Here is a 72,089-nt window from a genome sequence, read left to right as displayed (position 1 = left end):
GCTTATTCTAGTGAATTTTCTTGGATTAAATAGTGAAAGGTGAAAACATTTGTCTTAAAGGGCGCTCTGTTTCTCATTTTCTCTTTGTTTTTCCCCTTTAGTAGATGTTATCTGTTTCCCTTCACGTTTCATGCAAAGTTTATCCTAACGCTACTATCCACTCTGAGTGATCTGAATACTCCAGCTGTGCCTCGGATGACTCTCCTGACTTGGAGCGCTGCCTCGGGTAAATGTATTCCTTCGAGGGCAAAATATGTATTCTTTATCCAAGGCCTGATTCCTTCATTTTCTTTTTGTCCCGAGTGTAATAAATCATTATTTAAAAAAGTGTCATCCTGGAAACTGGTGATGCCAGAGAGATAGGAGAGAGAGAGAGGGAGAGGGAGAGAGAGAGAGAGAGAGAGAGAGAGAGAGAGAGAGAGAGAGAGAGAGAGAGAGAGTGTTGAGTGAGTGGGTGTTAGAGTGTTTACAGGCTCTCGATTTTTTAATGTATGGGAATGTAATTGTGTGTGTGTGTGTACGTGCGTGCGTGCGTGCGTGCGTGCGTGCGTGCGTGCGTGCGTGCGTGCGTGCGTGCGTGCGTGTGTGTGTGTGTGTGTGTGTGTGTGTGTGAAGCCCCTGACTTGTATGTCTTCAGAGGCAGCCCTGCCAGCACTCAGAGGGTTGCTGGCCCAATTCCCAGAGACCCTGAGGGAAAGGCACCTATTGATGGATTAAGAACTCCCACAGTGCTTTGCTTCCTGTGTTCACAGAGCCCACTGAGTCTGAAACCTCTCTGAGCCCACACGCTGGTGTGGAAGCAGTGTTGTCTCTCTTTGCTTTGTACACCTCCCATGACTTTATCTGTCGTGTAGTTTTAAATAGAGTTTCTCACCACAAGAAATACCTACAGTTTTCTTCTTCTCCTGTTTTCTGCTGGTGTTGTTCTGCAGGATTTGGCGCTCTCGCTGCAGCTATCTGACTTCAGCGATAACAAATGGTTAGTTATTAAAGGTCCTGTATTTTCAATCTTTGATAGCCTCAAGAAATACATACATACTGCTATTCAGTAAATACTGAATACAATTACACAACATAGCAGCATGGTCAATTTCAAATTCTACCAAGATGTGCAAAGAGGTCATTTTAAAATGCCTGATAAGAAACAACCTGATGAATCTTTGAGATCGCTAACAGAGCCTTTAATTGGTGAATATACAGGAACATTGTAAAGCCCAGCTATCTGCTCCACACAGTTATAAAAGAAAGTTTATGGGTGTAGACAGAAAGCAATAATAGACTCCAATGTTAACAGCAACCATGAAATGAAAACCCTGAATTGCAAGGAGATGAGTTGAGTTACGTTTAAGACGAGGTGAATGCACGGTAACCTGGGTGATTGGTTGAGTGATCATAAAAACTGATGTGCTTTGAAAATGAATGCAAGGTTAGGCAAATGTCACTGCTTGTTAAATTTGTGTTGAATTATGTGAATGCTACAGTTTGACTTCCTGAAGGGACTTAATGTTACCTGACATCATTTATGTAGTCACACAAGCAGCACAGGCAGCACTTCTGAACTGAACATTGAACATTTCTGAATTTCATGGATGGCTGCTAATTTCCTTCAACTGAATGACAATAAAACAGAAGTGATTGTATTAGGACCACCTCATCTGATCAGTGGTATATCTCCTCATCTTGACTCACTGGCCCCCTCCATAAATCCTCATGCAAAAAACCTATGTTATATTCAATTCAGGATTAAAATTTGACAAACAAATAAATCAGGTAGTATCAATCAATCAATCAATCAATCAATCAATCAATCAATCAATCAATCAATCAATCAATCAATCAATCAATCAATCTTTATTTGTTTAGCGCCAAATCACAACAAACATTATCTCATGACACTTTTACAAACAGAGCAGGTCTAGATCACTCTATGTCAAATTATGAACAGAGACCGAACACCAAACAGGTTAAGACTCAGTCTTACCCCACCTTAATCCACCATGAGCATTGCACCTCACAGCATTTAGCAAGTTACAGTGGCAAGGACAAACTTCCTTTAACAGGCAGAAACCTCCAGCAGGACCAGACTCATGTTAGACAGACATCTGTCTCAACCAAGTTGGGTCTGGAAAGAGGGATAGTATGAATAGGTTTCATGCAGCTCTGCACCATCTCCAATCTCCAATCAATTTTAAGCACTTCAGACCTGGAAAAAGTCATCCACACATTCATATCATTACGCATTGATTACTGCAACTCCTTGTACTTTGGTATCACCCAGCCTTCATTATCTTGTCCAAAATGCAGCAGCTAGAATTCTGTGAGGGTCAAAAATTCTTGCCTCCCTACATTGGCTTCCTGTCAGCTACAGACAAGAATTTTAAAATCCACCATTTTAAATTCCTTGTGTTCGTTTATAAGGCACTTGGTTTGGCCTCCTCTTTAACAGGCAGAAACCTGGAGCAGAACTAGACTCATGTTAGACACATATCTGCTGATCACGCACAATCAATCAATCCACAGAAAGGAGCTCAAGCATATTTCACAGCAGCCTGTTGACACTGTGGCAAATTGCTAGTGTCTGTTAGCATGGTGAGTTAGGCACAGATGTGAGAGCAGCCTGAGGAGCTACTGTATCTAAACCAGAGAAAAGTGGAGCAACATCCTGTTCTGTAATCCAGACACACAGCAGCAGAGCTGGTGAGAGCATCTCCAAGCTGCTGATCTCTACAAAGTCACTGAAACCAGAAGAGGTTGTGATAACAGCAACTATGTTCAAAATTGTAAGATTTGCCTCATTTATGTTTAAAGGTGTGTCAACGTCAAAGCTCTGAGAAGAAGGAGAGCTGAATGAGGAAAGAGATGTCAACAGGAATATTCCTGAAGAAGTCCTGCTTACCTCGTCCAACGTTACCTACAATTGAAATGTTCTCTTTAAATTGAATTTGTTACCGTGGAAGCAGATACCACAATACTGGAGGGACTATTTTTAGAGCTGTATTACTTTCAAATCGATAAAAATAAATATTTAAATTCAATATTTTGTGTCAACTTGTTTTGTGTGTCATTGGTAGCTGAATAATAAACAGGATTATGTATGATTAACTGGTGGTTATGCAAATTAGAATCCTGACATTATCCATTACATCAACAATGAAAAACAGAGGAAACTTCAAGATCAAACAACACTTCTCAAGGTTATTCTTTAACATTTACCTGTAGGGATTACAAAAAAAGAGGGCTTTGAAATAACTGCATCAAAGACAAACAAATCTGAATAATTTTCTGATAGTTTAAGGAGTAGAGCAGCACTCCAGAGCAACAGTCAAAATAAAACAACACTCAATTAGACAGATCCACAGGCTTACAGGCTGCCAAGGCGGACCAACAGAACTCTATAGATGTATAACTGGAGCGTACAGATGTTGAAGTATGCCGTGTTATTTAAATATTTATAAAGGGAAAGCAGAGAGAGTAAAACGGGTGTCGAGGCCATGTTGAATAAAAGAATATTTGATTGCAGATCGATAGAGTAAGTGGACAGTAAGAGGATAGAATCACAGACTCATGAAAAGATTGAGTGGGAGTGTGGAGGAGAAAATAGCTATGCAGGGCGAGGAATGTATTAATACATGTTGAGGTACCTGGGGAGACATTTTTAGAGGTTGCTTTCTTGAGATGCTGTGAGATGGAAGGAAGCTGATTGCACATTTAACTGTGAGTGAATTCAAGATATGTGTAGGTCAAACTCTCTAACCTGAAACTAAAAATGTTTTCTTGCATATTGGAGAACATGTTACAAAGGTTTCAAGGGAAAACAGCTTCAACGTATGAATTCTACAAGAGTCAAATAGTTGTCCTTGCCGTCAATGGAGACATCAGTTGTTGTTTAGTCCTTTGTTTTGATATGATTATTTCTCAGTACAGCATAAAAATGAATTCCTCTCCTGTGAGGGACATTCAGTTTGTGTTGATTTTGACGCCCCCTGTGGACCAATAAGTAACTTTCGTCTCTTTGCTGATTTAACTCAGTCAAAGTGACTTTCAACAAAGTTCCCATCCTGCTTTCTTGAACAGTCAAATGTTCGACTCATCCAAATCTTTGCTGCTTTGGCAGCATACAGTTAATGACTGTCTCTGGCATCAGTTGTAGAAATTAAAGTTAACTTATTATTATTATTTATTTTTTAAAGAGACAGTGCATATAAATGAACATTTCAGCGTAGTATCCATGTAAATATGTCAAAGTTAGCCATAAGACTAATTTTCACCCTTAGTCCCCGGCAGGTCAAAACAGAGTTATAACAAACAATAAAGATAAATAACAGATATAAACAGTACATCATGATAGCATGACAATGAAAACAATAATATATCACATAAGCATATATAAGTTATACAAAAGGTGCAAGTAAGCGCATTAAAGTGCCGTTCAGCATAATAGAGATATGTCTGGAGTTGGGCAAACAATCTTCATGCTGATCTTCTTGTTTGCTGTTGTAGGTTATAAAAGGACATCAGTTAGCATTCAGTTCACGCAGTGTGTTTCACAAGCAGATAGAAACTCCTCACAGGAGCTTTCAGTAAGAGAACATCATCCCCCTTAAGAAACTACCACAGTGAAAATGAAAATCGACTTAAAAAAAAAAGAGTATTTCAAGAATTGAAAAAGGCTTGTTAACAGTTAATTACAAATTTCAGTTACATTCATAACAATAATCCTTGGTATGAGTAGGCCAGTGGAAAAAAAATGACTTTAATAAATCAATCAAACTAACTACCTATCATTCAATCAATCTTTATTTATATAGCGCTAACTAACAACAAATTTACAAAAAGAGCAGGTCTGGTCTGTACTCTGTTTCTATTATTAATGACTTGTTACAACTCAATATACTTATTACTTCAAGATTTAATCTTATCCTATATCATTCGACCATGAGCAGAGCACTTCACTAAAGTAAACCTGAAACAAGAGCAACATGGAGCTCCCGTCTCAAGACTCGTTGTTGAGATCCGTCTGTTAATGCTGAACAGATCCCAGTACAACTCTCTTTGGATCCAAGGTCAAATCAAGTAAAATCTGACAGTTTTTTTCCTTCTTTATACTTAGATTATTATTTTTTCTTAAGTTAGATTTTTCATTTTTTAGTCAATGTTTTAATATTACATACATACAAGTCCATGCAGTTGTCTGTCTTTGATTGTCACAGTTCAGATAAGACCCACGTGCAGAAAAAAATGACCTAAGCAGAATTAAGGCAAACAGTAATTCAATCAATCAGCAGGCAGAGAAGTGTATAGTGCGTTCCAAAGTTCAAACCCAAGTCCAACCAGATAGAGGTACAGAGTCAGCAGGCAACAAATTCAAAACGGGGGAACTGGCAGAGGTCAAAATCCAAGGAAGCAAAAACATAGAGCCAGGATATGAAGCAGGCAGGAGCACAAGGGACAATCCTATGCAAACTACATTTGAATTGACTGGCTTAAATACTCAGGGGTGATTAACAAGAGGTTGCAGGTGTGTGTGAGCAGGAGAGCACAGAGTGGGTGGGGCTGAGAGGAGCAGGCTGATCCAGCAGTGTCCATGACAGTTTGAAAATGATTTGGAGAAACTTGCTGGATTAAAAACAAACCTTTCTCTTCATATATTTTTTCTGGTTATGGTCTCGTGTTTATAAGGACATCTTCTAACCATGTATTGGAAAGAGTTTATCATCACTGCATTGCAAAATTAAATCAGTACTGTTCATACATCTCCTCTAAATAAAGCATATATTCTTTATTTGAAAGTACTCTCCTTTAGATTAAAGAAAAAGCTTCATTTACATTTTGTGAGGGAAAAGAAACTCTTCATGAAACTTCAGACATTGTGAACTTTCAATTGATCTTCAGCTGAGGCCCATTTTCAAAGGTTTTGTCTTCACATCGTTCCGTTTTCTTGTGAAGTTGAGCCTAGAACAACTGAAATATCTATCACAAGCTGCAAACGCAGGTAGAGCAGTGTTTGTCTGTTTGGAGAGTTTTTGATCTCAGGGAAGGTGTGCAGCGAGTCCATGTTCTCTGAGGAGCCAGATTGCCTTCTAGTTTTTCTCTGTTTTTCGGCTTCATGGTCAAAAATAAGTTGTGTGTATCCCAGGTTACTTCACCTTAAACTACCTCAGTGTTGATGTAAGCCAGTTTTATAAAACATCTCATACATATTTACTTTTAAAATTTGATCATTTGATTTATTTTTTCATGTTTTTTCATAATAAATAATAAAGTCCATTACTCCCAGAGGAAAGAGAGATGGCAGTGACTGAAACATAGGAGGAGGGCAGTGCTAGCCTCTAGAGATATGAAAAAAAAAGGGTTCTCCACGGCCATCACACATTTTCAAACAGCTTATATTTGCTTAATCTGATTCCCTGAGGAAAACTAGCCAGTCGTTATGTTGCTTTTTGGGGGGTTTTAAAACTTTGAAAGCAGCAAACATGTCTACAGGAAAGAGCTCCAGGCTTTTCTTTATTTTCTGTATACCTCATGGTGGGAGGCAAACTTTGACTGATGTGTCCATCTTCGCCAACTTAACTCGGAGAACATGGACTGTGAAGTGAACCCATGCCAGAGTTGGTCTCTGCCTGGAGAACGTTCAGAGCTGCTGCCATGAGCCTCATCTCTGCAATGTTCTGCTCAAGAAATGACAGGTCTGCAGCCCTGGCAGCAAAATGTTAAAAATAAGAAGAAAGGGTTGAAAAAGTAAGAAGTTAAGAGAAATATTTTTGTACGTGTTCTTTTAGGCAAGAATCTAGTATTTGTACTGTGAAGTTAGAGAGGTCATTTTGGGGTTAACTCTGGGGTTTCTACACAGGTGGTTCACTTCTCACTGGGATAGATCCCCATGATTGCTTATGCCGGTCACTAAGGATGACAATATTATCTTTAGTGACATCTAGAATCAGAATCAGAATCAGAATCAGCTTTATTCGCCAAGTATGCTTGAACACACAAGGAATTTGACTTTAGTAAACTGTGCTCTCTTTGTACAAGGCATAAGAATAAGAATAAGAACAATAAAAAATAAAATTAAAATATAATAACAATAACATTAGCTATAAATACAAAGAAGCAACAAATAGGCTTGACTAATATGTACATCTATGTTATAAAGCGCCTTTAGTGCATGACAGGGGATGGGAATTCACTCAATCATTCAATCAGTCTTTATTTGTATAGCACCAAATCACAATAAATGTTATCCCAAGACACTTTTACAAACAGAGCCGGTTTAGACCCTACTCTATGTTCTATTATGAACAAAGACCCAACATCAAGACAGGGTAAGATCAAATCCCATATTACAGACAGGACTCAGTCTGATTTCATCTTAATTCACCTTGAGCAGAGCACTTTTTTTTAGCAAGCAAGTTACAGCGGCAAGGACAAACTTCCTTTAACAGGTAGAACCCCTTGAGCAGAACCAGACTCATGTTAGACAGACACCTGCTGAGACCGATTGATTCTGCTTATTGATCCGGTTTTCTAATGATTCCCATCCCTGTGGATCTTCCGTGTGAAAAATGTAAGCCTGTGCAGAAGAGGTGGGGGATATGACCTAAAATATTATCTTTGTGTTTTGTGGTGACAGTATTTTATCAGGCTGTTACTTAATGAAAAGCGACCCTCAAACAAGTTTGCTCCTTAGACTAGAGAACGTTGCTCACATAAGTCACTATGTTTACTTCTCAGTTTGTTTTATTTCTGAACTGAATCTGTGTGATCTAAATTTTAGTTTCTTACCTGCTTCACTGTTTGTATTTTACGACATCTACCAAGTTTAACTGTTTGGTTTCTACAGCTGAAAACATTTCCTGGCATAGTTGGTTTAGAATTAAGGTGTATATTTTAATCAAGTGTATCTTAACCCAGCTTTAGCAGCGCTATCGTCAGGAGTTTCAGTGGCTACTCTGACTACGAGTGACAGCCACAGTCTGCTTCTTTAAATCATCTTGGACTTCAAACAACCAAGTCATCAGTTGAGACCAAGCGGCAACAATATGAAGCCCATGCAGAAGTGTTATAAACTGCAGTTCATTGAGCATCCGCTTGAGGCTGGCTGCAGAAACACCAGAATCCACATACAGACCAATTCAAAAAAGACGATCTTTACAACAGAAATAAACATGTTTGCAGCCTGGTTCAAAAAAATGGCTTCGGTCTGAAGAGCTAATTTATCTATCAGCACACACTGTACAGGGGGGTGATTTTTTTCTAATGTGACAGTTCAGAAGATATTAAGATTACGAGTTTTGCCCAAATAAGGACATGATTAGATTGACAGGCGGGAACACATAGCTTTTGGTAGGAGGCTCAGAGCCCGCCTCTTTACCTCACAGTAGCTCGACAGCAGTTAGGTTGAGTTCAGCATTATCAATATGGCTCCCGCGACAATTGGCTTCAAAACAACGCTTCAGAAACAGATGGATGACATCACAGATATTATGTCTATTATTTATACAGTCTATGATTGAGACAGACCTTCAGACAGGTAGAGCTGTTGTAACAGAGATGCAAATCCTGGAATCGCTGTTTCTCTCCGGCATCAAATTTGGCAAGGAAAGAGCACAAGCTTAGCTGAATGCTGTGCCACAATTCAGACCAATTCACACCGGTCACAGATCAGTCCATCACACCTTTTTTTTCTTCCTTTTTTTATTAGGGGAAGTAAATCTCCATTGAGTGTGCTTTCAAGTCAAGGCACACAGATCTAAGTGGACTAAGGCATTGATGAGGGAATTGTTAAGCATAAAGGAAAATGATGTTGATTGGTCAAACTACTTAGAACTGGTTCTAAATCCCCACCTCTACTGTTCCCTTAACCTGCTTAAGAGAAGGTTATGTTCATGACAAGAGATCATATTGTACTGACCAATCACACTCTGGATCAGAGAGCTTTTTGATCTGAGAGGACAGGAAGTGACTGACAAACACTTTTTCATATTTCAATAAAATACTTTCATTATTATTTTGTAGTTCCGTCCTATGACACTGATAAAAAGCAGTACTTGTATTTTGCGTTCTACCACCAACCTTTTACTTAGTATTTTCCCCACAAGTCAAAGGGGAAAAATCAGTCAGAGAAAAAGAAGTTGCTGGAAACATCCTTCTAAAGGCGTGTTTGCACGCTACATTAAGCAAATGTCCCTAGAAAGACAGGAAATCAAATTCAAAAACAAGTCTTGACGTTTCTAAGATTGGCTTAAGGGATTAAAAAACTTTCAGTTTTTCAAGAGACATGTGAGTTCCTGAGTGTGAAGCTGTGTGTGTGCATGTTATTACAGCAGACATGGACAGTCTACCATTCAGCGGCTGTTATGTACCTCTTTCAACTCGTTTGTCATTGTCTGTTTCCTTCCTTTTTGATGGTCTTTACTTTGACTCTTTTTTCATTTTCAATCCTAAAAACTGTCAGATATTGATATTTGATCTGGCTAGATTACAGATTGAGAGGTTAAAAACCTTTAATCTCACTTCTGTCTACTGTCTGTGTAAAAGATCAGGACTGAGCTAGGTATAAGGGTGTTTAAATTTGCTGCTGAAGCTAAATGAGCTGGTGTCACTGGGTGGTTTTAAAGTGATGCTGAAAAATGTGGAGACAGACACATCAGGCTGTCGGTGTTCTGTTGATTTTGGTTAATTTGGAAAAACATTTCCCATTTTATTCTCTTATCTTAAAAAAATAAGAACTATTGTCCCAGTGACTGTATACTGATGCAGTCTAACCCTACCTTTTTACTCCATATCCTCAAATGAAGGGAACAAAACACATTATGGGTGACGTGTTCACCATGAAGCTCCTGGATGCCTTGCCATTCTGGAAAGTGCCAGAGTCACAGGGGGCAGAGGATTGCTTGGGAACACCTCTACAGAAGGTGGTCTGGGTGAAGCAGTGTTAACAGCAGCTGGTAATGAGCCCAGCATTGTTGTAACTCAGCTGGAGGTGAGTGGAGTTCCCTGCAGTGGAAAACTCTAAGAGCTTCTTTGACGCCAGTGCTAATGCTGCTAACGCTGTGAGTCAGACCCAAAGCAGAAACCTCTTTTTTTAAAAATGGAGTTCACCAGGAGTCCAATTGAAGCAGGCCTGACTGAAGCCCATATTAAGATGTCAGTTTTTACAGCAGAATTAAAGATGTCCTCAGCCTAGTACAAACTTTAGTGTTGCTCTTTAGTCCGTAGCTCTTTTCGTAACAACTGTATGCATTTTTAAACCCATCTGCTTTGATTATTTTAAGGCCAATGATTCATAATAAGTAGTTAGCTAGAGTCAGCATTTCTAAAATGACAATGGCCGTGGGCTTCATAAGACCTCTTCAGAAACCATTGGGAGATGTCACATCCGCTACATCTATATTATATGATATGTATACAGCCCTTCGTCAAACCTTTGCAAACTAAAGAATGCAACTGGTCCCCTCCTTTAAGCTCTTTGCTCATCTTTCACATATTTTAGATAAGTCCACAGCACACCATATTCAAAAACCCAAAGAATAAAAGGCAGGATATTCAAAAGCCTCTTTGCACACTCTGTCAGACGAACAGATATTTCAGTAATATTGAAAGCTAACAAATTCCTAGATTTGGCAGCACCAAACCTGATCACAAGGCCTCTAGTCATCTTGTTCTTGTTGTTCTAGTAAATGTCAGGATGCGAGCACAGGAATCTGATCTAATTTTCTAAAAGCGATTTAAGATCAATTACTTGAAAAGTATAAATGTTGTCATGTTGAGTCCACAAGAGATGAAATGACCCTCTGTTTTAAAGTATACAAGTGGTATTTACTTGATTCAAATTGAAGTGTTATCTGTTTATCACTATGGTACAGGTCTGAAGTATTTACATTGATACGTTTTACAATACAAATAGTTCCAAGGGCAGCTAAGAGTGCAAATGGTAGTAAGCATGTCCTTTAGTGATGGGAAGTTCGGCTCTTTTCAAAGAGCCGGCTCTCTTAACTCGGCTCCCAAAGAAGAGCCGGCTCTTTTAACTCCTGAACGGCTCTTAATTTAGGATCTTTTGTAGCCTTATATTTGACCTTAACTTTGCAAAAAATAATGGTTTGTCTTGAAAAACCCTTTTATGTACAGTGTTTTTATGAGAAGACTTAAAATTGCCCGATTTTGTGCATTTATTCTGTTACAAAATCATTCTCACCCTGACCCTAGGGTTAGGATTAGGGTTAGGGTTGTGATTAGGGTTAGGGTTAGGATAATGGTTAGGATTATGGTTAGGGTTGTGATCATGGTTAGGGTTAGGATTACGGTTAGGGTTGGGATTAGGGTTATGATTAGGATTAGGGCTAGGGTTAGGGTTATGATTAGGGTTAGGGTTGTGGTTAGGATTAGGATTAGGGTTAGGGTTAGGGTTGTGATTAGGGTTAGGGTTATGATTAGGGTTAGGGTCAGGATTAGGGTTAGGATTAGGGTTAGGGTTGTGATTAGGGTTAGGATTAGGGTTAGGGTTGTGATTAGGGTTAGGGTTAGGATTAGGGTTAGGGTTAGGTTGTGATTAGGGTTAGGGTTGTGATTAGGGTTAGGGTTAGGATTAGGGTTAGGGTTAGGTTGTGATTATGGTTAGGGTTGTGATCATGGTTAGGGTTAGGATTAGGATTAGGGTTAGGATAAGGGTTAGGGTTAGGATTAGGGTTAGGGTTAGGGTTAGGGTTAGGGTTAGGGTTAGGATTAGGGTTAGGGTTAGGGTTGTGATCATGGTTAGGGTTAGGATTACGGTCAGGGTTAGGGTTGGGATTAGGGTTGTGATTAGGGCTAGGGTTAGAACCAGAACTAAATTTAAACAAACAGAACAAGAACCAAACTCATGCAGACTGAACCAGAACCAAACCCAAGCAAACCCAACCAGACCCGAACCAGAACCAAACCAGAAACATACCAGAACTGAACCCGAACCGAATCAGAACCAGAACCTTCCAGAACCGAACAAGAACCGGACCAGAACCGTACCAGAACAGAACTGAACCAGAACCGGACCAGAACCGTACCAGAACCGAACCGAACCAGAACCGATCTCAAGCAAAAAGAACCAGACCCAGAACCAAACTCAAGCAAACGGAACCAGAACCAAACTCAAGCAAACAGAACCAGAACCAAACTCATGCAAACAGAACCAGAACCAAACCCAAACAAACCGAACCAGAACCGAACCAGAACCGAACCAGAACCGAACCAGAACCGAACCAGAACCAAACTGAATCAGAACCGAACAAGAACCGTGACAGACCGGAACCAGGACCGTACCAGAACCTTACCAGAACTGTACCATAACCGAATCGAACCAGAAATAAACTCAAGCAAACAGAACCGGAACATAACTCAGGCAAAAAGAACCAGAACCAACTCAAGTAAACTGAAACAGAACCAACTCAACCAAACAGAACCAGAACCAACTCAAGTAAACAGAAACAGTAGCAACTCAAGCAAACAGAACCAGAACCAAACTCATGCAAACATAACCAGAACCAAACCCAACCAGAACCGAACCAGAACCGTACCAGAACTGTACCCGTACCGAATCAGAACCATACCAGAACCGTACCAGAACCTAACTAGAACCGTACCAGAACCGAACCAGAACCGTACCAGAACCTTACCAATACTGTACCAGAAACAAACCGAACCAGAACCGAACCAGAACCGAACCAGAACCGAACCACAACTGAACCGAAGCAGAACCGGTCTCAAGCAAACAGAACCAGAACCAGAACCAGAACCAAACTCAAGCAAACAGAACCAGAACCAAACTCAAGTAAACAGAACCAGAACCAAACTCAAGCAAACAGAACCAGAACCAACTCAAGTAAACAGAAACAGCAAACTCAAGCAAACAGAACCAGAACCAAACTCATGCAAACAGAACCAGAACCAAACCCAAACAAACCCAACCAGAACCGAACCAGAACCAAACCAAAAAATGAATCAGAACCATACCAGACCCGTACCAGAACTGAACCAGAACCGTACCAGTACCGAACAAGAACCGTGACAGACCGGAACCAGAACTGTACCATAACCTAACCAGAACCGAAACAGAACCGAACCGAAACAGAACCGAACTCAAGCAAACAGAACCAGAACATAACTCAAGCAAACAGAACTGGAATCAAACTCAAGTAAACAGAAACAGAACCAACTCAAGCAAACAGAACCAGAACCAAACTCGAGCAAACAGAACCAGGACCAGAACCAAACTCAAGCAAACAGAACCAGAACCAAACTGGAGCAAACATTATTAATGTCCTCAGGTTGGCATTGAGAAAAATCCAATGCCTCAGCTTGAATGGGCCCATCTGATTTCTCCTCTCAGTGAGTATTTGCCCGGTCTTCAAGAAGACACTCTCTGAAGGAACAGATGAAGCCAGGATACACAGCCTCCCCTCCATCACCTGTATCCTCTACAGCGGCTGTGAATCAAAGGAAACCCGGAAGTAAAACCCCGTTTTTTAAACTCTAATAACTAACGAAAAAGAAACTTTTCAGGAGAAAGAGGCCTTGGACACAAAACAGTCAAATAATAACTACATATAACCACAACATACGGATGTGAGAAACATTCGTATGATGTGTATTTATTTTTTAAAGTTTGACTGCTCCCCCATTCAAATGAATGGGGGAGACGGATTTTTTGACCTATACTGCAGCCAGCCACCAGGGGGCAGTCACACTGCTGAAAGCCTCACCACCAGCCACCGGTACCTCTCCCTTGGTACAGACAGGAAGAAGCTTTGAAAGGGTTAAAGATACCTCAGATCCATAGTGTGCCTTACCTGCGAAATTGACTGGGAGTCCCATCACAGAAGTGAAAGAGTGACTTATTGTGTGTTAATCTTCTTTAATCACTGCTGTCCTTCAACATGTAAAAATATGATGCTTCTTAAAGGGAGGAAAGCACTTTTTAGAAGTGTAAATGGTTCCTCTATGCTGCCTGTGAAGCAGTTAGCGTGACCATGTGGATCTGAGTTAAGTGGGGTCAGGATTCTTCCTGCCACTCTGAAAAACTTTCGGGTGGAAACTGAACAGACAAGCTTTCAATCTTGAACTGAATGAAAAAAAAAAAACACAACATCTGGGGAATGTGTCAAGTGTCAGTGGGAGAGTTTTTATGGTGAGCAGATAGCTTTTCTGAAAGGATTAAGATTCCCTGGATTGCAGGTTTGCTTTGGTCCCACCTGGACACCTAATATCCATATCTTTGTGTGCTTCAAAGTAATCTTGGAAAGCAGATTCAGCAGCGACAGTACGCCTTATTTGCCATAGCATACATTTCCCTGAACCACCACATTACCTCTGGCTTCTTACAAACTCAGGTTGGCAATTGTACAGTAGAAATATGTGCTTCAAAAGAGCACTTTCCCAAAGTGAGGTCCAAGGAAGGCAGCAGGGGTTATTTTGCAGATTATGTATCACACAGAGACTGTTAAATACCACAAAAGATGCACCGCTCTACCAAATAAAAAAGCAACACCAATTTCTGCTTTGGAGGCAGAAAAGAAATGTGCTGCAGCTCTGTGCTGGGAGCAGTCATTGTGAGGAGGATTATATCTGCCATGTGCTTTCTTATGTTTAGGAGGTGTCGGTCTGTCAAGCTGAGAAAGCTACATTGAGTGTTTTGTTCTGCAGATATAACTGAGAACGATGCACCGAGCATCTGGATGTTGGTTTTGAAGCTGAAAGGATGCAGATGGAATGCCAGTTTGCTTCCTCTTAAATCTCAAACATGAGCACAAAGAGTCGTCTTAGTGTGGTGAAGGACTAGTGGATACTCTTCAAAGTAAACAGTTACTTGTGCACCTGTTGTTATTATAGTTTATCACCCGGCTCTCTTACTGAATTGATCTTCTGGCTATGTAAGAGGCTTGGTTCTGATTGGTCAAACCCCCTTGACAATGGTTATTAACTATCACTAATATGAGCAACACCAGAGGTAAACTGATCACACGTCATGTCAAAAGGACAAGGAAAAGGAGTTCCGGCACATTTTGCTTCTGCTTGTTGAAGCCGCTTCACGTCAGGGTATTATCTCACCCTGTCAGGATTCTATTTCCCATATCTGCTAACCATACATGATCCCTTACTCAACCTGTTTTATAAAAATAAACACTAGCATTTCAAAGCATAATCAAATGAATAAGAGATAATGCAGCTATCAATCATTCGGAAACATAAATACATACATCAAAATAAATTCTGGAAGACATCTCGCAACCCCCCATTGGTGGCTTGCAACCCCCACTTTGGGAACCCCTACTGTAGGTGAGGCAGAGAGAGAGCAGTGAGCCTTGTGTTTTCCTTTTGTTAAGTTAGCAGGTCTGTTTCCCTCGGGAGGGTGGAGAGAGAAAGAGACTGAGCCTTCAAAGTTCCAGAAACCCACATTGTGCATTATTTGGTCCCTTATTTGGTGAAGATCTTCTTACAAGCTGCTGGTGATTGTCCAAATGACAACTGCTTGACTCTGCGACACAAGCTTCTGCTTCAAACTTTCTCCCCATGCCGCTGGGTAGCTCCCTAAGTAACCTCTGCCTTGATTACCTTGGCTGCAGGTGAGTCCAGCGCCATGTGCCAAGTGGTGGCACACTCGCTCTATCACCTCCCACAGCCTGAGTTTGTGGGACTGCTCTCTGTGCTGGATTGGAGGGGCAGTTTCCCCTGGTTTGCCACACAGCCCAGACAATCAAAGTCTTTTTCTTTTGGACTTTTAACACAAAAACAGGATCCACACTGAATCCTTCATTATATGCATGAAAAATACTACAATTATTTAATATGATTATATGCTTACTGCATTCTTAAGCAAATCAGTCCAAATGAATGAGTCATGACAGCATTACGACACACCTTACACTTGGTAAGGTACAGCATGTCATTTACAAGATTGGCAAAATGGCCTGTGCAAAAATCATGTATCACAAACCTTACAGTTCAGTCTGTGGACATGAGTTATGAGAGCAGGACAACATCAGTAAAACCATGACACCATTACAGCTGTGTCATCACCATTGAACACCACACCTCAGACAATCATGGACACAGTTACAGCGAACGTTATTCTACTCTCACACGTCCATTACTAGACACTGACCCACTTTCATTTTCTAACACCAAATACTTTAACCATCTATGGGCTAGAAGCCTTTTTATGGAAATATTCAGAAAAAAAAAACTAATTTGACCAGTTTTTAGCAGTAAAATTTGCTTCTATAACATTTCACAAAACACAACATCATGTTGCCTATCCTCCACACCACAGGGCTGCTTCAATGAGCTCTCTTCTGGAAGTCTTTTTATTCTAACTTTTAGATATTATACTCCAAAAGCAAAGTTGTGAGGAATGTTTCACTTGAAATTAGGTCTTTTTTTTTTTTTTAGGTCTTTTCATTCCACCATTTGGACATTGCACTGTGCTTCAAAAGCACAGTTCTTATTACAATGTGAGGAAAGTGTTTTAATTCCATCTCCCACAGTGAGTCCATGTCAGGGTTTTGAAGCCAGGATCCTTGCATGGAAAGGCAGCAGTTATATCCACATCACCACAGAGCTGCCTGTGAGTGATTGCTTTTTCCGGTCTTTTTATTCCAACACTTTGTTGTAGTCGTTTAAAAGCACAGCTCAACCACATTGTGAGGAAAGTGTTTAATTGAAATCTCACATTAGAAGCCCTTAGTGGTATTTTAACCCAGAACCATCAGATTGAAATGAAGCAGGCCTTTCCTCAACTTCACTGGGCTGCTTCAATGAGCTCTCTTTTGTAGGTCTTACCACCTTATAACATATATTTAGGTCTTTTCATTCCACCGTTTGGACATTGTACTGCACTTCAAAGGAACATTTCTTATTACAGTGTGAGGAAAGTGTTTTAATTCCATCTCCCATGTACAGTCCATGTCAGGGATTTGATCCCACGATCCTTGCGTGGAAAGACAGCGGTCAAGTCATTGGAAGTGATTGCTTTTTTTGGTCTTTTCACTCCACCACTTTGTTGTAGTTGTTTAAAAGCACAGCTCAACCACAATGTGAGGTAACTGTTTCAATTCAACCTCACATTGGAAGCCCTTAGTGGGATGTGAACCCAGAATCATCCGATTGCAAGGTAGCAGACCTATCCTCAACACCACAGAGCTGCTTAGATGAGTTTAAATTTGTACTTAGTCAAGTATGTTTATTTAATTAATCTATTGCACATATAGAACAAAGAACAAAACAAACATTGCAAGTTCAATAACATGAGCCAAGATATAACAGATAAAATTCAATAATGAACTATTAACATATTATGTGTTATTATAAGTATGTACTGAAAAGTAAAAATTTTGCTTCCGAAGTGAAAAAGACCTGATTCTTTTTCATCTGAGGTCTGACACCTGACTCCGAGACATGAGGAAGTCCTAATATGTAGGCTACACCATAGGAGTATTAGGCAACATTACATGTGTATCCTTTCTTGAAATATTCCTTTATCATTTCCATCTCCTCTTCCATTCCTTCCAACTCAGTTTAAAATATGTGAAGGGACTCAGCTGATTAGTAGTTATAGAAACAGGAGATGATGATGAGCTGTCGGGTTCTGTCCAATCAGAAACAAGATGTGTTGTCCCTCCCCTTTCCGTTTTGTGAAATGTTATGTTTTCTGTAAAGTCGTTGTGTTTTCTGAAATGTTGTGTCTTGCCCTTCAGGGCCATCATACTTATACATGCAAATCTACAACAGTGCTAGAACCCAGTTCCACCATCACAACACCTTTGTACCTGAACTTTGCAGCTTGTATGACGCAATATTGATATTCCAGTGAGTGATTTCACATTGCATTACAGTGTTATGGAAGTGCGAGAGGCACAGCTTGTAAACACACAGCGGAGGCACCACATAAACACACAGACACGCACATATAATCACTGCTGTTCTGCCATTCAGCCTCTGTTAGTACCTCGGAGTGAGGATCAAAGGTAGACTAACTTGGTCCTGTCGTTACACCTCTGTGCATTACACACTGCAGACAAGAAGAAGCTGAAACATGGATATACACATAGTAGAGCTGAGTGTGGAATCAACTTTGCACAGTCAGTCATGAAGTTGTCACTTATCTATGAAAGTTAGGGCAAATTTGCAGAAATAGAATCAATATTTATAAAAGTTGATGCAAACGTTTGGCAAAGACAGGTTGTCAAAGACAGGTGGGTTTTTAAGATAAAAACAACTACAGAGCCCGGGGCAACAGCACACCAGATTAACTCCCAGTCACAGGGGTGATAATGAGGGATGTTACTTGTGTCAGGTTTGGTTGGGGGTTGTATAAACATGGAGAAAATCAATGAGAGTTTAAGCATTAAGCATACATCTCTAAAGTTTGACATGTAAGAGGACAAAGTTGATTGTATAAAACATGACATCACTTAATCTGCTATCAAGCTTCATTATTAGGATGCTCTTTGAGGAGTCCTGGAAAAAGAGCAATGCCTGTCTATCATCAGTGAGCATTTTATATTGAATCAAAGATAAAAATAAGTCAACAGCTGGTATTTCCTGACAGCCGAGCATCCAGGCAGGGAGTTTGAAGTTTCTTTGGGGATGGTGTTTGTTGTAGGCACAGAATGTCAAAGGGAATCATCTGCCTTTAAGGGAAAATGCCGTGTCGGGACAGTCATTTATCTGGAATTTAGGGTGCTGCTGACACAGTGGTTCCCTTTAACTCGTATGCTGAGGTAAACACATTTCTCAAATCAGGCTTAACTGCAGACATGATGATGAAAAAAAAACATGTGCTCTTGATCTCTGCAAGTCCTAATCGCACTTTCACCCTCTGTGCAGAATCTTTGGCAGCAGCTGGCCGTCTTTCCAGTAAATTCTCATTTTTTTGTGTTGGTCTTAAATGTTCAGCTCTCACACAGTGTTGACACGGTCTACCCAGTGAACTGTGTGGGTGGTTCTCTGAACTGTTTCCTGGGTAATTTGTGTTGATGAGGTTTCTATAAACAAGAACTCTGTCTGTCTTGAACGTTTTATTAAATCAGTATTCATTAAACCAGAGACTCACCGTTGACAGCTGTTTGTTTGTGTAACATTGTTTGTTTTATTCAGATGTAATGTCTTTCAGAGCCTCTGAATGAGGGAAAACTTCATTGTGAATACTTAGATTTTTTTGGAGACAAAATATTACAACAAAAAGAGTTTCATAAACACAGAAAGAAACTGCCATGTTCTTTTTTTGTACCACAATGACCAGTAATTCCACAGCCACAGGTCAACTACACAGGAGTGTTTGCTGCTTACCAGTGAACTGTTCACCTTAAGCACAGCTGTTGCTGTGGAGAGTGCTTGAAAAGTACAGCAGTTATCTGAAAGTGTCCTCCTTCTGCCACTTCAAAATCTTGTAGGCTGAGCACACAAACCACTTAAGAAATAAAGAGTTGGTGTAAACATTGTTTAATGCAGGAGTGTATAGATCAAAAAAGCTTTTCAGGAATTAACACTGCAAGAAGGTTACAAGTCAGAGGAGCAACTTAGCGAAGCATTTCCCTGAGCTGTTCACTGGAAGGGAGAGACTACAGATACTTCACAGGCTCTCTGCCTGGTCAAAATATTTACTTTAAGAATGATCATTATGTGCATGAACACAGAAAATGTATAACTCATTATTGGGCCGCTGTTGGCCTGGTGGTTTAAACGCAACCCACATACAGAGGGAATAGTCCTTCTTGCAGGGGTCGCAAATTAAACTCCCAGCTTTAACAATCTGCTGCATGTCTTCCCCCATCTCTCTGCTCCCCACATTCCCTGTCCCTCACAGTTATCCTGTCCAATAAAGGCAAAAATTCCCCAAAATATTATTTAAAAAAATGGTAAGTGAAAGAAACAAAAATGAGAGTGTTGTGAGTTCCTCTCTTCCCTGTTTCATTCGATAAGGGCTCAAAGAGGGACCCCCACAAACCCTTTGTGCCCTAATCAAAGCGTTTTTTGCAAATGCTAATACTACACGACTTGGCCCCACAATGGGGTTGTCAAGTGGGCAACTCCCCTTGCCAAATGTTTCAATGTAATGTCAAGTTGAGCACATAAAACCTTTGGGAGGCTCAACAGTTAATCACACTAACTATCCAACCATCCATTCTAGCACTCACTAACTGCCCTCCTTTTTCATGAGGGAGGAGAGGAGAGAAGAGTCTGAGAAGAGAGAGATCAGTCTGTGAAGAGATGGTAAATGGTAAATGGACTTGTACTTGTATAGCTCTTTTCTAGTCTTTCTGACCACTCAACGCGCTTTTACACTGCTCATCACATTCACTCATTCACACCACATTCACTCACTGATGGTAGAGGCTGCTATAGTAAGGGACCATCAGTATTAGCTAAGCTCAGTCATACACATTCACACACTGCTGGACATCAGCGGGAGCAACTTGGGGTTAAGTGTCTTGCCCAAGGACACTTCGGACTGAATGCCGGAGCTGGCCAACCTTCTTATTGATAGATGACCGACTCTACCCACTGAGCCACAGCTCTCCCATTTCTCAGCCTATATTATTTAAAAATAGTTTTCCCACCAAGGGCAGCTGGGCTCAGCCTTAGAGATACGGTCAGGAGCTGTGACATCTAGCTTGGAGTAGAGCTGCTGCTTCTTCATATCGAAAGGAGTCAGCTGAGGTGCATTCGATAAGGACGCCTCCCTTTGGAAATGTTCCATGTGCTCCCACCTGGGAGGAGGCCTCGGGGTAGACCCAGAGCACCCTGGTGGGATTCTATATCCCATCTGGAAACACCTCAGGATCCCCCAGGAAGAGCTAGAAAACATTGCTGGGGAGAGGGATGTGTGGGTTGACATGCTCCCATGACCTGATCTTGGATAAACTTATGAATATGTATGTGTGGTATAGATGGATGGATGGATGGATGTCCCTCTAGCTAAGCTTCCTCTTTGCTACATTTTCCAGTTCATCCACTTCTCCCTCTCAGCCTGAGCTTCAGCAGTTCAGAATCATTCATGTCTCACACTCACCCGGTATGGCCTTGTGGCATGTCACCGGCAAACTCTTTACGTAAGAGCTGACGTCTGTCCTTCCTTTGCTGCTTCTCTTGGGTTCCATTTCCTTCCTCTAGTTGGATTAGGGAGCACTTTACTAACATGTTGTTGCTCCCTGATGGAAACAACTCTGGCTTTTGCACATTTAAAATCTCTGTTAGAATGGTTATTGGTAGCTGGAGCGGGCTGTTCCCTAACAAATATTGTGTTCGACACTCAAGAGAAAATGTATACTATTCCTGAAACTTTAATCACTTCTAGTGAGTTATCTCAGTGTCATGGTACCAAAATTACAGTCAGGAGATTTTAGCTGAAGTACATTACAGTACTGACCAGAGTATAAAACATATTTATTGTTATTATTAGTATTTATTTTTATTCTAAATACATCTGAAAGAGGGATTGTCATATACTCAGGGTAAAGTATATGCATATTAATACAAATAAATAAAAATGACACCTTCTCTGTAAAGTGAGTGTACCTGTCATGTCTGTCACTCTTCAAGGGGAGGACCCAAACTTTCTTTTTTTTTTCATGCATTATTTTGCTCCTAATGTATCCTTTTCCATTTTCTATTTTCTCTGATGTGATGTCTTCTTATTCTTACATTTTTTTTAATGTCCTTTAAAGCTTTTATTTACTTACTTTTTAATTTTGAAAGACCTCTTCAACAATGATTTATTGGTCTACTGTCTCAACACTTTATTCTGTTTAATTTATGTTTATTCTTCTTAATCTTGTTTGTTGTATTTTGTCTTTGCATTGTTAGAATTCCTACACTCCTCTTAATCTGTTAAAGGATTATTTTGCCTTTCGAATCCTGCCATGCTTTGCTTGTTGAAGCACTTTGTAAACATTGTTTTAAAGGTGCTATATAATTAAAGTTATCATTATTATGAAGTGCAGACTAAAATTAAAGGTTTCATTACAGTATTTATCAAATGCTAAAACACTGAACCCTATTGTCTGAACCAAATTCCTTAGTGTCTGAACACATGCATTGAATCAGTCACTCTTTTGGCAGTACTTTTCACCTGCTAGACACAACTTCAAACATTCTCACTCACTAAAACACATGTTGCACTGTCATGCTCTTGTGTTGCATAACGGTAAGCACAGGTGTCAAAAGTTGAACACATTTAAAGCACAGGTGTCCCAGCTTAAACACAGCCACTCAAAACTGATCATACTTGTGGCTAATGATGTGAGGAAACCAATATAAGCCAGTTCAGAGAGCACTGGTTGTTGAAGGTTGAACAATGGACAGAAATAATCTGAGAGGCAGAGGAAGAGCGTGTAAGAGGTGGTCGAGGAGGGAGAGGAGGGGAGCAAAATCGAGAAAGACAAAGAACAGTAACTTCTGATGAAATCTGAGCTACTGTGATAGAGCACGTTCTTCTCATTTATATTTGTTTTGACTTTATTGTTACTGGATACAGGAGCTACATTCAAAGAGGATTTTACATTTTTTGCAAAATTAATTTAGCCTACTGTGAACAATAAACATTATTTCTACGGCTTTATGTCCTGAGCGTTGTGTTTTCAGTGTTTTGATGTATGTAATGACTGCTCAGTATTGTTTTTCATTTTGATTGACTTGGGGTTTGATCTGACAACATTGTTTGGTTTTGCAGGAAGAGTCAGAGGTTTGGTGAATGTAGTCTGAAAATTGGGGTTTGTGCTTATAGCGTTGAGAAAAGCATGGTGGATGTCAAGAAATGGGTCTTAGCAATTGAGAAATACTGTAACAAAAAGCAACAGGAGGAAAGAAAAACCTACGATCAACAAACCCAAAGAAAAACAAGAGCATTAGGAACACAGGAGCATGCAGTAACACTCATGGAAGAAGTTACAATGAACTGACACAGAAGTGGCGGAACACACTAACAGGGGTAACCAGACACAGGTGAGACAACGAGACACAGGTGGAACTAATGAGGGTGCAATCAAACTGGAGGAAGTAAAACTAAACCAGATACACAGGGGGCAAGAATTACAAAATAAAACAAGAAACATTACAGACTATAGGAATACACAGACATGAGGGGATACAAAAAGGAAAGGAGGACATAAAAAACACTCTCAGGAAATAACTGAAATATAACACCAAGAAAACTAACAGCAAGGCAGGAAACAAAAGGAACTACAAACTAAATAAACCTGAACTGAAGAAACTTAAAGAAAACTTAAAACAGACCAAAACATGACAGTACCTCTCATGACTGAGGCCAGCCGTGACTCCCTGCAGAGGGATGGAAGGTGAGAGACACTTAGTTTTTTGTGAACTTGTCCTACTCCTGTGCAACTTTTTTCAGAGTCAGAGTTATTATTATTTTTATTTCATAGAGGTGATGCAATTTACTACAGTCCAAGCACGGAGCATAAAACTGATGTGTTCACAGAGAGTTTACAGCTTAATGCTAAATTTAAACTCTGTCCCCGACTGGGCCTTTACAATCAGCACACTGCAGTTACATTAATCCTCAGATATTATGCAATGATAAAATGTGTAATACCATAATATAGCAGTATAAACATTTTGAACGCCAATATAAGGTGTTCATTTTAAATACAGGAACCTAAAAGTGAGTATAACCCTGTATGCTTCAGGCCAGCACTTAACCTTTATTATAATTATGAAGAAGAGGACTTACTTTATCAATCCCTAAAGAGGGATACAAGATGTTTTCACTGGGATGTGCCTCAGAGTAATCAGTCCTTTATTGAGAAAGCTGATCGCCTACATTACATTTGGATTTCACCGTGCTGATAGTTACTGATATATTGTCCGGTCCTGCTCATTTAACTCTCAGCAGATGGTAAAGATTCCACTCTTACAGCACGGGGCTGTTAGCACCAGTGTTTGTGAAGTAGTTCTTATTTGCAGTGCGGCTCTTTGCATTCTCCAGAGAGAGAGAGAGAGCAAATCCACAAACAGACACGGCCATACCAGTGGGTCAAGAGAGAGTAAGAACTGCTGCAGCTGTAGTGAGTGAACAAAGATATGCTTCTGTTATTTTGTATAACTTGCAACTTTGAAAAACACAGATTAGCAAGCAACAAACATGTCATCAAACACATTGCTCAGATCAGATTAAATACAGTACAAATGTATGAGACATGTCTTTGCCTAACAGCAATGTGAGGATGAAAGTAAAAAAAAAAAAGACGTTAAAAAAGGGACAAAAGAAAAAAAACACCCACAAGAGAGTCTTTGAAGAAATGACACAAAGTAGAAACTTCATGGCAGGGACAAGCAGAAAATCAAAATGAAAGCAGGAAGAGAGGCAGCCTGAGCCAGACACATGAACCCCAGGCCATGTTTCTGCAATCTGTGTGCTTACTTGCCAGCCTTAGCTGACATCAACGCATACACACACGCATACACACACACAAACACGTACTTACACATGAGGACACACACAGTGAAAATTCCCTCAGAGAAAAGAGCCACACCTCAGGCTAACTGTTTACACTCATCCCAAAAGAGAACAGCTTTGATGCAAAGCCTGAATGCATGCTTTTATCTTGCTCCACTGGGTCTGCATTCTGTGTGTGTGTGTGTGTGTGTGTGTGTGTGTGTGTGTGTGTGTGTGTGTGTGTGTGTGAGTGTGTGCGTGCGTGTGTGCGTGCGTGTGTGCGTGCGTGCGTGTGTATATGTGTGTGTGTTTGTGATAACACAACTTCCACCCAGGTGGAGGCTGTCAATAGTGTCAAAGTTAAAAGAGTTGACATGTTGCATTGGTTGAGGATGGAAGAAACAGAGGGAACCCCCTGATTGGACTCTGGAGAAACACGGCTTGTTGCCTGGATGAGTCTTTTTGTACACTTCAGCAAACTCTGAGGCCGTCACAGAGAAGCTGTTTCTCTTTCACTAAAGAGATCACTGAGTCTCCTCAGTCTCCTCCTTTCTTATCTGGAACTAATGTAAGAACACTCTTACGCACATTTGTGTGTTGATATGTCGGTATAGTTACTGGACACTATGTTTTTCTACATTTAGCACTTAAAAATAGAATATTTAAATGTAAACTGCTTTTAATTCATCATGCAATATTTTCACTTAGCTTTAAAATGTTGAATTATGAATTTTACCCTGAACTTGTATTAGCTAAAGATTAAAGAAAGATCAGATCGTACTGCTATTTTGGCAATATTTTGTAGGCCTACAAGCGTGAAAAAAATATGTATAAGTTTACAGAAGACAATATTATAGGCTTCAATTTAAGTTATACTAAATGTTGAAAACATAATTCATCAGGTGCCGTGTCCACTGCTGCTGGGGTTTTTTTGCGCTGTTTTCTAGTCAAACTCAGTGTGATTTAAAATTTCCAGCACTCAGTTCCTCGGCGCAAATACGCCTGATTTTTGTCGCAGTGCTCTCAGTTGAAAACTGGAACAACGCTGTCATCAATGTCACTGCTTGATCAACGACCAATCAGAATCAAGAAGGGACAGGACTTCTGAAACTAACTTTGTCAACAACAATGGAGGAGGTCCGTACAGAGGTGAAATGTTATCACACTCGTTCTTTCAAGGTATGATTTTCCGAGTTTAGAGCTGCTGCTAATGCTATGACAAGATTTCTATCAAAAAGTTGTTACAGTTTCTTGATGAAATGCCGTAGAATGGGAGCAAGTATGAGCATACAGAGCATTATAAAACAGACATAATGGTCACTTAGGGAAGCGGAAGTACTGCTGGACGACATCTGTAACTTAGTAACACTAAACACTGGTGAGAAGCGCTCTGAAATTGAGGTCGTGGGTGCTCCCAGTGCAAAAAAGGGCACAGCTCTTTACTCACTGCTATTAAATGACTCATCTGTCACATATTCACACGTTACAGCTTTTAGAACAAACGTTCTGTCAGCTCGTGTTACTTCTGAAAATAAAAGTTGGGATATGATCAGTCTGTCTCTTCCTCTCAGGCTTTTTTCCCCTCAGATTTTAGATCAATGTTTTTATTTGACTTCATCTGGTGTGCGTCCTCTTGTGATCACTGCGTGGTGTTTCTGATAATAGACTTCTGCAAACAAGTGATAGCATTGAATGAGCTTTTTAAATATTCAGCACTGAAGCTACAAAATCATTTAATATAGAAGCCTGTTTGTATCACTCCCAGAAACACTTCCTCCTTTTAAGAGCTACTTAAGTATTTTCTTACCTTGAGCCCAGTGCTTAATCCTTTTTATAATGTCATTTGCAACACAGGTTGGCCTTTAGGCTTATATGCTCATGAGTTTTAGTCACCTTTCAGTCATTTTTGCCCTTAGTTTAAGGCTAGATTCAGTCAATAAAATGTGATTACATTTTCTCTTTGTCAAAATGTTTTCTCTTGCCAATCAGAGATGAGTATCAAAGATGTGCCGAGTGTTTAAATCTGAAAAGCAACTTTTTTCTCTCTTTTTTTTGTGACTACCTGTTTTCATTTTTTAACAATCATTGCACGTAAGGCAATTCATACAGGAAGTCATACATTATGAGAAAAAAGAAAATAACATCATTACCTGCAAAAGAGCAATTTTCTCCTCCTTCCCTTCACTTCCCAATGAGTCTTTGTCTGAATCAAACATTACAAGCAACAATGTAAGTCAGGAAACTATATAGGCTTCTTAACACGTCATACACAGAATTGTACATAATGAAGTAGAATGAATTCAACAGAACTATAGAACTGTTGAAAAACAGGAAATCACACCATGGATGTCAGCGCTGAGTGCTCAAATTATGCTTTTTACTATAACTTGACCTGCCTGATTCATCCTGATATGGAAGTTTAAGACTCCAGCTGAAACGAACGTGCTGGATTCCAGTGGCAACAGCTTCTACTACTACTACTACTACTACAGTAGTCTCATCACTATCATCTCTCTCTCTGGCTTTCTCATTCTCCTTTACCACTCTTTCCAACCACAACTCGGTCAAAGCAATGTCTGTCTAACATGGGCTGGTTCTGCTTGAAGTTTCTGCCTGTTAAAGGTGACATATCACGCTTTTTTCATCAATATATATTGGTCTAAGAGGTCCCCAAAACATGTCTTTAAAGTTTATGCTCAAAAAAACACTTTGAAATCAGATTTTGGCATGCCTGAAAAGCCCTCTTCTTCAGTCCTCCTCAGAACAGTCTGTTTTCTCTCTGACCACGCCCCCTCAGGAAGTGGATGTGCCTCGGCTGTCCAGCACGTTGATCTAATGTTTACATGTTGGCTGAATATACACGGCTGCTCACAGATAGCGTTACTTCAACCCTCTGAATCTGATCCAGAATCTGATCCTGACGGAGAGGCGCCTGTAGCAGGACCTTTCGGAAGGATTGGTCACAGATTTAGTGTTTCTTGTTGTTTTATTTATTAGTATGTAGACGTGTGTCTTGGTACACAGCTACGAACATGTAGCTATGTGGCTATGCTAGCTAGCGCTAGCACTTATCCATGATAAATAAAAATCATCCACTAGATCTTCAAATCTGCAGACGTGGGGAGTAAAACCGACCTCTGCCAGAAAGGCAGCGGGACCTTTTCTGAAGGATTGGTCACAGATTCTGTGTTTCTTGTTGTTTTATTTGTCAGTATGTAGACGTGTGTCTTGCTACACAGCTACAGCTACGACTTGTAGCTATGTAGCTATGCTAACTAGCGCTAGCACTTTTCCATGATAAATAAAAATCATCCACTAGATCTTCAAATCTGCAGACGTGGGGAGTAAAACCGACCTTTGTGTTTATTAAGACAGCCTACAACTAGCATGCCTCCCTCCTAAGCTCCTTGTTACCACACATTTGTGCAGGTAATGAAAAACGGAGGGGGGATTCAGTATTATTTTATACAGTCTATGGGCTGAACAAGCTCTGAGCTCCGTGACAGACCGGATATTGTTGTTACGTAACAAAAACACGAAAGTCTGAAACGGCTCGTTTCACACACATTTACAGAAAGGTGGAGAAATCAAAACAGAGGCAGAATGGATTTTTTTTGTTCTCGGGGGGTTTGTAGACATGCCAGGGAAACATATTTCAGGTAGAGAACCATTAAAAAGTCCATTTTGCATGATATGTCACCTTTAAAAGAAGTTTGTCCTCGCTGCTGTAACTTGCTAAATACTGCAAGGTGCAATGCTCATGGTGGATTAAGATGAGATCAGACTGAGTCGTATCCTGTCTTGGTGTTGGGTCTTTGTTAATAATTCAACATGGACCAGGTCTAGACCTGCTCTGTTTGTAAAAGCATCTTGAGATAACCTTGTGATCTTTATAAAAATAAAGATTGATTGATCCTAGAAATGAAAGCTTCAATGTAAAATTTCCATTAATAAGTTAATCCAGTGATGTATATAAAGAATGTGCGGTGGCTGCCATCTCATTGATGACATCTTTGCAGCAGCAGTGTATGACCAAAACCTCAGCAGACTTTTGGTTTGGTTGAGACTGTGCCAGGAGTCATTATTCAAAAGAACAAGTTCAGGAGAGCAAAAATTTTCTCTCCAAGTTTTTCACTTGCAAAAAAAAACTTTGGACAGGTTGGCACTCTGACATGAAGTGTGGAAATGTCCTCACTTGGTTTGACTCACATAGGAAGCAGTTTTGAGAAGTTTTAGTATTCATCCTAAAGCGCTGTATAGGTGCTATGTAGGTCTGATAAACAAATACAGATTTGTTAACACTTTTACTTGTGAGATATCTGAAGTCCTCACTTTACATAGATGGCCTTGATTCTCCCTCAGTGTAATGCTGCTGTGCTGTCCTTGCTGAGGTCAGTAAAGAGCATTACACACATATAAAAGTGGTAATAAAGAGAAATGTTCCCTACTCCGAGTCAAGAAACAAACCACTCTGTCTTTGACCGCTATGGCTCAATGTATCGTCCTCCAATAAAAACACAATGAACACACATGTCCAAGAACAGAGCAACACATGATGGAGACATATAACTGACTGGATCTTGTCTGCCAACACAAGAATGAAAAGGGCAGAGTGTCCCAAAATGTGCCTGAGGTGACAGGTGAGTTGGACGCACATCTAGTCTTGTCAACAAAAACAGAACATACGTTTGTCAGTTATCAAAGATCTATTTTTAGCCTTCTGGCTTGACAAACTTCTCATCCTTTATCAAAGGTTAAGATGAGGGAATTAACGCTGATGTAGACTGAACTGAATGTTCTTTGTTTTTGATTATGCTCAGAGAATCAACATGAGTATGGATGAAAAAAAATATTTTCTATAAATCTGTTCAAGAATACATTTTACAACCATGCCTTGGTTATAATTATTTGTGTGTCACAAAACCAAGAAGCACATTGATTCATGAATGTGATCCAACAGAGGTCACTGATTAATATTAACGATATACAAAGTCTATAATGCCTATACTTTGGTTTTGGGATAAAGTAAACATCTGTTTAGAAGTTTTTACCCAAGTTGTGTTGATATAAAAACCCAATAAGGGTGGGTCCATCAGATTTGTGAACATTGGTGAAGTAAAAAAGCCACCATACAAGTTTTTTTTTTAAATTGGTGTAAATCAGCGTCTTACTTCAGAGCTGGCTTATCAAAAGGTGATGAGACAAGAACCTGCATCAGAAACAGTGTTTGACACAGGTGGTATGGCACCACCAATAAAAGCCTCTTGATGGCTTCACTGTTGCAACTTGAATACAGTTTTCCTTAAACAGGTTTGATTCTCTTGGTAGTATGTACATGTGAATGTCTGCAGTTTAAGTATTGTTATGACTCAGAGAGGCCATACTCTTTCAAAGAGAGCCCCTTGATACAGTTTGTGCTAGCTGTGACACTTTATGCTATAGAGAAAAAATCTGGACCTTGCATTTGCTCTACGATGAACTCGAGATTTACAGCGAGCTGGTGTTTCACAAACAGAGACAGAGGCGGACATAAACTGTCTTTACCAGCTGAACTGATCTTTGGGTCTTTGTTAAAACCAAATGGGCTACTGAGGTGTCTTTGCATTTAGATATTTGTAAAGTCATATAAATATATGTTTGGTTCTTTTGATCATGTAGTTTGTAATGTGTCTGTAGCGGTCCCAGCAAGAACGAGTGGTTTCACTCTCAACAGATGAGTTTTTTTAACTTTAATTTCCGTGCCGTCAATAAACAAACACACCGTAAGAGCTGAACAGGACGAGACAAAACCAAACAAAATGTAAACATCACCATAACCACGGAAACTGCAATATTTACAACATAAACACAAGACAAGTTCATTAAAAGTAGTGATGGGCAAATGAGGCTTCGTGAACCAGTAGTTGTATTTTTTGACTCCTCTAGATGGCGCTCTTGGTTTAAAAATAAAGGCTCAATGAATGGCAATTCAGTGTGCTTTCAACTCTTTGTTGAACAGAGAGCGCCATCTAGAGGAGTCAAAAAATACAACTAGTGGTTTGTGAAGCCTCATTTGCCCATCACTAGTTAAAAGTATTTAAATACGGAAACCATTGAGATGATCATTGAGCCAATTTAACTGTTAAAGGTGACATATCACACTTTTTTCATCAATATATAATGGCCTAAGAGGTCCCCAAAACATTTCTTTAAAGTTTATGCTCAAAAAAAACACTTTGAAATCAGATTTTGGCATGCCTGAAGAACCCTCTTCTTCAGCCCTCCTCAGAACACTCTGTTTTCTCTCTGACCACGCCCCCTCAGGAAGTGGATGTGCCCTCGGCTGTCCATCACGTTGATCTAATGTTTACATGTTGGCTGAATATACACGGCTGCTCACAGATAGCGTTACTTCAACCCTCTAAATCTGATCCTGACGGAGAGGCGTCTGTAGCAGGACCTTTCTGAAGGATTGGTCACAGATTTAGTGTTTCTTGTTGTTTTATTTATCAGTATGTCGACGTGTGTCTTGGTACACAGCTACGGACATGTAGCTATGTGGCTATGCTAACTAGCGCTAGCACTTATCCATGATAAATAAAAATCATCCACTAGATCTTCAAATCTGCAGACGTGGGGAGTAAAACCGACCTCTGTCAGAAAGGCAGTGGGACCTTTTCTGAAGGATTGGTCACAGATTTAGTGTTTCTTGTTGTTTTGTTTGTCTGTATGTAGACGTGTGTCTTGGTACACAGCTACAGCTACGGCATGTAGCTATGTAGCTATGCTAATTAGCGCTAGCACTTATCCATGACAAATAAAAATCATCCACTAGATCTTCAAATCTGCAGACGTGGGGAGTAAAACCGACCTTTGTGTTTATTAAGACAGCCTACAACTAGCATGCCTCCCTCCTAAGCTCCTTGTTAGCACACATGTGTGCAGGTAATGAAAAACGGAGGGGGGATTCAGTATTATTTTATACAGTCTATGGGCTGAACAAGCTCCGAGCTCTGACTCCGTGACAGACCGGATATTGTTGTTACGTAACAAAAACACGGAAGTCTGAAACGGCTCGTTTCACACACATTTACAGAAAGGTGTAGAAATAAGAACAGGGGCAGAATGGATTTTTTTCATTCTCGGGGGGTTTGTAGACATGCCAGGGAAACATATTTCAGGTAGAGAACCATTAGGAAGTCCATTTTGCATGATATGTCACCTTTAAGACTGTGCAAACATTTAGCTGCAAAAATGTACAGTGAACTTAATAAACCTAACATAATAGAAATAAACACTCAAAACACAAATAATCAGTGATACTATGAAGGCAGTTTAAGACAAAACACTCAAAACAAAGCAAACACAAATTGAGGCCAATCTAAAGGGCTAGGAAAGCCAGCTGTGAGTGACTACCACGATTACACCTTTTGACATTGAACAGGAATAAAGTATCACCACAAAACACCAGCACAGCATTAAACACCACCAAACCAAACCAAGACAATAAAAACGATATCTTATTCCCATATCCAAGTGGCACGCTAAACTGGACCTTCTCTGTAGTGCCTTCTCTACCCTCATTCATTCATTCATTGTGCCATTTGTTTATCCTTGTCAGCTGTTACCCAGCACATCAGCAGCAAACCCAGCCTTCAAACTAAAAGCCCTTTTTAAAGTGTCGTTTACAATGACAGTGTTTCACTTTTTATCAATCAGTGGGATTTTGTTTTCAAGAAAAATCAGTGAAAGAGAAGAGAGACCTGACATCAGCTTGGTCAATATCCTTTTACTTTTTGTATTTAAGCTCATGTTTTTTGTCCACTGTGGGCTTCATTTTCAGAGTATTTTATGTTGCACACTGTTTCACTGGTTAGAGCTAAACTTCAGGCACACCTGTTAAGAGTATTAAGTCTTGTAAAGACGGACTGAAAGGGCTTACATAAGACGAGCACAGACTGAAGATAGGGTGAATCGTTTCATTTAGAGAAGGAGACTATTGTGTGGAACACTGATGGACATCTAAAATGCTCAATTATGGTGTCAGAAATCGGGAACATTGTGGTTAGTACAGCATGTCCTGTGCAATTGCAGTGCCAATCCTCAGGTTATAAAAAGGAAACAGCATCATTAACCAAAACGGGAAACTAAAAGATTCGAGACCTCTTGTATGACGCCTTGTATGTACTTTTCACAGAAGGAGAAAAAAGCTCATTCTTGAAATGAAAGTAATTCCATGGGAAGTGGAGAGGACTGCAGATCAGCTGTTAGCCTACCAATCCCTGCTTCAATGCTTTACTGAATGAAATTTGGGGATGCTTTTGAAACACTACTCTTACTGATTTGTATGTTTGCATTCAGAGGTGTGTTGCATTCTGCACACATACACTTCAGTTGTTACGTGTGTGTGTAATGGTTTGTACCAAAGCTTTGTAACAGGACCCAAATGCAGAACCATAGACTGGGGTTAGAGGCTGTGAAAGGGGGATTTATCTTAAACACACTGAACCGAGTAGAACTAGGAACAGAGGCTGGATTGTGGAGGCGTAGATGAATGTAGCAGAACTGGCAGAGTTGAGGAAGTAGAGGCTACAGTCTGATGTGGCTGAGGCTGGGCAGCAAGTGATGAAGTGCTGACAGCTCGATGGAGGGAGGCACTGGAGACAGAGGAGCAGAAGTTAGGCACAGGACACATCCACAGGGCAAATTCCACGGGATCTGGGTCCGGTCCATCTCTGATCCATCACGGCATCGAATCTGATAGGTTTCTACTCTAGTCAGTGTGTTAACTTCCACAGGATCTGCTCCTTTACGTTCTGGCTGTGTCACTGATCCGGCAGGTCGGAGCCTTCTGGATCAGATACGCAAGACTTCTATTTCTGCCAGATGCAGGAGCACGACACATCAATCTGTACCAATCAGATTGAGCGGGACAGGAAGTCAGGCACCATAACAAAATGAAAACATCCGGTTAATTTTCAGAATAAAACACTCTGGGCCTGATCTACTAAAATCCCAAATAATGAGTGCCCTTTAATGAGTATTTTGCGTGTGCTATCGGCTGTCACTATGGAGAGTTTGAGAGAACAGAGTGGCCTTAGGCAATAAGTTTGAAGCCATGGAGTTGGAGGTCTTTGTGGAGGAGGGAAATAAACACATCAGTGAACTCCAGCAAAGGTGAATGCTGTGAGAAAAAACAGAAGATCTGCCGATGAAATAAACGCATCTACTCTACTCCAAAACGCAATCAGCGTTTTGATGGAGTTTAGAGAGCAATTTGATGAGGCCTGTCCCTGCTTTTATTTTTTACTCTTCCTGTCAATGTTTCACCTTCTAAGCGCTCATTCGCCAAGTTAAAACTAACTAAAAACCCTTTGATGAGCACGGTGGGACAGAGTGGACATGTCATGTTATCTATTGAGAATGAAAAAGCAAAGAAAATGGACATATAGCGCATCGTGGGCAAGTCCGCAGAGCTTAAGGCTCGTCCAAACAGTGGTGAGTAGGCCGAGTACTTCATATGGGTTTTTTGTTTGCATGTGAACATGTGGGCCGCTGTGCCAATTTGACTAAACTTTACATCTGTTGATACAGTGACCTACTGTGCTCTCATTAGTTGAAAAAGTTAAAGTGGGTGTTAGAATGATGCGGTCGCTATCCGTGGTGCTGAACTGCTTTGAATTTGTGTTGTTTTATTTATTTATTTTTGTTGTTCTCTTGGTTTGTTAGACTTCATGTCTGTTTGATCGACTTCAAAATGACATAACTGTGTGTAAAAACTGTAGTAATGCTTGTAAGCCCCGCTGTTGTGGGCATGTTGTGAAGTTATGATGAGCTTTACAGTGACTGCAGCCATTTATGCGTAACGCTGTGCCAGTTTGCACCTGCCTTTCAAACGTGCTAAATATAGATGCAAAAACACCACTCGCTATCTGCTTCAGGTTTGATAAATTACAATGCGTGTGCTAAATGATTACATTTGCATCTCCTCCTCCCAGTGTTTCACGCGTCCTGATGATCTACATGTATTCTGCGTATTCAGGAAGGCAAACACGCTAAATGGATAGTGAGTGCTATTTTGCTCGTTTGACAGATGCAATCCTCGGTGCTCCAGGTTAGTAAATCTGCTTTGCGCACTCTATCAAGTTTGCACCTGTTTTATACACGCAAACCTTTAGTAGATCAGGCCCTCTGTGTTATCACAAGATCGTAATTCACTTAACTACAACAACAAACCATGCCGATGAGCGGAGCCAGACCTTGAGTCATCAGGTCAGAGGTTTCCAGAGAACCAGAAAGACAACATGGATGAGGAGAGGAGGAGGAGAATCCTTGATTCAGTGATTACAGCGGGAAAACCTTGCTCACATGACTCCAGCTATCCTCCGATCCTGGGTGTTGACAGACATGAGAGCATGGAGATGGATTGGACACGGATCTGGTAGAAGTCTGATGTTAGGCGATAAAATTCCAGTTAAGGAGCCAACAACACTACTGGATGAGCGGAAACAATCTGGCAGCACGTAGGGAGAAGACAAGAGCTTATATGAGGCAGATAATCAGGAGCAGATGGATATAAATCATGGAGTGAATGAAGAGTCCAGCACCTTGTGACCAAGCCCGCCTCTGAGAATGAGTACAGGGAAAACAAACAAAAACCCAACACAGCAGCTAAATAGAAAACAAAAAATTAGGACAATTTGAGCTCTAAGTTGGCTAACCTCGGACATTTACGCAGCTACTGAGAGGATTTCATGTTTTCACGAAGGCAAGGCCATCAGTGTGTGTGTGTGTGTGTGTGTGTGTGTGTGTTGAAGAGGTTTGTTGTTAGTGTACACTTTAGTCTCCATTTTATATATTTTATTGTAACTATCAGGAGGCTGTAACAGACTCAAAACTCTTCTCCTTTAAAAAAAGAGAGACAGCAGTGTAAATAAAAACTATAAGACATGTTTATAACTCAACTCTGAGGCAGTTATTTGTTGAATTAAAACAAGAGACGTGAGTAAAAAGACAGTTTAGAAATCATATAATTGTTGTTACAAAGTCTGAGGCAGTGAAAGGTTTTATGACAGAGAAAGAATAGACCAGAATAAAGAGAGACAAAGAGGAAGAAGAGGGCTTCAAAGATGAATGGGCTGTAGGAGGGGGAGAAAAATGACAAGGAGGTAGAGGAGAAGAGGAAACAATGACAAATCCTGACAAATATGAGAGCCAACAGGATTCTAATACTTACTTTATCAACCCACCAGACTCCTCTGACAAATCACTTAATATGCAAATAGCTCGGTATTTATTCAAATGACAAATCACACCTCAGTAAACAGACGCGTGAAACACAGCGCAAACACACGCACATTAAAACACAGGTGGGAAAACACACACACACACACACGTGCACACAGGTGGTTTATTCATCTGTTGGACTTTTCAAATCCAGTAGCGTTTAATAACCGCTCTATTTGTCCCCGTGATAAATAGAAGTAAGAGCCGCTGCTGCTCTGCATAAAGAGGATGGATGCCACAGCTCCATCTGTATGTCGTGCGTGTGTGTGTGTGTGTGTGTGTGTGTGTGTGTGTGTGTGTGTGTGTGTGTTTGAGTTAAAGTGTTTGTCATTTTAATAGCTACTCTTTTTGCCTGCTAATTAGGTTTGGTAACTTATTATTTGTATCTTTTCTCACTTGTTAATTAAGCCTTTTAAGGAGCTCTGTCTTGCACTTTGGAACATGAATGAGAAATTCTTTAATGGGGTCAAAGATTGGAAATGTTTGCACAGGAAGAAAGGCTCCACCGAAACACTTACAGGAAGCAATAACTTGCTTTTGTTTACAGTGTTGACAGTTATCTTGGTGAGGAGGTTAAAGCCAGGAGAAGAAAGATACGTTGATGAAGAGTGTGTGCTTTCTATTAGGGTTTCAAGGTTATCGCCACCCCAGCGATTAAGGTCCAAAATGAACGAGTTACATTTTTCCAGCGTACCTGGTTAGGATGCCACTCCTTAAATAAACACCCAAATATTTGAGTTGAAGCTACCACCTACGAGCTAAGCAGACACATGCAGTCAATCAGACTAATGTCAAAGGGCAACCACGTCACAAAATCAATCAATTAATCTTTATTTGTGTAGCACCAAACCACAACAAACGTTATCTCAAGATGCTTTTACAGACAGAGCAGGTCTAGACCGTACTCCATGTTAAATTATTAACAAAGACCCAACATCAAGACAGGATAAGATCCAGTCCCCTCTTACTGACAGGACTCTGATCTCATCTTAATCCACCATGAGTAATGTACCTCGCAGTATTTAGCAAGTTAAAAACTTCCTTTAACAAGCAGAAACCTCAAGTAGAACCAGACTCATGTTAGACAGACATCTGCTTTGACTGAAAAGTGAGCAGAGCACTATTTCAGAGTGTATATTTTCACATACCTAAGTATGAAACTAAATCAAAGATGCCGTTTGCTAAATGGGTCAACACTGTGGTAGGCTGGGGTCTAAGGGACACCCTCAGATTAGTATGTTGTGACCAATCATATGCTTCACTCTCACAGGGAACAGTGTTTTCATGCATACAGGACCTGTAAGAAACAGAGAAAACAACCAAACTTGAACTCCTGAAAAGTGCAAAATGCTGTTGCCTTAACGTGGGATCACTGGACGTCAGTGAGTAATCAGATTATCTCAGAATAACTGCACACCATGCTGACACTGACTGGACATTTTGTACATGCACACCTGCATATTTCTTAATGTTTAACAGTGTTGTCCTTGAAAAGAAAACAGAAGTGTATTTCATAGAGTAAGCACTCTGTAGCTGTCTCCAACCTGAGTCATGGTTCAGACCACACTGGTGCAGCAATGCAGCATTTATTTGAATGCTACATCTAAAAGTCAAGATCATAAAGGACATTCAATTGCATCAATTTGATCCCCAGATGAAGACAGTCAAAATCGTTTTTGCAAAATAACGGAATTTTAAATGCCACCCAATGCAATTTTAGGATTAGTTGAAATCAAAAACAGATCATTGTTTGACAGCCCCACTTTCTGTTCTTACTCAAGTCCTAATCTTATCTAAAAGATTGATATCATGCCACTTTCAACTGATCTGTTTTGGTGGGCCTTGTGTGATCCTTTCTTTTGTGCCTACTCTCACAAAGGTGTCTTTACCCAAAGGCTTATACGTACAGAAATTCAACCTGTGCAACTGTTGTCTGTCACCTGCCATCCCTCCTCCACTCCACTGAGCTCCATGCATGTGAGAGCAGAAGCACAATGAATCACTCTATAAGCTACAGCAAAACGCAGCCTGAGAATATTCACAATGAATGTTTATACACCTGGGACCGACCCAAGACAACCACACTTATCTCAAGTGCACTACAAGTGCAACAAAAGCCCAGCAGGCATGAGTCAATGAGAGTAAGTTATAAGTGTAATCTGCACAGAAGAATGATGAAACTCCCCTGATACAGTGATGAGACCAGAAGATTGAAGACAAGGTTTGATATTTGGTAAAATGTACTTTTTTCCTCATTGGGTTTTGTCATTGTTCAGTGATCAAGTGTCCACAGTAGAACTTTGGTGTAGCACGTCCACAGATGTTAGATTGTTTTCTTTGAAAAGGTAACTGAAGTTCTGTCAGTTCTTTGCAGAAGGTGTGAGTATTTCTCTTCATCTGAATATCATCACCTCTTTCTGTATCTGGAAATGCGCTTGTTTATGAAGTTTCACCGTCTGTATTTATTAATATTTTCTGTGTTTGTGATGATGTATTAAGCTACAAATTTTCTCACAATTATGCAGACACTAGATGAGAAACAGCCGACAGCTGTGGTTTGATTTCAAATTACCTTTGATGGAAGCCACAGATTCTGAATATGTCATTCCAACACGTGCTTTATAATATCAAGTAAATACTGAAAATGTCAAAAGTGTCATCATCAGTCCGTGTCTCAATCAATAATAATAAGATATTATTATTATTATTATTATTATTATTATTATTATTATTATTATTATAGAGCATATGAACTATCTTGATCTAGCCACTAGAGCATTTTTCAGTTTTTTCACTGTCACATAAGAGCTTGTTTTAATTACCAGAAACAACTGTGACCAATGTTGAGCATCTGTGTCAACCATAATTATATTTCAAGAGATACTCATTACATTTTAAATTGCATTCATTTGGCAGACAGTTTGACAAAAGTGGCTTACAATAACTCCACAGGGGCAGGAGCTAGATATCATTTTAAATTGTGGTTGCATTAAACTCCAAACAGAGTGTGCTTGGTGCAACTGTCCGAGGGTGGGAAGAAACCCTTGTTTGTGTGGGTTGTTGGGGAGGTAGTGGGTTATAAAGTTTTGTTCTCAGGAGGCAGTGGGAGACAGAGAGTTAGTGCAAACAGTCAAAACTAATGTTTGTGACTTCCTGGTTCCCTGACAGTCACTGTAAACTCAGTGGTAACGAGTGTAAGAAGAGGAATCGACACTGGCATAGAGGTTGTTAAGTGCAGTTCTAGGGGCATGAATCTTCAGCTAGATTCCAGGGAATTCTGAGGCCAAGTGAGGTCAGCAGGGGGTTGGGAATTGGAGTTAAAGTAGCATTGCAAACCATGGATGGGTTACAGAACCTGCACTAAGTATCATGACCAAGGACAGGATTCTGTTCTCTGTGCCTGTTTGACTACCCAAACAAAAATGTAGTCTTTAAGTGTTCCTTAAAAAGCCTTCATTGGGTTGTTTTTTTAAATAGTAACAGTTAATCATTACAGTGGGTACATTTTATTGATAATCAGTAGTGTAACAAACAACTGTAATTGAATTTACCTGTTTCACACTAGGTACCTGATTTCTCCAAGGGCAGCTTCACTTCAGCTCTCAGCTTCACTTACCTGAGGACACCACTGATTATTTGAACCCAAAAAGTAACAAACATATACCACCAGCAAAGTGCACAAGGGTGGACCTTCTGACTTTGGTTGAATCTGAAGTTCTGGTTTAGATAATCCACAAATACTTAGAATACTAACTACTGACTGCTCTTGTACCTCAATAAACACAGACTCTAATGAACAGCTTGCAGAGCTTACGTATATGCAGGGAAATTTGCAACAAAAGGCCAAAATGGAGGGAAAAAGACCAGAGTTTTGGTGCCATACTGGATGAAGAGGCATGTAGTGTTGTAAAGCCTTTTGAGAAAGTGGATGTGGGCACATTTCAAATTGGGTTCACATATGACACAAATGATGCAGTAGGTAGTTTCATCAAGAGTCAATGCAATAGATTATTTTGCTTTTAGACAATATTTGCTAATATCACAAAGTATGCCGTCATATAATATTGATTCAGCTCTAGAGCCTGAATACATTTTAGACAATATTACTGTTTGTACTGATTTAACACAATCAGTTACATTTGACCTAATAAGGAAAAGCAATTTGATGACATCGTATAGTCACATATGCATCTGTCGTAGGGGATTTTAATCTGTAGCGAAAGTTACTCCTTCTGTGATTGTTTTATCTCACCTTTGACTTTGATCATACAGACCATGTGACCATTTGCACGTTTCACGTTAATGTTTGGGAACACAACAAACTCGTAACAAGATATAATACACAATTAGGGGATCATTAGGTTGTCAGCAGGGTTGACCCAGGAGTTGGAAACAACAGAGACAAGGGTAAGTACAAAATAAAACAGAAAATGTGAAACCAGAGATCTGCTGTTGTAACTGTGGCTGAAACACTTCCAACAGTTGCCCTTTCCTTCAAAGTTCTGATCATATGTGTGGTGTACAGAGTTGGGTTCTTTTGGACTGCTCGACATGTTTGTTTTGGTGTTTTTACGCCTCTGCACCTGTCACCTATTTGCACCCTCCCTCCTCAGGCAACATTCAGCCAGCCAATCAGTGCAGTGCCCAATCATCATAGCATCCTCTCCTTGTCAGATCCCTGTGTAGATGATGAGGTTACAAACTGAGAGGCTGTAGATCCTCCACAGAGGAGAAATGTGTGATCTTTTAGCTACTGAAATCAAAACCTTGCTCAAAAGACAACTTGGAAATTTTAACAGCTAATTCTCTGATTGTTGTGTCTTTTTGTTTCTTGTTTTTTTCTATGTTGTACGCATACTAACTTCAAATGACTATTCCCTTCAATCTTTTATTTGGTTCTGGTGTTCAAGAAATTTTTTTTGCATGGACGTCAACACGATTTGATGTTCATCTTACTTATTCCTCATTTATTGTTAATTTTTAAAATTCACCAATTAGTAGTGATGGGCAAATGAAGCTTCACGAACCAGTAGTTGTATTTTTTGACTCCTCTAGATGGCGCTCTTGGTTTAAAAATAAAGGCTCAATTAATGGCAATTCAGTGTGCTTTCAACTCTTTGTTGAACAGAGAGCGCCATCTAGAGGAGTCAAAAAATACAACTACTGGTTCATGAAGCTTAATTTGCCCATCACTACCAATTAGTGTATATACAGTTGTGTTCAAAATAATAGCAGTCCCACATCACTGGCAAGATAAATCACTGTTTTTGTTAAAATTTCAACTTCTACACTGCAAGTAAGTTTCTAGAAGGTTTAGTAAAGGTATAGAAAACCAACAGACCCAACAGGCATGGCGTGCATGCTGCTGATTCTGTGAAACTGAATCATTAACTGAAAGGGGCGTGTTCAAAAAAATAGCAGTGCTGAGTTCAATAAGTGATAATGTGAAAAAACTGGTGTTAAACAGGTGGCCCTCATTTAAGAATCAAGGCAACTGATGCTGCATATGCTGGCTGTGCATTTGTCCGTGAAAAACTGAGTAAAATGGGTCGTTCAAGACACTGTTCAGAAGAAGAGCGTTCTTTGATTAGGAAATTAATCAAAGAAGTGAAAACCTATAAAGAAGTGCAGAAAATGATAGGCTGTTCAGCTAAAATGATATCAAACGCTTTAAAATGGCAGCCAAAACCAGAAAAGCGAGGAAGAAAAAGAAAAACGACTATTCAAATGGATCGGAGAATAACCAGAATGGCAAAGGCTCAGCCAATGATCAGCTCCAGGAGGATCAAAGAAGATCTAAGGTTGCCTGTGAGTACTGTAACAATCAGACGACGTCTATGTGAAGCCAAGCTACCAGCAAGAAGCCCTCGCAAAGTCCCATTGTTAAAAAAAAAAGACATGTGCTGAAGCGGTTACAATTTGCCAAAGAACACATTGACTGGCCTAAAAAGAAATGGCGTAATATTTTGTAGACTGATGAGAGTAAGATTGTTCTTTTTGGGTCTAAGGGCCACAGACAGTTTGTCAGACGTCCTGCAAACACTGAATTCAAGCCACAGTACACAGTGAAGACGGTGAAGCATGGTGGTGCAAGCATCATGATATGGGGATGTTTCTCGTACTATGGTGTTGGTCCTATTTATCAGTTTGAGTACATCAGAATACTGGAAGAAGTCATGTTGCCGTATGCTGAAGAAGAAATGCCCTTGAAATGGGTGTTTCAACAAGACAATGACCCCAAACACACCAGCAAGTGAGCAAAATCATGGTTCCAGACAAACCGCATTCAAGTAATGGAGTGGCCAGCACAATCCCTGGACCTTAACCCCATAGAAGACGTGTGGGCTGAATGCTGTTCATGAGGCAAAACCAAGAAATTCAGAGGAATTGTGGAACGTAGTACAATTGTCCTGGACTGCAATACCTGTTGACTGGTGCCAGAAGTTGGTCGGCTCCATGCACCGCAGATGTGAAGCAGTTATCAGAAACCGTGGTTATGCAACCAAATATTAGTTTATGATTCTCAGGAAAGTTGAATCTTCAAGCATTTCTTAGTTTATACTGTACATTTTTGAGTTTGTAAAGACAGATGTCAACACTGCTATTTATTTGAACATTATATTTCTTGACTTTCTGTAAAAATTATCAAATTCAATTACTTTTTCCAATTTTCTTGCTTTGAAATAGAAAGTGCGGTGTCCCCAATGCATTTGTGTTCATTAAAATACAATTTATTTGAGGGATTTTGACGTTTACTCACCTTTTTACTCACACTGCTATTATTTTGAACACAACTGTACATGTAGTCGATACAGACATACTAACAAGCATACTAGCAATTCCTCATTTATAGGTCAATCATACATTTTTCCCCTTTCATTAGAGGGGTGCCAATTTTTAGCAAACTACAGAGGCTCTAGCAATTCCATTACATGACTAAAGAATGCTTCAATAAAAACAGGCATAAAGCTGCAGCCAAGCTACCCCAAAAGAGCGTGTTAAATCCTGTAAGAATTGCTTATTGTCAGATCTCACTTCAGAGGTGATGGACAGGTCTTACTCTCCTTGAAGGAACTCAGCTTTTTCTCGTGTGCCATGAGCTTTAGGTGGTGTCTTGACATCCACTCTGAGACACCTGCTCGGAAAGCAGTGATGCTTGACTGAGTGTCAGATGGAGGGGATAACTGAAGGTCTCAACAAAAAGATAGCAGGCTCTTAAATCCTTTTGATGGCTTTTCTGATATATACAACAATCTTTGAGAAAAACAGAGTGAAAGGATCAGGAGTGTCAGAGTGTCAGGGCAAGATTTGTGGGCGCTGAGGGGTTGTTTTGAAAATACAACAACACATCAGTGTTACAGATTTTGTATTCGACACATAGGTTCTTCCATATAAATTTCCCCCTGCAAACAGAGGGTTGTTTCCCCCTAGTGCCTAAGTGCAGTGAAATGACTTACTGCAAAGTTGTGCAGACTCAGATATTTGTCACTTTCTGAAATTTAAAGCCTCAAATGTTATAAATCCCTTTATCGGTTTAAAAACTGCTTATGTTGCAACAGGACTATGTTCATATTACTATAAAGGTTGTGTAAAAAAAGACAGACGGAGATCCAACAGCGAGGGCAGGACAACCAGATGCCACAAATAAAAGGGTCTGCTCCGCGCCAAATGGAACTTGGAAAACCAATCCCAGAGTGGAGCAGCTCTGCAGGAAGCCAGTCATTCAGAGGAAGCTAAAGCAACATCTGACTGTGTTCCACAGGAGGTAGAAAGCCTCGTATGGAGCCCCTGCAGAGGCATGACTGATATTATTTTTTCTCGCTTGCTGTACAGTCAGCACTGAAAGCAGAGCTCTTTATGTGAAGTTACACTATTTGTCGAGCTTTATGCCTCCTTTGAGGCTGAAAAATTTAGTATCAACAGCTTTAATATGTTGTAATCTTTGAAAAATATTGCTGCACATCTGGTGAAAAATGCTGGAGGGTACAAGCTTTTTGGTTCATGATTTTTGGTTTGAGTCGCTTTGACCACTCACATTTGGGTTGTCTTTGGGAAGCACATAAAGGCTGAGTCCATTGGCCACATTGCAATTTAGACTATGATTGGACTGCAAGCAAACGTTTTCTCATTTCAATGGACATGTATCCGTTTATGAGTACAGAAAACACTTCAGTCATAGACTTCATCTCTTGTCCACATGTCCATTTTCAGATCATTTTTGGAACTATTTACAATAACTTACAGTAACAGAAGGGAGTCTCAGACAATATTTTGGTGTTTCAGGTAAAGCCAGCAGAGAACTGATGTGGGATATCCAGGCTGCTGCCTCTGAGGCTTAGTTAATGTAAACCAAAGCGCAATGTGACATGCGATTGCATCTTTTCTTATGGTAAACATTGCAATTCCATCAAAGTGTTTAACCCTCTGGCAGACACTTCAACCTGATGGTCGCATGAATGAAAAAGTCTGATGATTACTAAAGCTATTAAGTAAAGGATAATGTATGGTTCTATTTCCCATAACTACCTGCTAACCATACATTATCTCACTTATTATCTGGCCACTAACTTAGAATAGGCAAGGCAAGGCAGCTTTATTTGTATAGCGCATTTCATACAGGAGCGCAACTCAATGTGCTTTACATTAAAACATTAAAAGCATTGGAGATATTCAGACAGGCATAAAAGAACACAATTAAAATGACAAATATGATAAAACAGAAAAGAAAAGGAAAATGAGAAATATATTAAAAATTACATTAAAATTTTAATTTAAAGTGGGTTAAAATGAGCTAAGATAGGAAGGCAGGCAAATAAAAAAGTCTTAGTCTTTGATTTAAAAGAGGTGAGAGTTGGAGCGGACCTGCAGCTTTCAGGGAGTGTGTTCCAGATATGTGGTGCATAATGACTAAACACTGCTTCACCATGTTTCGTTCTGACTCTTGGGACTGAAAGCAGACCAGTACCTGATGACCTCAGAGGTCGAGGTGGTTCATAAAGTAGTAGCAGATCAGTAATGTATTTTGGGCCTAAACCATTCAGTGCTTTATAAACCATCAGCAGGATTTTAAAGTCTATTCTCTGAATAGTGATTTGGCAAAACATATTGATTAAATAAGACTTTATTGATTTGATTTATGTATACAGTTTTTAAAAATGGTCCCAGTGATTCCATCCCAGTTAACGTTCCATGGTGATGGATTCTTATCTGGCTGTTTTGGTCGAATTAACACGAAACTGTCCTCATTCAGCTTTCCTTATTCTCTGAGCTCTGCAGTTCCGAAACAGAATCAAGCATCTTACACACCTGGAAATTCCAAAAGAAAACCGGGTAATAAGACATGTTAATTGGAAACCATGACGACCAAATGGGTGCTGACCTATTTTCTGCCTTAAGTCAAATTTTAACCAGAACACAAATCTAGGAGAAAAAGTCATACAAAGTTGAGTTCTCTTTGTGTTTGTTTTGTATGTACCCTGTTGCTTGCCAAGCACTTTGTAAACTGTCAATTTTAGAAGGTGCTATATATAAAGGTATTATTATTATTATTAAAATGATCTAACACAGGGCAGAGGAAACTGAGGAACTAAATACACAGAGTAATTAACACAGGTGTGGACACAGGACACAGGTGAAACTAATCAGGGTAATCAAAGTTTGCATGATTCATCCATTCAGAACCATGACTGTTTCAACTCAATTTAACAGTAATCCATGCAATAGTTGGTAAGAGATTTCAGCCGTGACCAAAGTAGTTGGGTCTTCTTTTTTCATCACTTTTTCTTTTCTCTAAAACACATCTTCTTAAACTTTAGAAGCTTTAGTTTAGCATGTGCTACACAGAAAAGGAAAAATCTTTGCTATTCTTCACTCTGAGTCAATCTCTGCAGCCAAACCTGGTTGGTAATCTGCCAGCTTTTTTCCAGCGTGATCCCACTTGTTCATGGTAATTACACTAAAGCTGAGAAATTACAGCTAATGTGATTTTTTTTATCTTAAGTCTTCTCCACACAAGACGGCACACTGTGGAGATGTGTTTGATTATTCTCATCACGCAGCACTTTCTCCAAAGAAAGAACTGCACAATGAAAATGCAATGCAGAAGAATGAAATGAAGCATAATGAGTATACATAAAGCAGCCACACAGAGTTACATCAGCAGGATGGACAGCGGCCATTGGGAATTATCTTGTAATCAAAACAACACTGTGGCGTTCTGATGCTCTTTTCTCTCTGCTGTCTTATTCTACAGAGACAAACACAACAACTCCACATCTCTCATTCACAATCAGCTTATACAACCACTCACTTTGTTTTCTTAATGTTTAGAGTGGACACATGAGGACACCAGTGGATGAATTATCTATGAGTTACAAAAGTCTTCAGTGTTTTTGCTGCCTCAAGTTCACAGAACTGAAGTGGATCACCAAAATTGAACAAAGTTTCAACTTTGCAAGAGTCATAAATCTTCAGGCATATTACAGTCAGAGTTGACCAGTAAAAACTTTCAAATCTAGGTAGTGGAGTCTGCCATTTGCAGGATGGACTCAGATCCCAACCACACAAAAACAAGTACCACTTCAGTGATACTATTTGTATTCTACATCAGGCATAATTGCAGTCCCAGCAAGTCCAAACCAATCGTTCAAACTGGCACTCACATTTACCTCACACTGAACTGAATAATTCATGCACTTTTGTTTGCACGACTTCCTGATTCAGTCATTTGCTAAACAGTTTAACTTAACTGATTTGTTTACCAGGTGCTTAAAAAATAAAGATAGGTTGATTGCTTTTCAGATTGAATTGTTGCATGCTCATTACATTAGTGTGCTTTCTATTTAGTTAAGAACAAACAGACCACAACTTTCTTTTTTCTGTATTGCTTATTAGCAGTTGTTATGATGCCAAAATGCTAAAGTTGGACAATGTGATGCACATTTTGTCAGCTAAAAAAAAGTAAAATCTGGCATGTCTCTGTCACGGTGAGGAAAATGGTGGAAGGAGGACAAAAGATACCAAGAAAACGTACATAAAACGTGCAAGAATTGAATCCAAATAAAACACAGAGAACACAAGAAAATAAACACAGGCTGTTGGCTGTTCCAAAGTCTAGGCTTAAATCTAAAGGGGACCGAGCATTTTAAATCAGGGCCCCTGGACTTTGAAACGACCTGCGTGAGGAGATAAGGCTGTCAGAATCTGTAATATCTTTTAAATCACAAAACTTACTTTTATAGACTTGCCTTTATGTGATGTCGTCTTCTTACTGCCTTTATTAACATTTTACTCTTTATCCCATCTCATTTTCCTTTAATTGTTTTACTCTCTTAATATCTTATTTACTGCCTTTGTAGCTTTTATTCATCTTGGTTTATTTATTTTACTGTTCTTATCTAGATATATGCCTTTATCTTTTGTTATCTTTTAGCTTCTTAGCTTTCATTTATTCAGTTTTAATGTATTTCATCACTTTTATCTTTAAATGCTTTATCTATATTGATGATTTTATCTCTGTATTGCTTTTATTTCACCTTATTGCTTTTACCCCTCTTTTAGTGCATTATTCCTTTTTATTGCTTGTAGCCCCTTTTTATAATTATTTATTTTCCTTTTATATTTTTAATTGTCTTACTTTCTTGGTCTCAGTTCATATTGTCAGGTTCTTGTGTTGACTGTGACATCAGGTCAAATCATTGTTTGGGTCTTTGGTGTTTGTTTTCTTGATGTCTGGTTTTAATTTTGTTAGAAGCTCTCTCCGCTGTTGATTTATTTTTGTGTTTGTTTTTTTTATGTGACCTGTTGCTTGCCAAGCCCTTTGTAAACCATAATAAAGAGGAACTAAATACATAGTAATGAACACAGGTGTGAACACAGGAAACAGGTGAAACTAATGAGGTTAATCAAAAAAGGAGGGAAAGACACAAGGGCATGACGTAAAACTAAACTGGAAACACAGGGATCAAAAATTACAAAATAACAAAGGAAACACAAGAAAACACAACAAGTGACATGGATCACTAACACACAAGGGAGACGAAGGATAACTAATACAGAATAAACACAGGGAGGGACCAAGGCAAGAAACACAGGGAAAAAACTAAACTAAACATCAACTCATGAGACTCTCCTCTTCAGCCCAACGTTTAACAGAGTAAATGCAAATGACCCAAATAGCCTGCTGTTATTGTTAACTTTACTTTGAAGGTGTCTTAAACTAAAGTTTTTTTTTTCTCCTAAGTAAAATTATAAAGATTAATGCTTTTATTTGGAAAGGTATACACCAGAAGTACAAAGTACCAAGACCATTCATGAGCTCTTATGTGGATAAAGCACCTGGTCGAGGCACAAGGTTTGTATGTATTTGGTATCTTGTGTAAATCAATATGAAGTGATTCTATGACCTCTTTGTGTACTTCTGTTAAGATTTGTGTGAAGCTAGCAAAGATGCTACACGTACAACTGTAACATCGGTGTCATGGCTGGAGCCACATAGTAGTAAAGTCTTCTCAGCCACACTCTCACCTCAGTTTTCCCAACATTAGTTTCAACACCTGTTAACAATTTGCAGTCAAACACACATTTAACACAATTGGTTCCATCTAGTAGATTTTTTTTCTTGTATTTAGTCTTACATTGTTTAAATTAAGCACACCTTTACACTGTAAGATTACAGAAACATTTCTGTTATGTTAATCATTGTTTCTTTTCTCTAAGTTACCTGGCTGTGGGGGAATGGCACTTCCTTGGTTGAAGAAAAGGCGTGGCCAAGGGTGGAAAGGACTTTTATGCTGAAGCTGGCTGAGTGGAGCAGACCATGGGCTCTGATGTCACGGGGGGAGTTTAAGCTTAGTTAGTATTACTTTGAATTCAGTTTAATTAAGTGTCCATTTTGTTTACCCCTTGAGTTAAACTTGGTTTGGCCCAACCACTATATAAGTTCCTTGATGTCTCATTGTTTCAAGTCTGTTTGTTTAGTTCACACCTTTCATTTTGTTGTGTTACATTGAGTTATGGTAAGTTGACCTCCTTTAAAGGCCTAGTTCTTATAATTTTGGTTTGTGAATTTGGTTTGCATAATTTGGGTTAAAATAAAAACTACTGATGGTGAGATGAAGCCTCATGAGGCATCGAACCACTTGAGCCAATTGGTTTGAGAAAGGGTTCATCTCTCGAAGCTTCATGTGCACACGAAACCACCTACTGGCCAGGTTTATCATCACAGGCAGCTGGATCTTAACCACATAATGTGTAAATGTGTGTGTAAATTTTTCCCAAAATGGTAGTATCATATGATATGGCAGGTTGTGTAAATATATTTTTTTGTCACTTTAGGAAAATGGAATTGGCTTAAGCAGGCAGAGGACAGTAAAAGTGACCAGGAAGTGGGCACTGAATATGCTTGTGTTATTAGGAGTTATTAAATAAAAATGTTACCACACAGGGGAAATCCTCCTCTTTCTTTTTTTTTAAAGTTATATTTTTGGGCTTTGACACCTTTTATTTATAGAGGAGAGGACAGTGTAGAAACTGGGAGAGTGGGAAAAAAATCTGGTAAAAACGCCACAGGCTGGACTCCAAACCTGGGCCAAATGTATCATGGGCGTGCACTTCACCATTAGGTCAAGACCACACCAACTTCACACTAGGACCTCACCTAATCCTCCTCTTTCTAGCTGGCTCTGTCTTACCTGTCCTCTCCTCATTCCTAAATCTTCAAACCATCTCTCTCTCTCTCTCTCTCTCTCTCTCTCTCTCTCTCTCTCTCTCTCTCTCTCTCTCTCTCTCTCTCTCTCTCTCTCTCTCCCTCTCCCTCTCCCTCCCTCCCCCTCCCTCCCCTATATACACGCTATCAAAACTCTATCTGAACTCTGAACTGACCGCAACTCTCCCACAAACACCCCCATTTTGAATGGAGCCTGAGGGGTTTACATTGCTGTCAAACCTCGCAGCAAAATCTGAACCACTTGCTGAAGCAGTCACGTGGTACAGCCGGGCAGCAAGGCTTCGGAGGTCATCATTTTCGGCTCCTCCCCTCAATGAAGCAAGCCTCGATACGCACTTCTCGGAAACACCCCCTCCATTACTTGACACACGCTTCGAAGCTTCGGCACATCTCTTATAATCACTAATAAAAACCCACTTTTCTTTAAAAATAACACCTGAGTCTTGTGCCTTACTGCTTTGTCCCTAACAGTCGGTCATGTTTGAAGAAACTATTGCCAATACAACTTTATGACCAATCAGTTGGACCGTCAAATCGTCAATCTACTGGGGATATTGTGGAAAACAAAAGTTGTTCTCATAATGTTGCAAAAGAAAAAAGCACGAAAAGTGTTGATCTATTAAAGACTTAGCAGCTTTGTAGTGATCGTCTATGACAGCTGTGTCCTAAGAGCTTCCTCCTGTGGAAATGTGCTTTGTGAGTTGAGTAGTGGAATGTTTAGTTGCGCCCACCATGCAGTTTTATGAGTAAAAATGTTCAGGAACTGGAGGCTTCAGTCTACTCGCTGTGAACCAAAGGTCACAGAGTCAGCTGAGTCATCCTTCACTTCCGTCTCCATAAATTCAAGGAAACACTGTGTGCACTGCATGCTAAAAGACATCCACACGCCTGAGGTCCCTGCGATGACGGTTTCTGGCAGCTTCATTCAGTGTGTGATGCATTTTTCTTGGCATGATTTTGCTGCGCTGAAACCCCCAGAGAGAAATGCAAGGGCCAGGAAATACAACACGTTCTCTGTCATTATGCTCCTGTTGTGATACTTTATTTTATAATCCAGAGGAAGGTAGGAAAAATAGATTTATAAAAAGGTTTATCAGCTTACTCCATACACAGGAGGGCAACTTGAACTTACTGAATCCATAATGATAGAAATACATAAAATTACCCTCAGGTTAATCAAGCCAAATGAACAGAGGAACTATGATGTGAAAACTAAAATAACATTCAGTTCAACATTAAACCAAAGCTGCTGATCCTGGCAGCCTGACCGTGTCCTCATTTTCTTTTCCCTCACACCAAGTGCAGCAGGAAGTTTGTTCATTGTCCCAGTTATTAGTGCTGATCTTTTTTTCATTAAACAAATATGAGCTCTTTGCACTGTAAACAGGTGAGATGGTCACATCCACACAGGACAGCAAAGTCCCCTGACACTGTCTCACCTGGTTTTCTCAGCATATGTTCATATTCATTCACAATCAATCACATACAAACACATAAACCTACTTTGCATAAGAAATAGTTTAATCTTGCATGTAGACTTATTTATGACCAAACACAGTTCTGCTATCAGTTCAAGCTTCAGAGCTTTTTTTACTTTAGTTAATCACATTATTTTCTGTACAGTGTGTTGGATCTCTTCTGAATAGAAGACAAGGAAAGTCATGTGCTTCAGGAAGTGCTTCTTTAGTTTGAGAGTTTAAAAGTTATTACAGCTGAGGCAGTGGTTGAGCTCAGTTGCCAGGATAGGCACCCCATGTACAGAGGCAACAGTCCTCGTCAAACTAATCACAGGCTTGACTCTTGTCACCTCCCACTCTCTGTCCCCACATTTCCTGCCTCTCTTTAGCTGTCCTATCACATTAAGGAAACAAAAGCACAAAAAGAATCTTCAGACAACAGAATAAAAAGCTAAGACAAATGCTATGCAATTGAAGGAAATATGAATGCGCCCAAGTACAGAGGTATCCTGGATGGAAACTTTTTCCAGAGTGCTCAGGACATCAAACTGGGCTAAGGTTCACCTTCCAACAAGACAATGACCCTAAGCACACAGCTAAAATAACGAAGGAGTCTCTTCGGAACAACTCCATGACTGTTCTTGAATGGCCCAGCCAGAGCCCTGGCTTGAACCCAATTGAGCATCTCTGGATAGACCTGAAAATGGCTGTCCACCAACGTTCACCATCCAACCTAACAGAACTGGAGAGGATCTGCAAGGAGGAATGGCAGAGGATCCCTAAATCCAGGTGTGAAAAACTTGTTGCATCATTCCCAAGAAGAGTCATGGCTGTATTAGCTTAAAAAGGTGCTTCTACTCAATACTGAGCAAAGGGTCTGAATACTTATGGCCATGTGATATTTCAGTTTTTCTTTTTTAATAAATCTGCAAAAATGTATACAATTCTGTGTTGTTCTGTCAATATGGGGTGCTGTGTGAACATTAATGGTAAAAACATTTACTTAGATGATCAAATGGCTACAATATGACAAAAAGTGAAAAATTTAAGCGGTTCTGAATGCTTTCTGTACCCACTGTAATTACTCCAGGCCCACATCATAGCAAATCAGAATGTATTTAAATTTTTTTTGAAGTGGGGTTGTATGAGTTTTAAATCACTAGTATTTGTAGTACAGTCCCTCCAGGATATCGCAGGATTTTTTTGTGATTGTTGCGGCCCAAAAAGCCTGATTTTGCGACAGCTTTTTGGAAAAATTGCGGTGAAAGTTGCGATTTTTTTTGCCCCCCCCCCCCCCCCCCCCCCCCCCAATAACATCTCAGGGGCAAGTAAATATGCTAAATTACAGTTGTTTTTAGAAAAGATTCTTCATGTGGCCACTGACTGTATTTTGATTCTCTTGATTCACAGAAAAATGCCATTAAAGGACTTTATTGCACATTTACGACGGTCCCTGAATGCACCCTGCAGTGACAGAGGCACTGGACAGACAGTCAGTTCACGGCACTCTGAAATGAATCTGCATCTTTGATGACTATGAGTTGATCAAAACTTACTAAATCTGTCTGATGTTTCACCAAACTGGATTAAATCCAGCTGTCGATGGGAGCCCTTTACGGTAATGGCGGCAACAACGTCAAACCTCAAATAGTAAACAGACATCCCCCGGTTGTGTCTTTGTCACTGACACACACACTGGGGGGTAAAAATCATCAATGAAGATGAGACAGATGCATGGAGGCGGGGAGAGCTGGTTCATAAAGCACACATGCTGCAGGTCGGAGACCAAGCGAACACTGTGCCCCTCAATCTACAAATAACCCGTTCTCTGTGCATGTTTTACTGTTGAAAAGTGCCGATCAAGTGAGGACTTACGTTTATGTTCCAAGGAAGTCAAATTGATGACAAAACCGATGACGCACAGGGGCTGAGATTAAGTTAATTGGTCAAATTTGCATGAATGTTGCTGTGATTGTATAAAATTGCAAGGCTGCTGATTGGTTGAATTTGCGTTGATAGTTGCGATCGCGAAATCGCAACTTCCTGGAGGGACTGGTAGTAGCAACAACAGATCCTGCTTAGCTGGGCCCCTGTAATGAGAAACTCCAGGGAGCAACAGCATTCAAGCTAGGCTACAGATTTCTTCAGATGGGGCCATTTCTGCTACGTAATATAGCTCATTTTGAAAGACTCTGACCCAAGCACTCATTTCGGTTTAGGTGTAAGCTCTACTGGGATTTATTTCGACACTTCACTTTACCACCAGATAGTCCCTTCATTTTTGCACTATTTTGCCACACAGACCTGCTCTTACGCTAGTAGAGCGTACACCTAAACCGAGATGAGTGCCTGTATTGAGTCTTTCAAAATTTGCTAAATTACGTGGCAGAAGTGGCCCAGTCTGCAGAAATCTATAGCCTAGGTTGCATGCTGTTGCTCCCTGGAGTTTCTCATTACAGGGGCTGAGCTGAGCGGCATCCATTGTGGCTAGTACAATTCATAGTGATTTAAAACTCATACAACCTCACTTCAAAAACACTGAAATATCCCTTTAAAGTAATCTGCCTGTTAATGAACTTTATCCTTTATATATACACATACTTAAAAACCTTACTTTGCAACTATGAGCTGGGACACAAATATGTTATAAGGACATACATCCAAATAAGTATTCACACAACTACATGACAGGTTAATTGATGTTTTGCATCTACAAAAATTATAACAAATTCATTATACTTTACAACCCCAATTCCAAAATAGTTGTTGATAAAAACTGATTTTGAAAGTTTTCAAATAATTTGAACCCCAAGTGTAATTGAAAATAGCGCAAAGACAACCGCAAAGCTGTTTTGTTGCATCATATTACACACCAGTATCTGGAGTTAATCTGGTACATCCATACAAAGGAGTGGTCTTTGGTTCATCATTAGGAGAGTGGCTGTAAGTTTTACAAGCCTCTAAATGCCACTCTGTTTACAGAGTCTGAAAATCAGAGCCTCAAATCTATTCTGCACAAACAGCCAGAAAGACCCAAAGCTTCATCTGCTGATCATCAATCATTTGTTCCTTTGTTTGAGCTACAGGCAGATTAGCCACTTCCTCATTTGTCAAAATATGAGGCTGACTGTTGAGGACACTTTTATGCAGGAGTCTGATCACTGGGAAATACCAAGTGCTCTTGTGTCATGAGGGGATATAGGTTTGGTTAGTTTTGCTCTACTCAAAATCCATTTAGTTTATCCCTTTATCTGCAGGACCGCTTAATACGTCCCTTTGTTTCTCATCGATTAGGTATGTTCAATCCACACCTTATTCATTGAGTAAAGCTACTTTAACTTGACTTCTTTTATGGGCCACAAAGCTTCCTAGAAGATAGAGTTGCTCCTGGTGATGAAATTCTAAGAAAAGTCCCCAAAAGTTAAGAGTAGATCTTTATTAAGATCAAAGTTCATCAAAGCATCTTAGCCCTTAAGACGGCTCCTACGGCGAAAAACTGTTAAGTGTAGTGAGAAGGACTTCTTAAGAAGCTTAAGAGTTTCTCAAGCAGAGGAGGAAATGGTGGAAAGACATTGAAATATAGGAGCAAAGCACTCCAAACAACGAATGCCAGTGAGTTAGTCAGATTAAATGCTATTGTTGATTCTGCAGTGGTCATGTTAGCGCTCACATCTACAAGCCAAAGCAACAACGCAATATCGCCATCACCATGGCCTGGCTTATTGGGAGACACACAGATGTGGCTGGATCACTGCAAGTGTTTATTAACCAACCTGCAACCCACCTGTTTAATAAGAATTTTAACTAGCAAAACAACCTGTTAGCTTGGTGCTAGCTAATAGTAACATTATCAACAGTACAAGTAACTCAAGCATCTCACTTTTCTGGGGGCTTCCTGGACAGTTTGAGTTATCCTCAGCAGTTCTTTAATATCTGCTCCTGCTTGAATTGGCTGTAAGATCTTTGAAAGTAAAACACATGACTTCATAGCACCTCTGTAAGCATCCTGGTAAGAACTGTTGCTGAATAAGACTGCATGTCAATGCTGCTAGCAGCCCATCATCAGATAAAGGCAATTATTCAGGCTCTATACAATAACTAAAGCTAAAACAATAAAGCAGTCTTTTCAGTAGTCCTACAGTCCACCATGCGTCCAAATGCAGTTAATATTCAAATTGTCCTTGTCCATTCAAGTTCAAATGCAAGTCATGGTTGCTTTAGTCCAAGTCGAGTCACAAGCTCTAAAAATCAGGACTTGTGTCGGACTCGAGACTGAGTCCTGGACTGGAGTAAAACACTGGCAGGAGCACATGTCGGTATATTGTCACAGAAGTCTTGATCAAAGGATAACATCCCAGATTTTCTTTCATAATTAAGTACTTGTTTAAAGCAATTGACAACATTCACAGAATAAAAATAGTTTTATCTGACACCCATTTCTTCTTGCATACCATCTCTTCAAGGCTTGTAAAGGCTGATGATTGAAGTTCAATGCTCCTGTTTCAAGCTAAGGTCTATGACTGATGGCACAGAAAATAGAGTATGCACAAAAGATTCTTGTTATAAATGATTGGTTTGAAATTAGATCTCAAGTGTCAAAAACAAAGAATTTCTCTTCTTGGAAGGGAACAGAGTGTTTGGTGGTCAGAGTGCTGTTCTAGAAGATTTTTAAAGGTAATGGAAAATAAGGAGGTTTGAGAAGGATGTACAACGTTCGCTTTGAAGTTAACAAAGAGCAGAAATAGCAGCTACACTGTAGTAAGACAGGAGGGAAGAGAACAGTAAACTGTAGGCTCTGAAGTTTTACAAATCACACCATTTTTACATCTGTATAGTAATGGTGATGTATATTTAGTTTTCCGGGTTTGAAATCTGAAGGTTTTAAAAATGCTTTGTAGCAGTGTCAGCCTTTTTTTATTGGGGCAACTCAATGAATGGTGGAAAGACAATACAAGCTCACATAAACTTATTCAACACAGATGAAAATGGTATTTTTTTTAAGTAAAACAACAAATAGTCCAATGGCATGACGAATATCCAAGAACAAGGTTGTGCATAGTGTATGATCATCTTTGTTTGTGTAAGAAAACAAAAGCTAAAGTGAAGTTTCAAACTCCCTCCATAGCTCAGTGACTGCTACAGCTGGAAAAAGAAACTGAAGTCCTTTCATTCGGAAGTCTTTCATCCTTGTGCAACAGCTGCACTTGGCAGTAAACTTAAAATCATTCAATTAAAGACAAGCTGCACTCAAACACTCAACTCATCGTGTTCCAAGACTTCTCTTGAATCAAGTGTCCTCCATCTTTAGAAACGGCAGCCATCTGGCTTACAGATATACGCTCCCAGTCCTGGTTGATTCAACAGCACTTGTTGCTGGTGGTCTACTAAGGTTGGAAGCACTAGTGTGAAGTTGTCACAGGCCTTGGGGAAATCATGACAAGCAGGGATCCTCTGTTTGGCCTTCAGTGTCTGAATGTAGAAGTGTGAAGGAGCTCATTAAATCCATCAGGAGATCATCATGAGCTGCTGTTGCACGGTTCTCCTTCATTCTACTGTGAGGATTTCTATTGGACACTTCTGTCACAGGTGATGTTACTTAATACAGTCTGGACTTATTTCTGTGTAAAAACCTACATAAGTCTGTACACGCAGGCCTTGGATTTCCAATGCAGGAAGTGTTCTGGTTTTGTTGTAGTCTGAGTAGTATTGACCATCAGGTATCAGAAGGTTTATGTGTATGCAGGACAAACAGTCTGTACGGAGAGCAAAAGCAGGCTTAAAGCATTCTGCAGTAATGATATCCTAACATTTTATCTGCAGTAATCTGATGACCATTTATGCATCTCTTTAAACAGATATCTGAATGTAAAAGCAGACCACAACAAATCCTTTATCAAAAATTTGAACTTGAACAATAATCTTCTCCAGGCTGTCCCAGAAGAAAATCAGCGTTGAGATTTCTCAACGTCCTGGAATGCATCATTTAAGACCGATCTGACCCCCTTTCAACAAGCAAGCATTTTGAAGGTATTGTTTCTTCTTATCTTGAGGATAGACAGACACAGCTTGTATTCACACTTTTAACTAACCTGAATCGTGGTGTAAGGTTATTTCAGCAGACTTAGGACCAGTTAATCAAATGTAAATCATAAAAGAAGAACTGGTTCTTTTGTAGGCTCATACTGCTGCATACTACTATTCTACAGAATAGAATGGCGTAGAATAGAATAATATGAAATGGAATTGAATGGACTAGAATAAAATAATATGGAAAAAAATAGAATAGAATAAAGTGTAATGGTATGGAACACGATATAATGACATGATCGAATGAAATGGAATTGAATTGAACTGAATAGAATAAAATACAATATGGAATAGGGTGGACTATAATAGAATACAATAGAATACTATGAAATAGAATATAATACAATGGAGTAGAATGAAATAAAACCAAATTATGTGGATTATAGAATTGAATAGAATGAAGTGGAATGGTGTTGGGCTAGAATTGAATAATTTTATAGAATGCACTGGAATTTAATGTAACAGAATAGAATAGAATACAATATGGAATGGAAAAGAATAGAACAATGTGAATAATATGATATATAATATAATATATTGTAATATAATATAGTATAATATAATATACAACATAGTATTATAGGGAATAGTGGACTATAATGATGCATTAGAATACTATGGAATAGAACATAACACAATGGAATAGAATAAAATAGAATATAAATATATTGGATAGAATAGAATGAAATATCACAGAATAGAAAATTATATCAAATTTATAATTTTGATGATGATAAAAACTTACTTTTCATCACCAAAACAATATTGATTTGATTCTGTTTTAAGCAAAAATACACACATTCAATGGGAATGCATCATATGGGTAAAAATGCAATTCAGAGATATCAATGAATAATCTCAAACTGATTCATTTATACTGGAGCAGTGGCAGCATGGTCAACGACAAAGGACGTACACTATATGCCGTAATCAGTGAATCTCTCCACTCACTGTTCTCAATGAGCTTCATACTTGAACAATTATTATATAAGAGAGCTTGTTTCTTCTGTTTATTGTCACTGCCACAAAACAGGGATCTAGCATGCTTACTGCAAGCTTGATCTATAGCTCCTGCTTTCTTCGTCCTCTGCCTGCCAGTGATTCACTCCATAAAGGAGCTGAGTATATAAGGTTCATAAAAACAAGTTGCATTTTAAAGGCCTGCAATCTATCTGTGTGTATTCCAGGCTATTCACAGCCCAGTCCATCAGCTGTGAGGAGAGTGCAGCGGGGTGAATGATCAACTGTTAACCACTACTGCTACTCCACTGATTACACTGCCAGGCCCTCCATCTGTCTCAACCCCTCTCTGACTCTGCCTCCACCCTCCCAGGATGCACAAATAATTCTCTCTCTGGGTATTTGTCTGGATTCCTCTCCCGGCCCGCCCACCTGTGTGCTATCTATCTCTCTCTGACCTACAAATCCCTTCACACATGCCGTCTCTCCAAGAGAAATACTCATGATTGCTACCTCTCCCCCTTGCTTGCAGAAAAGCACTTGCTAGGTGAGTGAAAAAAAGCAGCAAGGCTTTGGTGAGAAGACAGTAAGTTCTATTGTAGTTTAGAAGATTGAGGATTTCAACAAGCTTCTCTACAGTCATTCACTTGCTCCTTGAGACAGCCCTCATCGCACACGAGTACTCTTCTTGCAGAAATTGACCTGCACTCATTGATTTGTCTCCTGTTGCAGTCGTTGTCTTGTTCTGGGAGGAAGGGGGTGGTTGTTCGTCGACAGGGTGACATGGTCTCATGTCAGGCTGCTCCTGGTAATTGGTCCCTTTCTATTTAGGCGCCTTGTGGAGGGGCATGTGGCAAGACAAGTCTCAAGGGCTGGATTAAAGGCAAAAAGAGTCAGGTTTGGTTGGTAGGCTGTTCAGGGAGAAAGAAAAGTGCATATAACTCAAAGTTGGAGTGCTGAGGTTCCATTGTGATATGTTTGATGTGTTGGTCTGTCAGTTTGGATCCAGGGCATTATACTGAGGCTTTTCTTTGACACAGTTCAGTGGTGAAAGAAGACACGTGGCACAAACTGGGGTTCTAGAGTTGTATTAATTAGTCTGTCCCATTTAGGTTGTAACAGGATATATTTGTGATACATTAATAGGAAAAACACAATCCTACAAACTGTATCTGCTAGTTATACTGGGCTGCTTGATGTGTATCTAATAAATACCATAATTGGAATATTCTAGTATTATCTTTTATTCCAGTAAATAGTGTTATCCAATAAAACAAGTAACTTTCAACTTTAAAGGTGACATATCACGCTTTTTTCATCAATATATATTGGTCTAAGAGGTCCCCAAAACATGTCTTTAAAGTTTATGCTCAAAAAAAATACTTTGAAATCAGATTTTGGCATGCCTGAAGAACCCTCTTCTTCAGCCCTGTCCAGTCTGTTTTCCCTCTGACCACGCCCCTTCAGGAAGTGGATGTGCCCTCGGCTCTCCAGCATGTTGATCTAATGTTTACATGTTGGCTGAATATACACGGCTGCTCACAGATCGCGTTACTTCAACCCTCTAAATCTGATCCAGAATCTGATCCTGACGTAGAGGCGCCTGCAGCAGGACCTTTCTGAAGGATTGGTCACAGATTCTGTGTTTCTTGTTGTTTTATTTATCAGCATGTAGACGTGTGTCTTGGCACACAGCGACGAACATGTAGCTATGTGGCTATGCTAACTAGCGCTAGCACTTTTCCATGAAAGATACATATCATCCACTAGATCTTCAAATCTGCAGACGTGGGGAGTAAAACCGACCTCTGCCAGAAAGGCAGCAGGACCTTTCTGAATGATTGGTCCCAGATTCTGTGTTTCTTGTTGTTTTATTTGTCAGTATGTTGACGTGTGTCTTGGTACACAGCTACAGCTACAAACAAGTAGCTATGTGGCTATGCTAACTAGCGCTAGCACTTTTCCATGAAAAATAAAAATCATCCACTAGATCTTCAAATCTGCAGACGTGGGGAGTGAAACCGACCTTTGTGTTTATTAAGACAGCCTACAACTAGCATGCCTCCCTCCTCAGCTCCTTGTTAGTACACATGTGTGCAGGTAATGAAAAACGGAGGAGGAGTTGAGTTGTATTTTATACAGTCTATGGGCTGAACAAGCTCCGAGCTCTGACTCTGTGACAGACCGGATATTGTTGTGACGTATAAAAAAAAACGGAAGTCTGAAACGGCTCGTTTCACACACATTTACAGAAAGGTGGAGAAATCAGAACAGGGGCAGAATGGATTTTTTTCATTTTTGGGGGGGTTTGTAAACATGCCAGGGACACATATTTCAGGTAGAGAACCATTACAAAGTCGATTTTGCATGATATGTCACCTTTAAATAAGCCTACAGATAGGTTTAATAATCTCTGCTGCAAAAAGCTGACATTGTAGCTAATGCAGAAGTGTTAAAACTGCGGTTTCTCAAGTGTTCCCCTGAGGCTAGCTCTTGAAGTACCCCAAAACCACATACACACCCATTAAAAAAAGCCAATCTTTACAGCAGAAAAAAACAAGCGTATTCTGGATAGCTCATTTCTCGATCAGCACACTCTGTACGGACGGTGATTTTTTTTTCATAACGCGGCAATATCGAAATTATTCAGATTACGAGTTTCCCATTAGCTGACTTGATTACCTCACACTAGCTCGACAGAAGTTTGGTTGAGTTCAGCATTTGACTGCTTCCTCCATGATCTGGACTCAGATAAGCGGAGGAAGATGGATGGAGTTTAGCAGAGACAACTCAAAGCTTAAGTGATCAATGACAAGAACTGAACTTACAGGACGTGATGAAACACCTTTTTCCATGAAGGAAAAACCAGAGATTTCACCAGCTTCAGTCAATGCTGGCTACTTTGGACGACTGTCATTCTTACATAACATTCATTATTACCTGGCTTACTTACAGATAGTTGGGGTCTTGTCTCCCCCTGTCAGGATTGTATTTCCCATAACCACCTGCTAACCATACATTATCCCTTAATTAGCTCCATAACATATACAGTGCTGTGAAAAAGGATTTGCCCTCTTTCTGATTTCTCATAGTATGGCACATTTTTCTCACTTAAATGTTTCAGATCATCAAACAAATTTTAATATGAGACAAAGATAACCAGTGTAAACATTAAATGCAGTTTTTAAATGATGATTTTATTAATTAAGGGAAAAAAGTTATCCAAACTCACCTGACCCTGTGTGAAAAAGTATTTCCCCCCCCTTGTTAAATCACAAATTAACCGTGATTAACCTGATTTTTTGGAAAGCTGAGCTCAATTTAACAAGCAACACCCAGGCCTGATTACTGCCAGACCTGTTGAATCAAGAAATCACTTAAATAGAACCAGTCTGACAAAGTGAAGTAGGTGAAAAGATCTCAAAAAGCAACACATCATGCTGCAATCCAAATAAATTGCAGAACAGATGAGAAACAAAGTCATTGACGCTTATCAGTCTGGAAAGAGTTACAAAGCAATTTCTAAGGCTTTGGGACTCCAGAGAACCACAGTGAGAGCCATTATCTACAAATGGAGAAGGCTTGGAACAGTGGTGAACCTTCTCAGGAGTGGCCGGCATACAAAAATTACTCCAAGAGCACAGCGATGACTCATCCAGGAGGTCACAAAAGAACCCAGAACAACTTCTAAAGAACTGCAGGCCTCACTTGCCTCAGTTCAGGTCTGTGTTCATGATTCCACAATAAGAAAGAAATCAGGCGAAAATGGCATCCATGGGAGAGTTATGAGGCGGAAAACCACTGCTGACCAAAAAGAACACAATGGCTTGTCTCACATTCACTGAAAACCATCTTGATGATCCCCGAGACTTCTGGGAAAATATTCTGACGTGACAAAAGTTGAACTTTTTGGAAGGTGTGTGTCTCGTTACATCTGGCGTACAGCCAACACAGCATTTGATAAAAAGAACATTATACCAACAGTCAAACATGGGGGTGGTAGAGTGATGTTCTGGGGCTGCTTTGCTGGACCTGGATGACTTGCTGTAATTGATGGAATCATGAATTCTGCTCTCTACTGGAAAATCCTGAAGGAGAATGTCCGGCCATCAGTTCCAGACCTCAAGCTTAAGAGCACTTGGCTTATGCAGCAGGGCAATGATCCAAAACACACCAGCAAGTCCACCTCTGAATGGGTTAAATAAAACAGAATGAAGGTTTTGGAGTGGCCTAGTCAAAGTCCGGACTTGAATCCGATTGAGATGCTGTGGTATGACCTTAAACAGGCCGTTCATGCTCGAAAACCCTCCAGTGTGGCTGAATTTAAAAAATCCTGTGAAGAAGAGTGGGCCAAAATTCATCCAGAGTGATGATCGCCAGTAATCACAAACGCTTGATTGCAGTTATTGCCTCCAAGGGTGGATCAAACAGTTATTAGGTTTAGGGGGCAAATACTTTTTCACACAGGGTCAGGAGGGTTTGGATAACTTTTTTCCCTCAATAAATAAAATCATCATTTACAAACTGCATTTAGTGTTTACTCTGGTTATCTCTGTCTAATATTAAATGTCTTTTGATGATCTGAAACATTTAAGTGTGAAAAATGTGCAAAAATATAAGAAATCAGGAAGGGGGCAAATACTTTTTCACAGCACTGTATAAGCTTCATGGCTTTTGTTAAAAATGATCTCTCTCCAAGCATAAAAAAGCTGTTTCTGAGCCTAAAGATAACTAAAGTGCAACTTTTCTCACAATGTCAATGTCTTTTTCAGACACTTCTCAAAAGTTTTAAAATGTCAAAGATTTGTCTGCAAGCTTCACTTTGAAAATCTAGATAAGTGCCACATTTTTTATTTCAGCTACTTTGAAGGCAGAATAGTACCCCAAAACAAATATAGCTAGAGAGGAATCTTCAACTATCAATTCTCCTCATTTAAAGTTCAGGGACAGGCTGAGCCAGTGTGTTTGAAGAGTTAGGAATAGTATTATGTAGCACTCCAAATATCAAGTCAGTAAAATCTAAATGTTTTGTTAGCTGGATACAATTGGTCATTGAATGAGAACACTTGAGATCTTTAGTAACACCTCATGAGACTTTATTGTAGCAACACCCAGTAAATGATGGACGGTCAATAGAGGGTGCTGGTGCTCCCCCATTGTTCCTTAAAAGGACAATGATTGGCCTTCAGTAAATACGTTTTTTTAATACATCATATGGGTATTGAGTAAATTGTATTATCTATCATAAAATGTAGATAGAATACCTTCTGCTTGTGTAGAGTAACTTGTTGAGCCTTCATTCACTCCTGTTTTAAGCTACCTTGGTTCATTTGCTTTTAAAGGACGTTCTTGGGGCTCAGGATAAATGCGTCCCTGATTCATTACACACCAGTCGCCAATGGCAGTGGCACCAGTGGAATACATCCCATGAAAGTAGATATAAATAGCTGTGTTTGCAGTGTCTAAGTACATCCAGGTCTGTCAGTAAGAGATGAAAGAAGGAGCTCCTGACCCGTATTAAAGCTGTCTTTACTGTCACTTTACACTTTGACCACCTTACACAAAAACAAGTATTCATTCAGCTCATGAAATAGAATGTAAGTCCTTGTTATTTGATGAAACACTCATTGTAACACCTTTTATATGTCGTATGTTTTAGGTTTTGTTACAGCCCCCCAAAAGAATAAATTGACCAGCCGTCAGTGTATTGGACTAACCTGGGCACCAAACCAAAACTGCATAGAGAATTGGAACTTGCATTAAATGGCAGGTAGAGACATTGGTTCAGCTTTGTGTCAGAGAGAGCTGAGCTGAGCAGACAGAAGCACACACACTCAGCCAGAGCCATGCCTAACACTGCTCATGACACAGAGCAGATACACTGAGCAATGTTCACACTCCCATGGACAGCAGACAGAGAGGGTGGACACTCAGGATGCAGCTCTGACTGCAGCCAGCAGCAGCTTCCTGCTGTCTCAGCTCACAGAGCAGAGGAGACTGGGCTTCCGTCGTGTCAGACAGTGCTGGTGTCAGCAACGTGACAATCAGAGACAAAAAACAGGGTTTGATTTTGGATGTGAGGGAGTTCTTCAGAATATCTTTGCTAATCACCACAGGGAGTGACTTCCACAAAAGTCAAACAAGAAACCTTTTTTTGGCTGCTCAACTTCCCCGTCCAAGCCAGAGAGAAAGTAGCAGAAGAACTTTAAATCTCTATTTGGACTGCTTATAAGCAAATTTAAATGAGCAGCAGATAAATATATACATGGCACAGAGGATGCTGACCTTCCCCTTTTTGACTATTTAAAACAAACTCTTTCTTGGAGAAGCATGAGTCGTCATTTGCACTAACTGCATTTTTTGTTGCTAACTTTTTCTGTCAGTCTGCAGCAGCAGACTTGATTGACAGGCGGGCAACCTGTATGTGTGAGCAAAATGGCTAAAGGCCCGCCTCTTTTCCTCACACTAGCTTGGATGAAGTTTGGTTGTGTTCAGCATTTCCAATATGGCACCTGCCGACGCTACAAAACAGTGCTTAAGGGACAGACGGGTGACGTCCATTTTTACACAGTCTATGGTAATGACTAGTGATGGGCAAATGAAGCTTCCTGAACCAGTAGTTGTATTTTTTGACTCCTCTAGATGGCGCTCTTGGTTTAAAAATAAAGGCTCAATGAATGGCAATTCAGTGTGACTCAACACAGAGTCCACAAAACATGTTGATATGACTGAGCTATAATGACAAACTCTACAGACATTACTGTATCCGCTTGAGAGTCTGGGGCCTTTGGTGCTTCAAATTATGTGAAAGTGAGATGCAACAATATCAAAATTCACAATATAGAGTTAATATACTGCTGACTTGATGCTGCAGGTGGAAGAACACGTGTTTCGTCTGCCAATAGATAAAAAACAAATGGGCTCTCCGACACAGTAAAACAAGCACTACACATGACCACATAGTGTGCACTTACACTAAAACACAGAAAACAGTGCTTTGATTGGAGTTTGTTAAAATTAGCCAAATTACGAGGTAGACCTGGCTCTGTCTTTAGTGGTTGGCCATTTAGCTGAACAGCATCCCCTGTAGCCAACTTACTATTGACAAGAACCTTAAACAACCCCACTTAAAACAAAATCCAAACTATCCCTTTAAATGTGATATTAACAGAGTTTTGTCAAGACATCACTTTTAATTCTTCCCACGTGAAGAGTAAATGCGAGTGTAGTTTGTGGATTGTTGAATGTTATAGTTTGGCAGTTGCCGTCTTGTATTCTTGAGGCAGAAGTGACATTTTGACAAGACAGTGGATAGACATCACTCCATCTTTTACACTGGTGACAAGCAACCTTGTCACTGACTCGTACAATGAAATGCAACACAATGAAACCCCTTTTTGTAACCCGTAAGGAAAAAATGCATGCTTTAGTAAGTTCCTCAGCTTAAACCAAGAAGCTACGTCCACTTCAGATACACAGCCACTTTCCTTTACAGCTTACAGCTCCACCAGCCTCTTCTGTTCTTTCATGGTATTTGCCTGGAGCACAGGCAGACAGTCAAAGTAAGATATTCAAACTAAATTGGCATTCCCTTAATTAGAAAACATACAGCTGACAGGTGGGGGGATACACGACAAACATGAAAGAGCGACATGAGACATGGAGGAGGGAGTCTGCAGATTAAAGTCAGTGCAGTGTACGACAGAGAACAAACTGTGTCAGAGAGAAGTGGGAAGTCTCAGTATGGGAGAAGCAGAGATGGCCTGCTGTAAAGCATCAAGAACACCCACAATCAGACTGACTGATGAGACACAAAGCTGGCGTCAGTTGACTTCGCTTGGATTGGAACAGCTTTCAATTATTGAGAGTGTTGTGCTGGCTTTTGGCCTGCATGGCACCCTGCGGACCACAGGAGAATACCAGACTTTCCTGAGCCAAGCCTGCTGGATCCAGCCCGAGCCGCCGTCTTCTTTGTGTCATTACGAACAATGTTTGCTCGAGTCTAACAGGTTTGCAGTCTGAACAATGAAGCCAAGTGAAATGCTGTGTGAACTGGGGGCCCATCCTGTGGAGACGGATCCATACATCTGAAGCTCTGAATATCATTACACGCTCAAAGACTAAAAGTAAATGTTGACACACTTGTGGGTGTTCAGACAGAATATTTAATGTGCTCCAACTTATGAAAGAGTTTTTGAAGTCACAATGAGACGCTGATTTTGTTTTGGTGCTGTGTGTAAACACAACAATGGAGAAAGAGAAGAGGGCACTATGATCAAAACTTCACAACTTCTGTGCACTGTTAAGGAAAAAAATGCAATGTGAATTACATTTTCAATCACACACTGAAGTAATTTTATTTATTGGGATAAACCCCTTGAGAGGTGCCATCTCGTTTTAGAGGGGGTCCCAGACAGACAGTGACAAATAGAACACAATACAATACAAAATATACAACAAAACATGAATCCTTCAAAACACAAACAAAAACAAACAAACAAAATAAACATGAACAGTTAGACAATCAACAGACTTGAAGACAACACCAACAACAACAACAACAACAACAACAACTAAACATAGGTTGTACAACCTTAAACAAGGTACAATTGACAAGAGCAAAATAGAATACAATTCAAAAACTAAAGGAGCATTGATTAAACACACATAATAATAATAATAATAATAATAATAATCATAATAATAATACTAATAATACTAATAATACTAATAATAAGAATAATAATCGTCCTAAAAAATAAATGAATAAATAAGTCAAGGAGGTAGAGGAACAGTGAGGGCTTTACTGAAAACATTAAACAGTTTGTTTTGAGATGGGAAAACAAAGCATTTTTAAATAAGGGAAAAGAAGATAAAGAACAAATATTTACTCCTTAATGAATAACTTGAAGTAAAAGGTATTAAATAATACTTCAAACAATCAGGATAGTTAAAATGAAAGCATTTAAAAATAAATTGATACCAGTGAAAAAGTCGTCTTATGTCTGGAGGAAGACCACAGGAGACTGTCAAACATTATGCAATGGTGTGTGAAAAAAGAGCAACCTAATATAAATCTGCAGTCTATTGTGAATAACATCGAGAGGATGAAGAAACATCAATAATAGTTTATTGTTTGTTTGATCTCTTCTTTATCGTAGTATTATTCCAGGAAAATGAGAACACTGTAATTGTTTCCATTCACAGTGACCAACTCTCCCATTTTTCTTTAATACGGTTTAGTTTGTGTTGTTGATTTTTGGCACCCAAATGTCATCTCAGCGTTTTCATTTGTCACTGTTTTTGTTCAGTATTGGGCATTTTATGTTTTTAATGTTCTTTTCCCCAGCTTTCTTGCTAACCACCCGGCTGTTTTTGATACTTCGGATTCATAAAAAGCCCACAACTACGATTATTAAATCTGAATAGCAACAGCAACGTCAGAGACAGCCTGGTCACACACCTCATATTGGGTACACTAAAGGACTGCAATAGAAATAAATACAGAGATGGTAATATTGTGTTATTCTTGTGCTGACTTGTGCCTTGCATTCAGTAAGTTTCCAATAAGTTTCCTCACATTAAGGCTTTTTGTGCTTCCGTTGTTTTGATCGGCAAACAGCAAAGTAACTAGGAAGTGAAGGAAATAGACAATTAGGAGCTCAACGAAGTAGTAACACTCCTTTCTTCAAGAACGCAGTTTTATTCTTCTCTGAGCATGCTATAAATATGTTGTTCAACATTAATTCTGTGTCAGATGTGCAGACAGTCTCGATTGTCAGATCACTCTGATACATGACTGCTTTGCAAAGCTCACCGCCCAATAAAACTCAATGAGAAAACATTGTTGATGAATCCTTTATTTTAAGATTTCCATTTCATTTTAATTTTTAATTTGGTCGCTCAGACCATGATCACATAATATAGAGCCACAAACAGAACATAAATTACAAATAACAAAAAAATATAATGATGGCACACTGCTTGGCTGAAAATTGATATTTTGATATTGGATTCTGTTCTTCCTTCCAGGTAATAGCAGCAGAGCTGGTGAGAGCGTCTCTACAAAGTCCCTTAAACCATGAGAGGTTGTGATAACAGCAACAATGTTCAAAGTTGTGACATTTGCCTCATTTCTGTTTAAAGGTGAGTCAACATCAAAGCTCTGAGAAGAGGGAGAGCTGAATGAGGACAGAAATGTCAACATAAATGTTCCTGCATAAGTCCTGTTCACCATGTCAAACTGAAGGAAATGTTTAATTTAATTTGAATTATTACTTATTGTGTTATTATTACTGTACTCTCTGGTACTCAGTACTGCCTCCTCTAAATTCAACCCTGTGATGTACAAACTTCTCACCAGCTAGTACCCTTGTCTGAACTCTACAGTACCGTTTCTCTTGCCGATTCATAATAACACATAAAACACATTTCTCATGGCGCACAACGCAACACTTAAATCCTCTTGCAAGCGTTACATGAGGCACATAGTTCATATAGCCTGATGGTAAATTGTATAAGAGTAGCTTGAGAAATTAAGAGTGTAATTTTTACACCCCCCCGCCCCCCCGTATAAAACCCGTCCACCCAACCCACACCCCCCACCCTATGTCTTTATCAGTCTATATCAGTATCTAGTGAAGAGTGTAATATTGATGATTTGCTGATACTAGCCGCAGGACTCACACGCCAACAATTGAATAAGAGGAGGACAGGTCCTTTTTTTTCTTTTTTTTACAGTTAAAGCGATGAGTAAAACAAATGAGCAGTCTAATGGACTGTGAATTGAAATGTTCAGTTTATTGTTAATTTGTCCCACAAGGAGGATGATCAGAATCCGTTGCCATGAAAGTGTCACCAACTGTGAAATCAGAGGAGCTAAGTTAGAGGAGTTAAGCTGTATACAAAAATAATGTTTAAATCAATGTTTTGTGTCAATTTGTTCATAGCTTTAGTTGGTGGCCCTTCACAGTGATACCAAACCCCTCCTACTCACCCTGTCAGAAGTCTAAGTTGAAACATCACCTGCTCACTACTCATGATCCCTCACGCAGACAACTCTGCTCAGTTCTTGTTAGTGAGTGTCCGGTTATGTTGCTCTGACCAAGAATTCCATCGTACATTTTGAAGGGTTCCTTTTCAAATCTTTGCAAACTCAAACCTTTACTTTTCAAGTCAGCCTGTGACAGCTTATGTCATTCCAGTCTCAGTGGCGGCCCCTGTTCTCTAACAGTGTCTTCAGTTGTGGAAAAGCAGAGCCATTACAACACAGGGCTCCACAGTGTAATCCCATGCCTCTATAAAGGGCACAGTAGCTGCATCACTGACCCAGGACACTTTTAAAGCTTTGTTTTCTACATGCTTCACTGAGGGTTGTCTTATTAGTCATGACAATTGGGGTGAAGTCCCATTTATTGACACCCACTTCTTGTGTCCTCTGTCATTTTGAGGCTGAAGTTAAGAAAGGGGAAAATAGGCAACTAAGTGAAAAAAAACAAAACCACGTAAACATTATTATGAGGAGTTGTATAGTCTGCATGAAGCCGTCGTGCTTTCTCACAGGCTGAAATAACAACAATACATAATTACAGACAGAAGAACATGAGTCACTGCAAATTATACGCCTACATTTTTTATTTAGTTCTCTGCCAATCATTAAATTTAGCTTGTTAGTCGAGTCATATGTATTCGTATAGCACACTTCAAACAGCTTGGGCTGACCGTAGTATTTTCAAGCAATGGCGAATAAACAGAGCGGAAATACGTGATGAGACACAATGCTCACAGAGAAATATACAAACAATGAATACCGACAACATGCACACAGAAGAACAAATAAATAATATATTGGGCTGTCAGTGTTAATGATGATGCAATTATGGCCTAAAAGAAGGTGTTCATTATTTTTAATTGAATGCCATTGTATTTCCCTTTCAGCACAACATATTTAACCCTGGCTCAACCCTGTAATTAATGCTGAAGTGCAAGAAAATAACACCACTGTGCTTCTGAATGGCACACCTCACTTTATTTGTGATAAATCAGCTGACAGGTCAAAAGTAAAATGTTCTTTGTGTCAAACAGAAACCAAATGTCACAACGTACTTCACATTTGAGCTACCAGCTGCAAGCTAAGCATACAGGTGCAGCTAACCGTTTTGGAGTGAGTGAATAGTGTCACGGCAACACGACCCTCGCACAACTGTGGTCTCGGGCATCCAGGCATTGGCTGTCCATGCCATGATAAAAAGGAAAAAAAAAACAGGTGGCTGTCGAGCAAAGGCAAAGGAAAAGCCGGACCTTACCTGTAGCCACTTGTCTTCCCCGGCCACCATGCACGGTTCCTGGGACCGGCTCATGCTGCTTCCTTCTTATGACCCCTCAGGGTTTCAGATGACAGTTGATTTGTGATAATATATAAAGACACACAACAATAACTCAAACGTACTGGGGGAAAATGCTCCTGCACAGTTGTCTGCCAGAGCTAATCAAGACCACAGCGTCCCAGTCTCATTGGCCAATTGGTCGCGGTCACCAGGAAGGCCCGCCCACCTGTAGCTTGAGAGCCATAACACCTATACTCAGGACAGTGTTGCCGTAACAATAGCCACAGACTTGTGGATAACACTAGATGGAAAAAGTTAACGACAATGTTTGTTAAATTGGTAGCGACTGCCTGCAGGACATCACAGCAATAGTTTCACACACACAGGACCTGTATGAGAGACAAGCCCCCTTTTGTTATGCCCCATCCTAAGGCGGCTCTGTGGGGCTAACAACAATCCTGCACATCACCCATGTGAAAACACAAAAATACCTTAAAACAATTAAGAAAAGGGAATGAATATAAAATGACAGAAAAATTAACCATGCAACAAAGATCACGCGCAGATGGTCCAACGTCAGGTGAAGCTCATTGCCTTAATTAAGAGGAACCTGCAAGGAAGATGGTGACAGAGAGGGAGGGAAGACAGAACAAACATACAGCTGTGCCAGCAACCAAATTGGAACTCCTGACAAGTGCAAACGCTTTCGCATTAACCAGGAATCATGGGACGCCATTGAGCATCAGAGTTATAGCTGCACATTGCAAAAAGGGCACTCCTTTCAAATCCCTGATACTCACACTTTATGATGAATTCAAATGTATTGAGGCAGCATTAACAAGAGGGGGGGTCTGAGGTCCTCCCCCATAAAACTTTGAGCAGCTAACACTTAATTTATGCATTCTGGTGAATATTTATGAGGCTATTAGTGCTGGAAACTGAATTATGAAAAATCAAAACACAAAACTATTTATTTGTTTCTGTATTATTGATTTTATTACAATTAACCTAACATAATGAACTCCATTGGTATCCAGAGGGTACTTTTTCATTTTTTAAAAACATTTTTTATATAGGTGGGGCATCCAGAGGACACTTTTTCATGCATTTTCCTCTGAAAGGGCACCAGAGAAGGCACTGACACTGATTAACCATTTTGTTCAAGCACTCCTGTATATATATATTAGGGGTGCAACAATACATGTATCTGTATCGAACCGTTCGATACAGTGGTCACGGTTCGGTATGCCCTATGAACCGAACAATACGCAATTTTATATTTATATTAATTTGATCAACTTCTGACGAGGCGCTCTGTGCTGAAAGTTCAGCGGATCTGCACTCGACTCCTCCGGGCTGCATTGTCGAGCGCAGGTCCACTGAACTGTGCGCTCCTCCCACATTCATTCAGTCCAAGCTGGTCATGTTTGTTTTAACTGTGCTTCATCTGGAAATATATATTTCACCATACGATGGTCTGCTCGGTTCATATGTTCACATATGTGTGTGAGCGCGCCTGCACAAGAGGGAAGCGTGGATTTTGTGTATCGTTGCACCCCTAATATATATATATCCTGTGTAATGCAGTCCTTTGAAGTTTTTTGATAGAGACGTGATTATTAAAAATGGTCTTTTGACAGACACATTAAAACACTCCTAACTGATCCTGAAGACCAAAAAGACAGGCTTTGAGCTGTGCTGTTGAAAGAGTTAAGTTGTCATATCTGATGTGAGGAGGCAGACTGTTCCTGAAATGGGACCATCTTTCTTTTGTTCCTGCCAAACTGACCTGGAGAGACTGCTGAGTGAAGATGAGTGAAGGTGCTGATGTATAAGGGATTAAAAAG

The 72,089-nt window shown here is 39.9% G+C and overlaps 1 long non-coding RNA gene across 1 annotated transcript; it reads right to left on the bottom strand.

Annotated features, from left to right (window-relative positions):
• Window positions 1-31,726: 31,726 nt before the first annotated feature.
• Window positions 31,727-48,433, bottom strand: LOC117817753. Its single transcript, XR_004632195.1, has 3 exons — window positions 48,408-48,433; window positions 34,769-34,913; window positions 31,727-33,057 (listed from the first exon to the last, which is right to left on the bottom strand). It is a non-coding gene; the product is annotated as an uncharacterized LOC117817753 (long non-coding RNA).
• Window positions 48,434-72,089: the final 23,656 nt, after the last annotated feature.

This window comes from Notolabrus celidotus, chromosome 8 (genome assembly GCF_009762535.1).
Source record: "Notolabrus celidotus isolate fNotCel1 chromosome 8, fNotCel1.pri, whole genome shotgun sequence".
NCBI lineage: Eukaryota > Metazoa > Chordata > Actinopteri > Labriformes > Labridae > Notolabrus > Notolabrus celidotus.
The sequence above is the reverse complement of the archived record's forward strand: the minus strand, read 5'-3'. Positions and strand labels throughout refer to the sequence as shown.